Source organism: Miscanthus floridulus, chromosome 6 (genome assembly GCF_019320115.1).
Source record: "Miscanthus floridulus cultivar M001 chromosome 6, ASM1932011v1, whole genome shotgun sequence".
Taxonomy (NCBI): domain Eukaryota; kingdom Viridiplantae; phylum Streptophyta; class Magnoliopsida; order Poales; family Poaceae; genus Miscanthus; species Miscanthus floridulus.
Window position 1 is genome coordinate 44667361 of NC_089585.1, and position 72089 is coordinate 44739449.

Here is a 72089-nt window from a genome sequence, read left to right on the forward strand (position 1 = left end):
GTAATTAGCAAGCTACACCATAGAGTTTCCCGCATATAACATGGCACAGAGGATCATGCACAACACTCCACAGGCACCCACTCAGCCCAGTCGTCGTCCAGATGTTCCAGAGTCAGTAGCTCAGCAGGACGAGATCATTAGAGGCATAGCCGCTACAGAGGAGGAGTAGCTTGAGGCACAATAGGGGATGACCGAGTCCAGTGATAGCTCGGATGATGACTATCTGCCGATTCCTCAGATGCCTCCACGCAGACATGATGCAGAGGCCGACAGTTCTAGCTCAGCTCCACCAGCACCGCAGACGGACCCCGCATTGATTGCCATTCTTGAGCGGATGCAGCAGGATTAGGCACGACAGGCACAGGAGACTGCTGCCAACTTCGCATAGTTCCAGGCTCGTCAGGATGAGTTCTAGAGGCAGCAGTAGCTTCTCCAGCAGCAGTAGTAGCAGATGCATCAGCAGCAGATACTCATGCAACAGCAGCTTATGGGCTTTATGCAGCATGTAGTGACAGCACTTGGGGCCCCACTACCACAGCCTTCGCCCCAACTTGCTCAGCCTACCACCACTTCGACGACTCCAGCTATATAGCTAGTGGGCTTCAGAGTCAGGGACAACCTCCAGCTTAGTTTGCTTCACCTATAGTTTAGGTGTCCTAGTGGTTGTCCTCACCAGTGGTTACCCCATAGTTCACTTCATATCACACGGGTTTCTCACCAGAGCAGTCACCCTTGCTATTTGTGCCTGACACGTCAGTCTCCAGGAGTCTTGGAGCATCTTTTAGCGAGCTGACCGGCATGCCTACACTGCCTCATATGCATACCGCTGGTCCTTCTACAGCAGCTCTAGTCACAGTGACTACTCAGAGGCTCCCCTCGTCTGTCGCCTCTTCAGATCCTACGATAGACGTACTAGCAGCATCAGCCCTAGCCCAGACCCATACTGCTTCAGCAACACTGCCTGCCACAGAGGGTTAGTCAGTACAGAGCTTAGGGTTAGATGATGATGGTGTCCAGTTCCAACTTGCTCCACGTACTTCAGCGCCCGACTCATCCGCTGCAGACCCGTCGACCGACCCTTAGGTTTTGGTGTTTGACGCCAAAGGGAAAGAGGGTTCGAGTATGTAGACTCAGGGGGAGTGAGATTTAGGGGGAGCTAGTTATCTAGTAGTAGCTTATTATATACTGAAGGGTCGAGATGGCGACTAGAGGGGGGTGAATAGTCTTTTCTAAAACTTAATCGCGTCGGCTAACCGATACAAGTGCAGAATTAAAACTATCGGTCTAGCCAAGACTATACCCCACTATATGTGTTCACTAGCATCTTGCAAAGATAACAATTATGCAACAAAGGTGCCGGACTAGCTAGAGCTCTCCTAAATAATTCTAGGAGCAAGGTTACACAAACCTATGCCACTAGTACTTTAAGCGACAAGGGAGCTCCTACACATGCTAGTAAGCAAAAGCACAAAGCTAACTAAGCTCACTAGCAATGCTCAATAACAAGGCAACCAATGCCTAATTAGAGAGCGCAAATACTTGGTTACACAAACTAAGCAATGTGACTAACAAGATTACTAAAACTAAATTAGCCACGCAAGGGAGCTACTTTTATGCTACACAAGCAAGAAGGTAATTAGCAAGCTACACAAGCTATCTAATTACAAGAGCAACTACACAAGCTTAATATGTATAAAAGTAATTGCAAGCTTGTGTAATGGGGATGCAAACCAACGGGAAGAACAAGGTTGACACGATGATTTTTCTCTCGAGGTTCACGTGTTTGCCAACACGCTAGTCCCCGTTGTGTCGACCGCTCACTTGGTGGTTCGGCGGCTAATTAGCATCACCCGCTAAGCCCGCACGTCGGGCGCCGCAAGAACCTACCCCTTGAGTGAGGGTAGCTCAATGACACACTTTACTAGAGTTGCTCTTCGCGGCTCCCGCGGGGCGAGCACAATGCCCCTCACAAGCACTTCTTCGGAGCGCCGCACAAGCTTCTTGCGCGCTTCGACGGAGACCACCACCAAGCCGTCTAGGAGGCTGGCAACCTCCAAGAGTAACAAGCACCACCGGCTTACAACTCGATCACCTAGTGCCACTCGATGCAACCTCACGATGTAATCGCACTAGAATCGCTCACTCACACAATCGAATGATCACTATCAAGTATATGTGTGATGGAGAGCTCCCAAGCACTCTCAAGCATGGACACAAAGTCCCCTAAGGTGCTCCATGCCAGCCATGGCCGAAGGCCACTTCTATTTATAGCCCCAAGGGCTAAACTAGCCGTTACCCCTTCACTGGGCAACGGTCGGGCCGACCGGACGCTCCGGTCGTGTTGACCGGACGCTGGACCTTAGCGTCCGGTCGCCCGCAGACGACCACGTGTCCCGATTCCAACGGTCACTTGACCTGACCGGACGCTCCAGCTTCAACTGACCGGATGCTGGACCCTCAGCGTCCGATCGTTTCCAGTAAGCTCCCGAGCATGACCGGACGCGTCCGGTCGAACGCGATCGAACGCAGCCAGCGTCCGGTCACTCTCCAGCTACTGCTACACTCCATGTCAGTGCGACCGGACGCAGCCTGCCAGCGTCCGGTGCATTCAGATCCAGCGTCCGGTCAGTTGACCGACGCCAGCATCTTCGCGACCAACTCGTTTTTCACTTCTAACTTCTTCACCCTTGCACCAATGTGCTAACCATCCAGAATTTGCATCCGGCGCAATAGAAAATAGACATTCCATTTTCCCGAAAGCGCCGAATCCCGCCGATCACAGATTCGTTCGTAAATCCTGAGGTGTGATGTTGAACTGGAGGCCTTCCAACGTGGATGAGGCTATGCTGGCCGACTTCGTTGCGAATGGGCTGCTTCCGTCGAAGGAGGTGGCACACTAGAGGGCTCCCATGTCGGGGGAGATTGTTTCGCAACCCCGGGCCAACAAGGTCGTCTCCTTCCTTGCCTTCCATGAGCGCGGGCTCGGGTACCCTACGCACTGGTTTGTGCGCGGGCTCCTCAACGAGTAAGGCCTGGAGTTAAAGCACCTCAACCCGACTGGGGTGCAGCACGTCGCCGACTTCATCATCGTCTACGAGACCTTTCTCAAGATGGAGCCGCACGTGAACCTCTTCCTACGCATCTTCAGCGGACAGCCTCGCCGTCGGTCCCTACCTGACGTACTCCCCAGTAACTTCAACCAGGGATGGCACCACGAGTGCTTCTGCATCACTTGCCATTTAGGGGGTGTTTGGTTCCTACAGGAAAATTTTAGTCCCTGTCCCATCGGATGTTTGGACACATGCATGAAGTATTAAATATAGACGAAAAAAATAACTAATTGCACAGATTGTGGCTAATTTGCGAGACGAATTTTTTAAGCCTAATTAGTCCTATAATTTGACAATGTGGTGCTACAAGTAAATATGTGCTAATGGACGGATTAATTAGGCTTAATAAATTCGTCTCGTAAATTAGTCTCCATCTATGTAATTAGTTTTATAATTAACTCATATTTAGTTCTCCTAAATAGCATCCAAACGTCGATGGACATGGACTAAAATTTAGTCCTATGGAACCAAACACCCCTCTTATTCTGCTGTGCGCTCTACAGCACTTGCCAAGAGATCAGAGACCAAAATCACACGTGGTCCCGCACTGCTCGCTGCGCAGTGCGCACCCAAGGAGGCATGGCACCACGCTCGGTGAGCCTGCTGCTCCTGCTGACGCTGGTGGTGGCCGCCGCAGGAGCCGACGACGAGGCCGCGCTGATTGCCTTCAAGGCCGCGGCGATCGCTGGCGGCAGCAATGGCGACACCCTCGCGTCGTGGAACAGTAGCAGCGCCGGCGGATTCTGCGGCTGGGTGGGGGTGACGTGCGGGGGGCAGGCACCGCCGAGTTGTGGCGCTGAGCTTGCACGGGGGGCTGAGTGGAGCCCTCTCGCCTGCCGTTGGGAACCTGTCGTTCCTCAGGACTCTGGACCTCAGCTCCAACGCATTCAGCGGGGGCATCCCCGACAGCCTCGACGCCTCCGCTGCCTGCAAGCCCTCGACCTGAGCAACAACAGCTTCTCAGGCAAGATCCCCGCCAACCTGAGTTCCTGTACCAACCTAGTGCTTATGCGCCTCCGCTTCAACCAGCTCGACGGGTTCGTCCCCTACGAGCTCGGTGAGAAATTGGTGAATCTCAGAGTGCTCAGCCTAACGAACAACAGCCTCACCGGCACCATCCCGGCGTCACTGGCCAACCTGTCGTCGCTTAGCATCCTGTCTCTTGCGCTCAACCAGCTCCACGGCGCTATTCCTCCTGGCCTCGGCGGCATCCAGGCCCTCCAGCACCTCGACCTCAACAACAACCACCTCTCTGGCGAACCCCCACATTCCTTGTACAACTTATCCTCACTGGAATGGTTTCAGATCCACGAAAACATGCTCCACGGCAGAATTCCTGATGTCATAGGCAGCAAGCTCCACAGCATACAGATTCTTAGTTTTTTTCGCTAACCAGTTCACCGGATCCATCCCTGTTTCACTCTCCAACCTCACTGCTCTGCAGCTACTTGACCTCTCAGAAAATAGGATCCGTGGATATGTGCCTAGTGAAATTGGAAGATTGGGAGCTCTACAAATCCTATTATTGTACAGAAACCTGCTACAAGCAGATGACAAGGAGGGCTGGGAATTCATCACATCCCTGTCAAACTGCACCCAGCTCGCGGATTTTGAAATCGGCGATAATGCCGCTTTGACTGGGCAGCTGCCAAGTGCAATAGTGAATCTATCTAGCCTACAATACCTCAGCTTCGACGGATCTGGGATCTCAGGAAGCATACCATCAGCCATCAGCAATCTTCTCAACCTTGAGTTCCTGGGTCTGTCACGTACTTTCGTCTCAGGAGTGATTCCAGGGAGCATTGGCAGGCTGCGAAACTTGGGTATAGTATATTTGTTCAATACTACTTGTCAGGCATCATACCTTTATCTATTGGAAATCTCACACGGTTAAATAAGCTTATTGCACATCGTTGCAAACTGGGGGGACCAATTCCAGCAAGCATAGGGAATATTACGAATCTAGTTTATCTTGAGATATCAAACAACTTCCTTAACGGTTCAATTCCCAATGAGATTGTCAAACTGCCATCCCTTTCCTTCTTAAATTTATCATACAATTCACTATCGGGACACCTTCGTTCGGAAATTGGTAGTTTGGGAAACCTTGGAGTACTAGTTCTATCTAGAAACCAATTGTCTGGTGAGATACCTGGTAGTATTGGGGGATGCACTGTGCTGCTATACCTTGGATTGGATGATAACTCATTCGATGGAAGCATACCTCAAACTCTGAGTAACTTAAAAGGGCTAACTGCACTCAATTTATCCATGAACAAATTATCTGGTGTCATCCCAAGTAACATTGGAACTATCCGAGATCTTGAAGTGTTGTGTCTGGCACACAACAACTTATCAGGGCCAATCCCTCCACTTCTACAGAATTTGACAGCATTGTCGGAATTGGATCTGTCATTCAACAATCTGCAAGGGGAGGTGCCAAAGGAGGGTATCTTCCGATATTTCACTAACTTTTCAATCATTGAAAACAGTGAGCTTTGTGGTGGATTACCTCAACTTCATTTAGTTCCATGCCAGACAAGTCCCATGAAAAAGAACAGAAAAGGGCAGCTAAAGCATCTTAAAATAGCTCTAGCAACAATTGGTGCACTCTTGACATTAGCTTTCTTTATTGCACTCCTTCAGCTTATCAAGAACAAGCTTAAACGAAATCGTGACCAACCCTTATCCTTATCACCAATAGTTGAGGAACAATATGAAAGAGTTTCTTACCATGCATTAGCAAATGGAACAAATGCATTTTCAGAAGCCAATTTGCTTGGTAAAGGAAGCTTTGGGGCGGTCTACAAATGCACTTTACAGCCTGAGGAAACAATTACGGCAGTGAAAGTTTTTAACCTTCAACAATCTGGATCCACTAAAAGTTTTGTGGCTGAATGCGAGGCGTTGAGAAGGGTACGTCACCGTTGTCTCATTAAGATCATCACGTGCTGCTCAAGCATGAATCACCAAGGTCGAGAATTTAAGGCACTAGTTTTCGAGTTCATGCCAAATGGTAGCTTACATGGTTGGCTTCATCCGAATTCTAACATTCTCACTGTGAGAAATACTCTAAGCCTAGAACAAAGGCTAGACATTGCTGTGGATATCATGGATGCTTTGGACTATCTTCATAACCACTGTCAGCCACCAATCGCTCATTGTGATCTCAAGCCAAGCAACATCCTTCTTGCTGAAGACATGAGGGCTCGAGTTGGAGACTTTGGCATATCACGAATCCTTCCAGAAAATGCAAGTCAAATCCTGCAAAATTCAAATAGCACGATTGGAATAAAAGGCTCCATTGGTTATGTTGCTCCAGGTAACTGAAATTCTTTTGGCATCTCCTTGTAACATGCTCCACACCACATATGAAATTTATGATCACTGATCATGTATGTTTGCTGATTTCTTCTTAGAGTATGGCGAAGGCTCTGCAGTCTCAACTATTGGTGATGTGTATAGTCTCGGTATATTATTGCTTGAGATGTTTACTGGAAGGAGCCCCACAGATGACATGTTTGGAGACATGTTACATCTACATAGGTACGCCGAGCATGCGCTCAGCAAAAGCATCTTGGATATTGTTGATTCGACAATCTGGCTGCATATAGAGTCAACAGATAGCAATATAAGGAGCAGAATTAAGGATTGCTTGGTTTCTGTCATCAAGCTTGCTATATCATGCTCAAAGCTACGTCCAGGGGATCGAACAGCAATGAGCGATGCAGCAGCAGAGATGCACACCATCAGAAATTCATACCACAAGTTTTCCTGCTAGCTTGTCATCGAACGATTGAATAATTATTGTTTGCAAGCGCAATGCTTGCCGGTGGAGGTAGACGACCATGATCTGTTATAGATGTATCTGAAATAAATGAAGCCATAATATGCTCAGATTTGTTTTTCTTCCTATATAAGAGTGTCAAAGAAAAGTTTTTTTAGATAAGTGTCAAAGAAAAGTTTTGTGTTACCTTGTTAACATATGCTTTACGTCAAGAAAACCTTATTAACTCGGGCTGCGAGGTGGTAGACACCCCCGAGCTATTTTAGACATGACACACCCCTCATGTTCGTGCCGTAGTAACAAGTCCCAAAATTTTCATATCGTGATGTGCTTTGGATAATGCCACGATCCAACTTTAAATGACATGGGTCAAGATGTAGATCTAGCTATAGCTAAGAGCATCTCCAAGAGTTTTCAATAAAGCATCCCAATCTAGGTTTTTATGGCAAGAATAGAAAAAACTCATCTCCAAGAGTTTTCAATCTCATCTCCCAATCTTTTGGCGGAAAAAAAAATCACCTAAAGCGCGGATATATCCATGCTTGCAAGATGGGCGTATCGGTATGCCAATCTAAGGTGGAAGGGTGTGGAAAAGAATAAAGAGTAGGAAATGGTTCCTGATACAAATGTACCAGAGAGAAAGAATATATAAAAGTAGTTATGATAATTTAGAAAAAGTATATGATTCTTGATGCAAAATTGTCTTCTATATTTTAGGAGCAAATTATTGGAAACGGCTAGAGATGGTCTTATATATTTCTCTCAATATTTTTTGGCGAGTTGGAAAACTCTATGATTTTGGAAAGAAATTCTTGGGAAGTCTTGAAGATACGCTTAGCTAATTTTAGCTATAAATATACTACAAATAGATCCAAATAGTACCTAAAACACTTGTGTTGGTGCAGAATGTGACCAACTGATAAATATTTATAGTTTTACCGTACGTTGTGATCGGAGGTGGCCTAGCACTCAATGACACAGGGTTTATCTTGGTTCAGGCAACGTGCCCTACGTCCAGTTTGGGTCAGTCAACGACTTTATTCCTGAGGCTAGGTTCTCGAAGTTTGCAGTGGGGTTACAAACGAGAAGGAGAAAGATGAGGTGTACAAGAGGTCCGGTCGGCTCCGGTTGGAAGGGCCGTGAACGACAGGAACTTCGCTACGAGATAAGTGTTCAGACAGGTGCTTGAGGTCTGAACCTGGCGGTTCTGTGGTTGTGAGCTATCGATCTAAGGAACTCTGATCAACTGGAATCGGTCTCCCTTTGTTGGAGGAAGCGCACTCCCTTTTATAGATGAAGGAGACGGCTTTACAAGTGAGAGGAAAAGGGTGCGTATGTTACCGAGCCTTGCCGCCCACGCCGGCGGGTACAAGATAATGGTAGGCACCCACAATACTGTTGACGTCACTGTAGAATGTCGAATGTATGTGGGAGGTTGTGCTGCCTTGTTTAGGAATGTTAGACGTCGGTACTTGCAAATATTGTTCGATGCCTAGAGGCATGTGAGGAGTGTCACCATGTTCACCCCATATGGTAAATCCCGGCGCCCACAGCACTATTGATGCCCAGAGGCACGTGGGGGGCCTTACCGTATGGGAGTTTTAACGGCGCCTACAATACTATAGAGGAAAATATCGGCGCCTACAATACTGTAGAGGAAATGTCGGCGCCTACAATATTGTTTGTGTTAGGGCGGTTGCAGAGTGCTGTTCCTACAGGTGTACATGCATGGTCCCTAGTATCGTGGTTTGACTTATGCGCCCTGGCTTGCCTTCTCCGTTCGCCCCTGCCTCCTTCCGAGCGGGCGTTCCTGGTCGGATGGCCTCAGTCGGAGAAGAACGATGAGTAGGGTTTCTGCGTACCCCTGGTCGGAGACGCGGGTTCAGAGTCAGAAGTAGCAGTTTTGGGCCATGTCTTCCGATCGGAGAGGCCGTTCGGAGGCGGCTAGAGTCTGAAGCTAGCGCTTCGGTCGGAAGAAGTGGGCCAAATCAGTTGACGAGCAGGCGCCGTTCCTCTTCGACCAGACCTTCCGGTCGGTAACTGGACTGTCCTTTCGGCCTGTTGTTTAGACTCTCAGGCCGACCCACGAGTTGTGTGCTGCCTTATTAGGCCGAGCCTGGGCGTGGAAGCCGATCCCCGAGGGACCCCAGGTTTATGTACCTAACAGGAGCCCCCGAGCCCTCGGGCGATTCGAGCATAATTGTCCGGGGGATTTTTGCCTTGCCGGTGGGTGCACGCGAGCGCACCCACGGGTGTAGCCCCCGAGCCCCCGGGCGGTTTAGGTAGAACCGGCTGGGGGGTTTTCCGTGTTGTCAGTGGGGGAGGTTTTTCTACTGTGTCGGCGGGTGCGCACGAGCGCACCCGCGGGTGTAGCCCCCGAGCCCCTAGGTGGTTCAGGCAGAACCGTCTGGGGGGTGTTTGGTTTTAGTGTGTGTGTGTGTGTGTGTTCCTAGTTTGAGACTAAATTTAGTCACCAACGCATCGCTGTGCAGCTGAGGTGGTTAGGCGTGGGGATTGGATTTTGAGACAGAACTGATTGATCCTGGCGTCGATACACACTGTAGGACCGGGCGAGGAAGTTTTAGTTTGGGCATGACTGAGCTCATTGATCCTGGCATTGTTGCGCGCCATGGGATCGGGCGAGTTGGAGTCAGCGAATGGTCCCTGGCGTCGGTGCACGCCGTGGTTTGAGACAGTTAGTTTTCAGGGATCGGACGAGATGGAGCCCTGTGGGTCCGGGCGTCAGGTGCAGCGCTGCGGGACCGGGCGGGTCAGGAGTCATGGATCCTAGCCTTAGCATAGCCTAGGTAGCCGAGGTAGCTATTTTAGTTAGTTTTTTGGAATCAGACGAGCCGGAGCTTGTGGATCCCGACAAGGCGAGTTTGGGGTCGCTGTCCCAGGAGCTTGGTGTGGAGTCGGAAGCGTAGCCGGTGGGGTGAGATCGGGGTCACAGACCCAGGTGTCCTTGGAGCGTAGTTGGAAGCATAGCCGGATGGGGCGAGATCGGGGTCGTAGACCCAAGCATTTTGTGTCTTGAGCCCCCGAGCCTCGTTGGGCCTTAGTAGGGGTCGGTGTGAGTTATGTGCATTACCCCATCCTCGGTTCCTCACAACCGGAGCGGCTGAGTTTTGTCGCCTGTCCTGATCACCTCGGGCTCGAGCGACGCGCTCGGTGAGTTCACTCACGGGCGTGATCGAGCGGAATCCGAGTCCGTCGTTCATGATGGGGTCAGCATAGCCCTCTTGTGACATTCCACTACTCCTTTACCTACAATCCGGTAGATGCCTGGGTCATTCCGGAGACCGACCCGGGTGGCCTAACAGCCTCCCCTCGATGGAGATTCTATGGGCTTGGCGAGAGGTTCAGGATCGAACGAGAAGGTTGAGATGACCCAGTCTGCCTAGACCGGGTGAGGGCCGCATGGGGCTCATCTACATTTTTCTCCCTTGGCTCTTGTTGGTTGCTCATGTCGAATGAGGCAACCGCTGCTTTGTGACGCAACACGGAGCGTTGTGATGCATTTTGCTGCACGTGCGATGCTTAGTTCCCGAGCCCCCGAGCTAGTTCTGGGCCTGAATTGTCCTGGGAGGCATGGGCGTATGGAATGAATGCGCGTATGGATGTATGAAATGCTTATAAGGAAATAGAGGGGGTTGGTAGTGTTCACCTTGATGTCTTGAGCGATGAGGTTCGAAGAGCTTCAGTCGGGAATGTCCGATCCAGGACCCGTGCTCAGTCGTTCGTGATGGAGTCGGCATGGCCTACACAGGGCGTCCCTTCACTTCCTACCTGTCTCTTGGTGTCTATCCTGAGTGATTCGATTGACTCAGGGGACCCGATGATCTCCCCCGACGGAGATTTTGTTTGGGTTCCTCTAGGCCTGGCCTAGGGAAGCGGGGTGCCGTTCGCAGTGTGGTGGTGCTTCGGTTTTCATGCCCAGCGTGCGGTAGTGGTGGGCCATGCCCCAGGCCACGTCCCTCCTGATCAGGAGCCGTTCCGTCGGCCAGGGTACGTCTTATCGATCAGGGCACGTCTCATCTGCATTAAATGGGAAAGAGAGAGAGGGTTTCTCAGCTCTGATCTTTTTCCCTTCTTCGGCTGCCGTGTTTCATCCTTAAATAGGGGGAGGGAGAGGGTTCTCTGTCATAGCCCTTTGCCTGTTCACCAACTATTGTCTCTCCTCCTTCTTCCTTCTCACCGAGAGTGCCTATATGTCGTGGCGGTTCCTAAGTGAGAGAGGAGGTGAGCGAGGGGGAGGACTTACAGATTCTTTCGTGGATCAGAAGAGTGATGTCAAGCTAGAGGCTGCCTGGGGTGGTGCTGGATTAATCTACGAGGCCTTCTTCGGGATGGAGCCAGTGTGCGGACTTTTTTCGATGGATCTTCGTTAGGAGAGCCTTGTCGGAGGGGGAGTTGCTCAGGATCGTACCGGTGGAGGGTTCCACGCCTACAGCTGCTCAGGTTGGCTAGTTTATAAAGTTTGATGAGATCTCTTCCAACCATGGCGGCCATACTTTGGTGGCGACGTCCTTGTCTAGGAGCTACCTTGAGTACATGAGAAGGTCCACAGCCCCATGCTCTTCTACTGAGCATCTATGGGTGCGGAGCCCTTGAGGCACCTGTTGCACTCGCCGAAGTTGAGGGAGTGGAACCGGGTGGGTCCCCTGAGGTACCCATTGTGCTCACCGAAGTCGAAGTGAGCAGAACCGGCTGGGACCCCTGTAGCGGGGGCTATGTCTGGCGGCGAGTTCCATTTTTCTTCGGCATCATGTGATGTCGTCGAGCAGCCGTAGTAGTATTTGGAATGGAAATAGTTAGAAAAAATGTAATGGTTTGTGGGTGAGCCCCCGTGTGAACAGCTTTTGTATCAATGAACTACATTAGTTCTGTTCTTGTGACAGAGCCACTATTAGTTCCTTGTTTTTTATCCTAGCATAATTTTTGTTTTTTATCCTTTCTTTTTCGTACCTGCCCATTTGTCCCATAGGCTGCAACTTTGGGAGCCCAGGCATGGCTCGCGCGGCTCAGGTGCTTGTAACCGTGGGAAAAGGCGGGTGCATTCAGTTGGGAGTGAGAACAGAGTCATGTAAGGCAATCAAAGGAACGGAACGTGCTTCCGTTCGGGGATGACGTTTGTTTACCGTGTGATAAAAAAGAGAGGTAATATTCAGTATTATACCTATACCCTTATGGAGCCCCTGAGCGACCCGGGCTAAAAGTGTTCGGGCTAGGGTGCTTTTACAGGGACAAGTTTGACTAAGAAATCGGTAAGACCAAAATTTAGGGGAAAATGTTGTAGCTGTTCAATGTTCCAAGTGTTGTTGAGAAGGTTGCCATCGTTGTCCTCCAGTTGGTAGGTGCCCAGTTGGATTACTTTGGTTACCGTATAGGGTCCTTCCCATGGTGGAGAGAGTTTGTGTTTTTTCTTCAGTTGATTGGGTCCTCCGGAGTACGAGATCGCCGACTTTGAGTATCCTTTCTCTGATCTTCCTTTTGTGGTACCTACGGAGAGTTTGTTGGTAGCGGGCGAAGCGGATGAAGGTTGTCTCACATGCCTCTTTGAGTAGGTCGACCGTGTCTTGCTGAGCTTCCTCGGCCCAGTTGCGATCAAAGGCCCTAACTCTTGGGGCGCCTGTGGTTGAGGTCGAAGGGTAGCACTGCCTCAGCTCCATAGGCTAGGAAGAAGGGTGTGAACCCTGTGGATCGGTTTGGGGTCGTTCTTAGGCTCCATAGGATCGCTAGGACCTCTGCAACCCATCGCCCGGCATGCTTGTTAAGTTGGTTGAAGATGCGTGACTTGAGTCCCTGGAGGACCATGCCATTGGCACGCTCGACCTGACCATTAGTTCGTGGATGTCTGACCGAAGACCAGTCGATCCTGATGCCGTACCCATCGCTGAAGTCTAGGAACTTCTTTCCGGTGAAGTTAGTCCTATAGTCAGTGATGATACAGTTGGGCACACCGAACCGGCAGATGATGTCGAGGAAGAACTTAACTGCCTCCTCCAAGCGGATGTTGGTGATGGGCTTGGCCTCTATCCACTTAGGTGAACTTGTCGACTGCTATGAGTAGGTGAGTGAAACCGCTAGGCCCTTTTTGAGGGGTCCCACCATGTCGAGGCCCCTAGACCACAAATGGCCAGGTGATTGGGATGGTTTGGAGTTCCTGTGCCGGCAAATGGGTTTGCCTGAGCGTAGAACTGGCATCCTTCACACCTGCGGACGACCTCCTCCGCATCCTGTAGCGTGGTGGGCCAGTAAAAGCCTTGGCGAAAGGCTTTTCCACCTAGCGACCTTGGAGCTACGCGATGTTTGCAAATCACTGGTATGGACCTCGAGGAGGAGCTACCTCCCCTGGTTGGTGGGGATACACTTCATGAGTACCCCTAACGGACTCCGTTTGTAGAGCTCGTCACCGAGCGCGACAAAGGTCTTAGCGCATCGAGCAATCTATTGGGCTTCTATCCTTTCGGGTGGGAGAACCTCCTCAAGGAGGTAGGTGAGTAGCGGCGCTCGCCAGTAGGTTTGATTGAGTGCCAATACGGTGACGTTTGCGGGTGACATCGTCATAGAGGTACCATGGGTCGGAGCCCCTGAGCGTCGACTGGGCATTGGGGTGTGTCTGGATCGGACTTTCTGGGACATGGGTGGATAGTTTGTGGACGTCGTTGATGAAGACCCCGCTTGGGGATGGATCCCTCCTGGTGGCTAATTTTGTAAGGAAATCGGCGGCATCGTTATCCCTTCGAGGGATGTGATGTAGTATGATCCCCTAGAATTTGTCCTCGAGCCTATGCACCTCTTGGTAGTACGCTGGCATGAGGGGGCTTCTGTAGGAGGATTCCTTCATGACCTGATCAATGGCTAGTTCTGAGTCACCGCAAACGTAGAGCCACGTAGCACCAAGCTCAATGGTGATGCGTAGTCTAGTTAATAAGGGCCTCGTATTCTGTGGCGTTGTTTGAGGCCAAAAAGTGGAGGCAGATGGTGTAGCGGAGCTTACTTCCATTTGGGGAGATCAGAACCACTCCAGCCCCCGAGCCGAGAGCCATTACGGACCATCGAAGTACATTGTCCAGTACTCGTGGGTGACGTCCGGGGTCGGTAGCTGTACCTCTGTCCATTCAGCGATAAAATCCACGAGGGCCTGAGATTTAATGGCCGTACGGGGGAGGTACCTTATGTCGTGGCCATGAGCTCGAGTGCCCACTTAGAGATCCAGTCCCACGGCATCGCGGTTATGGATGATGTCCCCAAGTGGGTATGAAGTGACGACCGTGACTTCGTGGTCTGATGAAATAGTGCAGAAGCTTCCGGGTCGCCATTAGCATGGCATATAGGAGTTTCTGCACCTGGGGGTACCGGATATTGGGGTCGGTGAGTACCTCCCCGATGAAGTATATGGGTCGCTGGACCTTGAGCTGGTGTCCCGGTTACTCCCTTTCGACGACTAGGATGGCACTCACAACATGGTTGCTTGCCACGACGTACAGGAGGAGGGGTTCTCCCCGTTTGGGAGCGATGAGGATTGGGGCCGACGTCAGAGACACCTTGAGACTTTCTAGAGCCTACTGGGCTTCCTCAGTCCAAATGAAGGTGTCCGTCTTTTTTAGGAGCTTGTATAGCAGCATCCCCCGTTCGCCGAGTCAGGAGATGAAGCAGGCTTAGGGTAGCTAGACAGTCAATGAGCCTTTATACGCCCTTGATGTTGCGTATGGGGCCCATGTTGGAAATGGCCTGTTGGAGGAAACGTTTGAGGAGCTCGTAGTCCTTGAAGAGGTGTTTGACAGAGTAGGCATGGTTGGTGCATGGACTGTCCATGAGTTTGTTGAAGTGGTCAGGCATCCCTTGTTGGGGCTACTTGCCCGTGCGCTCGGCCACGGCAACCATTGTGGTGTTGTCCGATCGGCGCTGATCCTTTTTATTCTTCTTGCCCCTTTGTGTGGAGGGTCCCTCGTCTTGGTCTACGTGCTTGGCCTTGACTTTGTCCCCGCCTCTGCTGAAGACCGCTCCGACTGCCTCCTTGCTAGAGGCGTGGTTGGTGGCAACATCGAGCAGGTCACGGGTGGTACAGGGCTTCAGGCAGCCAAGCTTGTGGACCAGGGACTCGCAGTTCATCCCAGAGAGGAACGCGTTGATGACGTCTGCGTCGACGACCTCAGGGAGGGAGTTGCATCGCTGGGAGAACCTACGGATGTAGTCCCATAGGGACTCACTAGGCTCATATTGGCAGCTCTTGAGGTCCTAGGACTTTCTAGGGCAGACATACATCCCCTGGAAGTTTTTGACGAAGACCCTCTTGAGGTCTACCCAGTCGCAGATGCTGTCGTGTAGGAGGAATTCAATCCATGCTCGAACATGCTCCCCCACGCAAATGGGAAGATACTGAATGACAAAAAAGTCATCATCCACTCCTACGGCCCGGCAGGCGAGCTAGAAGTCTTTGAGCCAAATGCCTAGGTTTGTCTCCCTAGAGTATTTGGTGATGTTGGTGGGTGGTCGAAAACGTCATGGGAATGGTGCTCTCTAGATGTGTCGGCCGAAGGCCCATGGTCCTGGGCCCTCAGGGCTGGGATTCTGGTCGTCCTATCGGCGACCGCGCCTGGAGCGTGTCTCATCGCTCCATTCGATGGTCCGATTGGGACCTATGTTGCCTGCTCCTACCACCGCTCGGTGGGCATCATCATCGTGCCGGACCTGATGCCAGGTTGCTGACGATGCTGTGAGCGTCCTGGTGCGAACTAGTCCATTCGTGCATCGGTGGTCGGTGTGGGGCAGGCGCCAGGTTGGACCGTGATGCCGCTGCGGCTGGCGGCTGTAGCGGCGAGCGAATGGAGCGATCCGTCTGGCGCGTCCCCATTCCCCCAGTGGGGAGGGACAACGCATGTCGGAGTCGCGATGCGGAGCTTTCTGCCTATTGGATGGTGGTGGCTTCTACCAGAACCCGGAGGTTCCGATAGACCTCCCTGCTCTCGAGGGTCGATAGGCTCAGGAACACCGCACAGAAGCATCACTACAGCGGCAATGTTCTAGGCTGGCCCAAGCGAACTGTAGGGGATCATTCCCCTCATTCACGATGTCGTGTTTGACCTAGCGGGCATGGCCCTTGGTGCCCCCCGTCGGGTGATGTGCATGTGGCGTAGCGTGTTGTACCGAATGCGCCGACGCATGCGGTGGCTGGTTCTGTTGTTGTTGTCATAATTCCTCGGCGTGCGCTTGCGCAGACGCGAGGGCCCCTACGTATGAGTCTGGAGGGGTGTGAGTCTGTGCAGACTCCACAACCACCGGTGGCTATCCCAGAGCATCCGCCATGGCGCACTCCTAGGACGAACAGTGGTGGGGCGCCACGTCGCCGATGCTGGAACCGTCGCTCTCGCCCTCGTCATCCGGGAGTTCATGGAAAACGACAGGAGCTGTAGCCCGCCATTCCCATAGATTTGGTTGCGAGGGGGAGGGCACCAGCATCCTTCGGAGCCCCCGAGCGTACATATCCAGTGGAGGACACTGAGGCCGTAGGGGAATCGATCGTACGGTGTTTGTGGTGTGGGCGAAACAATCCCTCTGGGTGATCAGTGGGGGATAGTAAATGAAGAGAAAATAACAATACACATATTACTTACAGTGGGGTTTGAGCAGAGAGTTTGCTTGGAATAAAGCGCAGATGCCATGTCGTCGAAGTCATGCATCTCGAAGTCGATGGAGGGCGCCCCTCTAACGGGTGCCGGGACATGAGCCTCTTCACGGAGGTGTAGTACGCCGAGTCGGTTGGCGACAAAGTCCAGGCTTCTAAATAGGAAGGCCTAGGATGGATCTAAGACGGGTGGAACCTGCATCCCAGCGGGTGAGAGTGCGGGAAACTCCAACGAGCCAAAGCAAATTGTGTCGCCTGAGCCCACCACGGCGAGGGTGGCGGAAAAGTGGGCCATCTGATGACCAAAAAGTATTGAACGTATAGCGTCCTTCCCACGGACGGCGCCAACTATCGGTGCAGAATGTGACCAACTGGTAAATATTTGTAGTTTTGCCGTACGTTGTGATCGGAGATGGCCTAGCACTTAATGACACAGGGTTTATCCTGGTTCAGGCAACGTACCCTACGTCCAGTTTGGGTCGGTCAATGACTTTATTCCTGAGCCTAGGTGCTCGAAGTTTGCAGTGGGGTTACAAATGAGAAAGAGAAAGATGAGGTGTACAAGAGGTCCGGTCGGAAGGGCCGTGAACGATAGAAACTTCGCTACGAGCTAAGTGTTTAGACGGGTGCTTGAGGTCCGAACCTAGCGGTTCTATGGTTGTGAGCTATCGATCTAAGGAACTCTGATCAACTGGAATCGGTCTCCCTTTGTTGGAGGAAGCGCACCCCCTTTTATAGATGAAGGGGACGACTTTATAAGTGAGAGGGAAAGGGTGCGTATGTTACTGAGCCTTGCTGCCCACGTCGACGGGTACAAGATAATGGTAGACGGCCACAATACTGTTGACGTAACTGTAGAATGTCGGATGTATGTGGGAGGTTGTGCTGCCTTGTTTAGGAATGGTAGACGTCGGTACCTGCAAATACTGTTCGATGCCTAGAGGCATGTGAGGAGTGTCACCGTGTTCACCCCATACGGTAAATCCCAGCACCCACAACACTATTGATGCCTAGAGGCACGTGGGGGGCCTTACCATATGGGAGTTTTAATGGCGCCTACAATACTATAGAGGAAAATGTCGGCGCCTACAATACTATAGAGGAAATGTCGGCGCCTACAATACTGTTTGTGTTAGGATGGTTGCAGAGTGCTGTTCCTACAGGTGTACAGGCATGGTCCCTGGTATCATGGTTTGACTTATGCGCCCTGGCTTTCCTGCTTCATTCGCCCCTGCCTCCTTCCGAGCGGGCATTCCTAGTCGGATGGCCCCGGTCAGAGAAGAGCGGTGAGCAGGGTTTCTGCATACCCTGGTCGGAGACGCGAGGTCAGAGTCAGAAGTAGCAGTTTTGGGCCAGGTCTTCTGATCGGAGAGGCCGTTCGGAGGCGGCTGGAGTTCAAAGCTAGCGCTCCGGTCGGAGAAGTGGGCCGAAGTAGTTGACGAGCGGGCGCCGTTCCTCTTCGGCCCAGACCTTCCGATCGGATAATTAGACCGTCCTTCCGACCTGTTGTTTTAGACTCTCGGGCTAGCCCACGAGTTGTGTGCTGCCTTATTGGGCCGAGCCTAGGCGTGGAAGTCGGTCCCCGAGGGACCCCGGGTTTATGAACCCGACAACTTGGATTTTGCTTATAACTACTACAAAACAAGGATATTGTATCACTTTCTTGTAACATATTCATCAATGTGTTCCAGTGAAATTTCATAGTAACACAAAATAGTGTGTTACAGACTTCGGTTGTAACACAAAATAATTTTTTTTATAAAAATGTGTTACTGGCAATAATTATAGTAACACAAAATTAATGTTACAAGCAAAATGTTACAAAAGTGTACTATGTTGTAACACATAAATGGAACATATAAAATATGTTACAAATATATACCTTGTAGTAACACAAAATAATGTTACAGTCTAAGTGTTACAAAGAAACATATACATGTGGACCTTCCTATTCATAGGCGACACGAACATCGCACCTAGCTATCGTCAAGGCTGTTAGGCAATCACTGTCGTGGTCATCACATGAGAACCAAGTAGCAATGAGATGCCAGATCACAAGAAGTAAAATAGGGAAGGAATATTGATATTTTTGATGTTGTTGCGCGAACCCACTAACCTACCACTGTATAGGTTGATCGAGAATTTCAAGTTTTTGGTTCACAAGAATACTAGTCAAATTTACAAAACATTATCATGTAATATTGTTTTCTGTGCTCAAAACCGGAGTGCAAACGTTTTTTGTGGTTTTGAGTCTAACAAAAAGGCTATGCAAAAACAGCCATGTATGGCAGCCACAAAATGTTAAATCTAATAAGTAATCACCCAAAAAATGGTCTAAAATGCATAGAAAGGCCACGACAAAAGGCATTTCAGTCTGGTCTTTAACTGATATTTGAGGCAATACGAAACATGTGCCATCACAAATGAAATAGGAAATTCAAAAACAGCCTCGAACATGTTTTGTGATAAATATTCAGAATATCATGAACCATCGTCTAGGACATTTACATATAGAATGTGAATTCTTAAAAGGGTTTGACAATAAAAGAAAAATGTATGCTCTCTAACTTCACGTCCATGCATCCATCATACTTTAGGCTTGAACAAGGTGACTAGGAATGCCACATGACATTAGTAACCTGCAATTCAAGAAAAAGAAAATAGTTTAAGAATGTTTCTATACATTAATTGGAAAAACAATAATAAAGCTTCTAAATGTAAGACAACATGCCTGGCTGATTACCAATATTGTGTTAATATAGATGCAGCTATTGACCAAAAGTGAACTAGAGTCACAACATGAGCAAATTTCGTCCAATGTAACCATGACTTATTAGAGTGAGCATAAGAGAAAAAGCTTTCATGCATAACCATGGTGGGAGGTTGTATGGTCCTAATACAACTGGCCAACAACTATGGGTAGAATTACACTTCCCATATGGGTTAAAACCATCTGTTGTTCCAAATCTCATGAGAAGAACAAAAAATCTTCAGCCCTACACAACAATGTTTGGGAGAAGAATTACAAATAAATAAGAATACTTTGCAAATTTAGCATGTACATGAAAAACTTCGGATTCAACTCACTGGGCAATGCTCATGCAAAATGTTCGTATGTCAATTATCTTGTAAGTTTCAGAAAATCGATAAGGTATATACATGCTCGATAAGGCATAAGAATAAAGCGTTGGATAATTCACGAATAAGAATCAAGTATAACAGATTCATAAGAATTAGACTAAAGTGCATATTTATAATGTTATTTGAACTTGAAACTTTTTTTTTGAAACTCTGAACTTGGAACTTGAGAACAAGTAAAGTGCTATGGTTCGGATAGGATAGTCTAGAGCATGACATATATAAAAACTGGAAAAAAGAATTCAAACCTAATTTTACCTTGTGCTTCTTGATTGTGACAGACTCTCCTCATCCCGCTTAAATCATTTTCCCCTATGATTGCTTTGCTGTAAGGAGAAGATAATTTTGAAGACTATAAGGTACAAATGACAAATGAATTTTGGATTATAGTTATCAGAATAATATATGCCTATCAAAGTTGTAATTCAAAATTAATTTATTTATGAGTAGAAAACTTGGAAGGGTTTGGAGCATACTGAAAGAAAAGTGGAATTAATATTTCAGTAAATACATATAGATAAAATAAGATGGACCACAGGATATGTAAAGTACTCATTTCTATACAGTGTGTGACTGTTATTCCAGATTAGTCTGTGACAGGTACTGCTTTAACTCTTAGAACTAAATATTGCACACTAATCAGTATGTGAATCATGTTTCGGATCAATCTGTGACAGTAAGAACTTAAACGAGGTTGGAATTGAATATTACACTAGGAATTGATCATTCTTAAATAAATAAATATTATTACGAGATATTTATACCATTGCAGATAATTCCCTAGAGCCGCTGACACGAACTCTTCCAGAAACGTGATGTACGCTCCTCCTCTGCCAGCCGATTTTTGCTAATTTAAGGTTCAGATGACCTTGGTGTGGCAGCGCTGCCAGGCACGTAGAGATTTGGTAGGATTTATTTATAGCAAACTAATTCTACCATCTGAGAAACGGGACTGGTCCTAGCCTCCTAGGGTTCTAGAGGTAGAAGAATGTCATTCAATACAAATGGGATCAGAGAGGAAGATCAAATTGTACGTACCTTACAAAGCGGGCATCCACCGTGACGGCCTGACGGACTGGAAAATTTCAAACGGAATCAATCGCCGTGGCAGGGATTTCGGCTCGCCAACTCGCCGAGCTCCGACGGCCTTGCTTTTTGCAAGGAAATATGGATCTTGAGTTCTTGATGGCCGCTGACCGGGGAAGTTGCTTTGCGAGGAATAAGGATCTTGCGGTGGAAACTTTGGTGGGAAAGGGAAACCGATCAACTAAAAAAATGGTGGGAAGCGATTCCACTGGTTAAAAAAATGGTGGGAATTATTCGGTGGCCACATTAGATTGAATGAAATACTGAGGAGTGTATAGATGATTTTTTTTGTGGGAAACAATTCCACCGGTCAAAAATATTCTAGTTAAATATGAGGAGTTTAGAGATACGACGAGTTATCTTTCCAGAAAAAAAAACATAGCACAGTTTCACTTATGTGGAAAAGGTGACCTTTTTTATTGAACATCGATCAGTGTTAGTAAAATTTCTTTTAAGAAATGACAATATGTCGGTAGCAATCGAATAAATATATGTTGAATATACCTCCAAATTATTGGGTAGATGAAAAAAAATATTGATGCAACTCTTTTTTAAGGAATATAGCTGTCACATAAATGTTGAACATGTACAATGAAAATGTTGGGGTAGATAAAAAAATATTGATACTAGTCTTTTTTCTGAGTCAAGTTTGATTTACCTTAGTCTTTCAAATGTTTTTAGAAAAAATAAGAACAATATTTCAAATAAATAAATTTAATCTTTAACTAAAACTAAAGTAATTAGTCATATTCAATTAATGTTATTAGTTATACAAAAATAAGAATTTATTATTTCATATTAGTTAATTTTATTAGTCAATACTTTTAAATAGTTTATAGTGCTAAATATTATATCCTGCAGTGATAGGCTGCAAATAAAACTTCATGACTTTCTCATATAATGTTCGATGATGGCGAACTTTATACAAAAGTTGTAATACTTGACGAGATCAGTTCATACTTTTTTATTTGAGATATTTTGGATGTCCAAATATGCATCACAAGATTTTATAGAGTTAATACCAAATGAGTCCATATGCTCTATGATCACAAGTGAGCGTGTAGTGGTAGGAAAGGATGTCGAATGGAGAAACAACCAAAATAAAAATTATAGATTTCAAAAAGTTATGCAACTTTATAGTTCACAACTTTTTTATTTGAAGCCATTTTGATGTTGAGGTATTTGATTCACAATATTTTATAGAAATTAATATCAAAGGAATCCATATGCACTATAGTCATAAGTGAATATGTAGTAGTAGTTAAGGATCATGGATGGAGAAGTGCACAAAACAAAAGTTCTAGATCTCAAAAAGTTATACAACTTTGTAGTTGACAACTTTTTCATTTAAAATTATCTATCGAACAAAAATTACATTTGAAGTTCAAAATTTTCAAACAACCTCGGATGGAGAAACGACCAAAACAAAAGTTGTAGATCTCAAAAAGTTATACAATTTTGTAGTTGACAACTTTTTCTTTGAAACCATCTATCCATGAAAAAATCACGTGAATTTGCTCACTTTGAAATTCGAATTTTTCCAACGATCTTGGATGGAGAAACAACCAAAACAAAAGTTGTAGTTCTCAAAAAATTATGCAACTTTATAGTTGACGACCTTTTTCATTTGAAATCATCTATCCAAGAAAAAGTCACGTGAATTTCCTCACATTTGAAATTTGAATTTTTCAAACGACCTCGGATGGAGAAATGACCAAAACAAAATTTGTAGATCTCGAAAAGTTATTAAACTTTGTAGTTGACAACATTTTCTTTTCAATTTATTATGGTCCCAAATACTCATTTCAAAACAAGATGAGCATATATTCAAGCACCTGAAATATAGCGACTACATTATTGTTTACTTTTAAATTGAATGCCAAGTATCAAGAAACTATTTTTCATTAATATTTGTCTTATTTATAAAAATTAATATAATTGGCCACAATAAATTAATGTCATTAGTTGTCAAAAATAAATTTTGTTTATGTGTTAATGTTAATATTAAAATTAATAATACTCATTACTTTAAAATAGACGAAACTTGCTCTGGTTTTTTTCTAGAAAGATAATTCCTCAGTATTTCTAAACTTCTAATATTTAACTAGAATATTTTTTCACCGGTGGAATTGTTTCCCACAAAAAAATTATCTATACACTCCTTATATTTCATTCAATCTAATAATTTGGCCACCGAATTATTCCCACCATTTTTTTACGTGTGGAATTGTTTCCCACCATTTTTTAGCTGTGGTTTTCCTTTTCCACCAAAGTTTCCACCGCAAGATCCTAATTCCTCGCAAAGCAACTACCCAGAACCCACTTCTCGAGTCAGCACGCAAAGGAAGGCCGTCGGAGCTCGGCGAGTGGGTGAGCCGAAATCCCTGCCACAACGATTGAGTCCGTTTGAAATTTTCCAGTTCGTCAGATCATCACGGTGGATGCCCCACTTGTAGGGTACGTACAATCTGATCTTCCTCTCTGATCCCATTTGTATTGAATGACATTCTTCTAGCTCTAGAACCCTAGAACCAATCCAAATCTCTAGGCCCCGGTGCTGCAGCCTGTAGGCGGCTAGTCACTCGCTCGCTCCCGTGCGCAGTCATCGCAAATTGGTTGGAAGGCATCAGGCGGGTCGAGCTATGCGGCTGCTTTCTTGGGCACAGGGCGCCGGGGTGCAGGGGCCATGACCGCCATGAGGATGACGAGCGAGCTTCGACGATGCCGCCGCTGACCTTGGCCGGACATGTGGACGGGCAGGCCATGCTTCTTGTACGCGCCTCGTCCACGCGGTTGCGAAGTGGCCATGGCCCGTGGACGACGTCTATTGTCACACACCCCTCTCACCTTCGGCTTCACTTCTAGGCAGAGGCGATGAGCTCCAGCTCAGCTCTGTAGCTGCAGCATATAGATCAAATGGATAATACCTATATTATCGTACCCATACCCACAAACAAACTGGATAATCCATATCCCTCCCCAAACAACTATGGGTACAGATTTGGGTATGGACACTGGTTATCCAGGTGCCTGGCAGAATTAGTTTGCTATAAATAAACCATACCAAATCTCTAATATTTATGTCCAGCAGACCAAACGTCACTGGCATTTGTTATCAGAGATGTTTTCTGCGTTGCTAATTTTCTTTGGTTGTTTGTTTATGCCAAATTGAAAGTCTTTACAATAGTACAGAATATCTCAGGAGTAATATTTATTTATTTAAGAATGATCACTTTACTTTATAACTTTGATAGGCATATATTATTGTGATAGACTATAACCTTTAATTCATTTGTCATTTGTACCTTATAGTCTTCAAAAATTATTTTCTCCTTACAGCAAAACAATCATACGGGAAAATGATTTAAGCGGGATTTGGGGAGTAACTGGCTATATACTCTTTACTTTATTATGTAATCAATAGATACCTGAAGGTAGCTCATAGTCATTACTGTTTCAATCTTCACTGGACTTTTTGTTTATGTGGATGATATAGCGATTCACCTGAAGGTTTTTTGTTTTCTTGCGATTAGTCTAGAAAAATCAATCTTATAGTCTAGAAAATCAATTAACCAATGCTCAAATTGAATTGGAAACAAACACTAACAATTGTTGCTAGGGTGAACACGATATTGATTCATTTATTTTATTTGTTCGAAGTTGCTGGAATGAAAAATCTTTTTTCACATTCCAGTAACATACAAAGTGGCGCCAAATCAGCTTTTCTCTTCCAGCTTTTCTATTTTTCTCACCCACACCGCACATGCCTCCACAGCCTTTAGGCGCCAAATCAGCCCCGCCGCCTGCTGGGCATGTGAATGAAAACCCAAAATCCTCCCGCGTCCATCCTTGATCTCTCCCCAAAATTCTCTTCCCTCCCGCTTCTCTCATTCCCACGATCCACATTGCCTCTCCTCCGGTCCTTCTCTCCCTCCGCCAGGACTCAAATCTCCTCTCCGCCAGGAGCCTGCACACCAATCGCACTACGCTCGACGAGATTGTGTTCCTGCAGGTGACGCCGAGCTCCTTCCACCCCTCCACCCCTCCTTTTCTGCATGCGACTTTGAGTTCCTGCGACCTGTGGATCCTGCCATCCCGTCGAATGTCGGTTTTCTACCGGCAGATCAATCTACAAGCATCTCCAATTTGCAGAGCTAATTTTTGTGGAATTTTCGTTCTTCCTTTTTGGGTGCGATTTGGGGCGAATCTAGTGAGGGGTTTTGATCGTAGGATATGTGACAAGATATCTTTGTCATCAATCGATTTGATCCCCTCACAGAAACCTTCAATTTGGGAGTTTGGCCAAGGTTTTCCCTTTTCTAGGGTTCCCAGAAACTGGAGATGAATTCTCAATCTTTAATTCTTTATTAGTGTTAGCGGTTAGAGTAGAACACCCATGAGATATGAGATAGTGGTGCCATGGTTTGGATTTCTTTTCCATCGATCTTGATTTGGTTTGTTTGATGAGGTTTGAAGCAGCTCTGCTTCAGTTGCATACTGTGCCATTTCTGAAAACGTCTTCTCCAGAAGATGAAATAGTTTGCCTGCTCTTCCTTTCATTGCTCGCCATGCTATTTCCATCTGATTTTAGTTCCCTACAGATGTGCTCCATCCTAGCAGTGGCCACTCCAACATTCCAAGGAGCAGGACACAGACAGCTCATCTCAGTTGTATAGTGCTGCTGCATATAGCTGTCTAGGTGATTTATTTACATTTTTTTCTCATGGAAACACTTTTGTGGAGGGGGATTTAGAATTCAGCAGAGGAGAAAGAGGATTAAAAACATTGTAATTTCAGGTCGCCGGAGGAGCTGAGCTGCTGCACTTCGACAATTAGGTAAGCTGGTAGCAGTGCATCGGTAGCTTATCTGCTCATGGAGTTGCAGCTTTCATTTGCTCGCACAGGCAAGGGCAAAGTGCTAGCATTTTGTCATTCATGTTACAGAATACTCCGAGCAGCAGTTTAGTATGCTTTTGTGAAATGTCCTATCATGATGCAGTGGATCCATCTTTTAATAATTTCTGCTTTCATGCTTTTAGTAATTATTTATTCAATACTTGCTAGCTTCTTAGGTTAGCTTTTTGTGCATGGTTGAAATGGGACAAAACAAAGGGCAGACTTTTCACATTTTATTTATGACCTCTGTTTCAGTTCTACTCAGTCTATGTATACGAGTTAGTGCTTGATTGTTTCACTAGTGTCATGGTATATCAGCCCGTTTATTTAATTCAAGCTAACCTGGACACTACTATATATAAAGTTAATTTTCAATCAAGCAAAACAATAACAGTGATTTTTCCCTCCTAAATGTTAGGAAAAATAAATTATCATACATGTTAATTTTATATCTTATTTAATGTAAAGAACCTTCTGGACTATTTTTGTTCGTATATATGTGTCATGCTCTAGACCATCCTATCTGAACCATAGCACTTTACTTGTTCTCAAGCTTCCAAGTTCAAATAACATTACAAATATGCACTTTAGTCAAATTGTTACTATTCGGTTATACTTGATTCTTATTTGTGAATTATCCTATGCTTTATTCTTATTTTCCTATTGGTGCTATATTTTATTTAGATTGTGCTACCATGGCGGTGGATAATTGGACCATAAATCTGGAATGCGATGGGAAAGCTGAAGGACATAAACATGTGCAAAGGGAAATGGATAGAGATGAGATATGCCTTTTTCAACTTGATTGATCTGATCGAGGGTTCTAGGGTACACATCAGTCGACTATCTATACTACAAGAGAAAAGATAGCTTGGTTGTAATACAACAAGATTCTGATGTGATGGAAATGCTCAACGAGTGTGAGAGCGAAAAGACGGTTAATTTGTTTGTGACGAGGCAGAGACTGGCCACTTTAGCGCCTACCAAGTCCAACAAAGAACCATCCAAATCTAAACAAAAAAAAGGTATTAGAATGAACATATAATTTACTTTTCTATGTATATTTGATTATTCAAGGACAACTATTCCAAGTCATGTTAGTTATCAATGATTTATTTTCATCCAAGATTAGCATATCCAACCCCACTGTGGTATGTGACTTAATAAATACAATCTTGATAGTCTAATACAAATATCTAGTTGTTTAATAAAAAGATTACATATTGTTTATTATATTTACTATAAACATGTGTTCATGTCCCCAACATTTGTTTAGCAGGAAGAGGAGGTACAAAGAAAAAGAAAGGATTAAATGTAATGCATACTGAAGCACTATATGCTAACGAGGTTGAGCAGCATGATGATGAGAACCAGAACACATCAGGTACAAATGTAGTTAGATCAATCTCATTCATATGGACTGCATCTTAACCAATTACTATCACTATCATTCTATTTTTAATAGGTGATGGCGATGAAGTACCTGGTAAACGAAAGGGGACCGTTTTAACACATGTTTGGGATCTACTTGGAGGAGATCGGATAGTAGTAAGATGTAATATGCTTGGACAACCCATTGGAAAAGAAGGTGGCCTTTTAGGACAATTTTTGGGCACCATAGCAAGAAATGGTGGTTACTGTCCTGTTGGTGCCAAAGATTGGAGAGAAGTTAAGAAAAACAATGCAGAAACCATAATTCAATTCATCCAGGTTAGCTAAATTTTACAAGACATAATATTTTTATAAGATTAAGTATATATATGCTTGTTATCATGTCATGAAGTCAAATTCATTCATTAGTGACTTTCTTATTTTAGACAAAGTTCTTATATCCTCATTCATGTGAGAAATGGATATTGAAATCAATTGGAAGAGATTGGAGAAAATACAAGGCAACATTAAAAAAGTCACTATTTAATCCAAAGAAGAAAAAGTCTGTTTTGAACAAGCGTTGTCCAGATGATATCGATGAAGATCAATGGAAGGCCCTAGTAAAATATTGGAAGTCCAGCGAAGGACAAGTAAGGCACCATTATTGACGCTATTTGGCTTTTTTTACTATCACTATCTATACCATTATTGATTTTTATATGTATAATGGTTCATTATCTATTAATTTACTTTTCTTGTAGACCCTAAGTGAGAAGAACAAAATTAGTTGTGAAATGAAGAAGACAACACATACAACTGGTACAAAGAGTTATGCTCGTTGGTCTGAGGACATGGTGAGTCATCTTCTGTTTAAAAAAATTATATATGATTCTTCTTACTTTTCCTTTACTGCTATTTTTTCAGAGGCAAACTGATCCTGAAAAAAAACAGCCACATAGAGCAAAGGTTTACCTCGCAACTCACAGGAAAAGGGGAAAAGGGATAAATGAACCAGTGGTATGCTACATGCACATGAGAATTTTTGCAAATATAAAATTATTTCTGTTTTCTAATGTGCGGATTTCTTGCTTGTAGGTTGAACTGGAAAATCTCCTAGACACACAACCAGAGTTAGCACAAAATAGTGAGGGAGGAGTTGCATGGGAAGGTGATGCATTACATCGGGTGTTGGGAGAAGAGAAAGCTGGACAAGTGCACGGCATGGGATTACTTCCGGTTCCTAAACAAGTTTATGGTCGAAGAACACACCATTTTAAGGACATTAATATAGTTTCACTAGATGGCTCGTCATCTGATGTAGAGACTCACATGTTGGAGGAAATAAGGCAACTCAAAGAGCATTCTAGAATGCAAGACAAAGTTATTGAAGAACTAAAAAACAATCAAAGGCACCATGAGAACCAAGAAGCAACAATGGTAACAATGTACATTTTAATTTGTAACTTCGTATTGAAATGTGTTACTCAAACTTTATTTCTTTTCTAGGGAAATTGTGCTAGGAGTGATCATAACAATTCTCAGAATCAAGCGGTGCTTTCTAAAAGAAAGGTATTTGCTCTATTTTCCATGTTTTCACCCAATTTAGTCTTTTGGCTTTAATATTGTTTCAAATTTTTAGAGAGTTCACTGTGTTGCACCCAACCAGAATGATGGATTCCTTGAACACAGGGATGAATTGGTAAAGTCACTTTCTTGTGAATTTAATGCTATTTTATTCACAAAGGATTTTTTTATATTAACTCATGCTACTGTCTTTTTTCTCTTTACTAGAATAAAGAAACATGTGAGTCTGAATATAGTGATGATGACAGTCTACTTTTATCCACCACAAGTAAAACAACAAAGAAACAAAAGGTATCTATGAACAACACTTTGCTGTATTTATAGAGGAATTTTTGTCTTAATATTTCATACTTCATTTTATATGTGTAAGGGTCATCATGGAGGGTCTGGAGAGACTACGACCATTGCACACTAGGAGGTGGCTCATGACAAGGTTACATGCAACAAGCGTCAAGCACCTAAACAACTTCCTGTAATGAAGGTAGATGAACATAATACACTTGTTCTAATTGCATGATCTTGATGTACAACTAAGGGTTGTTGGTCACTAAGAGATTATGTCAAATTAATGTAGGTTGGGTCCACGGTGCTACTAATGACTTCAAAATATCCTAATAAGGCTAATGTGGCCTATGCAACTCTCTTGAGCACTGATCCAGAAGCCATTGTTGGTGGAGTTAAGACAGGAAGTCAATTCTACAAAGTGCGTATCGATCATGCTATAGCAAAAGATGAGCCATTAGTGAGGCCTAGGCCTGGGTGCAACAATATTGGTGATGCTCAATCCAAAGGAGTCTCAATTGCTTGGCCTTCGATGCTTGTATGTTCAAACTAGCTTTCTTAACTTACATCATTGTACATATATGGCCTAATTTGTAATCTTACAACTTACATTTTCTTTGTAGGTTCAAATGATTAATGGTTGAATTCCTACATCGATGTGTACAAAGAATAATGGAAGAAGAAGCAATGGACTTTATGAATCCTAGCTAGTTCTTGAATTTTTCTTTCTAGTATAGACTATGTGTGTTTGCTCTCTAGAGCCATATCGTTATGTACAAATACTATGATTTAATCTGAACAAGCACTATGTTTGAAATTATCCTACTATATGTGGATCTTGTTATGATTATTGAAATTTGTGGTTTATGTGATTTTTCAATGTGTCATGTTTGTGTGATTCTATAATAATCGGTGTGCCACATATATAGGGCTGAAACAAATATTTGTTTTCTAATCTGAATATGTTACAATAGATATAACAAGTGTTACAAACCACATGTTCCTTTGTTCCATACTGTGCTCTACCATAATGTAGAAGTGTTACTAGAACTAAAAAAGTGTTATAGCATACAATCACTATAACACTAGGCAAATGTTCCCATAGATAAATAAATGTGTTACAAACTATGTATTCCACCATAATGTGAAGTGTTACTAGAGAAAAAAAGTGTTACAGCAAAAATCATTGTAACACAAGACAAATGTTCCTATAGACAAGTAGATGTGTTACAATAAACCAGTCTATAGTAACATGGCCAATTAGAACAAAAAAAAATATGTTACTAAGAAAGCTAGTAACACTTTTTTCAACCTACAGTAACACAAGTTGGTGTTACTGTATCCCTGTGCTGTTGTAGTGTATATATTATATACATACTCATCACCACCGTAAAAGCACAAATCTTAACATAAATTTAAGACATAAAAATCATGTCCTCTGAATCGATCACTCAGGTGAGATTCAGCTTTTCAATGTAAGGAGTACTAATCGACTGCAAAACTAAAATCATTGTTTTTTTTTAAAAAAAAGAGAGGACCAGCATGCTATAGGCAAATAAATTTAATTTGCATACGTGTGGGTGCAGAATGATAGCCATAGGCCGCAACACATTTGTGGGCGGCTACCCATCGACGACTAAGCACGTGGATCGCGACTCAACGGCAGAACGTGGGTCGGGGGAGAAGGAAGAAGCCCAAGTGACAGTCTCATGGCAGTTATCTGCCAGCCTGCCACGCACAAAAAGGGTTTCCCGCATCTACGCTAGCTGGCACGCACAAATTTGATGGAAGGGCAATGTAAGATAAATGAGTAATGGAAGGGCACTCCCAACCTGAAAGTAGAGGTAGTTTTTATAACATTAAATACTATATGGCACCTAAGCAATTTTACTGATGTGGATGTGGCAGCTGAGTTAAGGAAAGAGAAAGCGGAGAAACACTAGAGGTTGTTTCTCGTATCAGAAACGAAGTCCTCTCATACCCCAAAAGATCGAAGGAAATGATATTTATCGCGTTGGGGCTGTTCCCGTTGTTTCCTCAACTCTATCCCCACCTCCCTCACAGATCCCCCCAAAGGCTGAAGGAAACAATGTTTAACGCGTTGGGGCTGTTCACGGCGTTTCATCAACTCTACCCCCCACCTCTCTCTCAGATCCCCCACAAGGATGAAGGAAACGATGTTTATCATGTTGGTGTCGTTCCCGTCGTTTCCTCACCTCCCTCCGAATCCCCAAAAGGCAGAAGGAAATGATGTTTATCGTGTTGGGGCTGTTCTCGTCATTTTCTCAACTCTATCCCCACCTACCTCCCAGATCACCAAAAGGCACAAGGAAACAATGTTTATTGCCTTGGGATGTTCCCGTCGTTTCCTCAACTCTATCCCCACCTTCCTCTTGGATCCTCAAAAGGCTGAAGGAAACTATCGCCCTGTTTGTTTGGGCTTGTTTGGCTGATAAGCCATGGTTGAAAGTACTGTTGGCTGATTTGGTGTGAGAGAAAAATAATGTTTGCTGGCTGAAAAATACGACTTATAAGCCAAACAAGCCCAAGCGAAATGGGCGTATGTTTATCATGTTGGGGTCATTCCCGTCATCTCCTCAACACTATCCCCACCTCTCTCTCGAATTCCTACGCCCGAATTTTTTACTTTTTAGCCCTTTTTTTAGAAGTTTTTCACAAATAGACCCCTAAAGGAAAGATTTCATAATATGAACCCTTAGCTTGGCGCCATTGATGCTGGCGCCGAGCTAACATGTCTCGGCGCCAACGTCCCTAGCGTCGAGCTCCTGGGCTCGAAGCGAACGTGGAAGGTGACATGGAAAGAAGCTTAGCGCCAGTAACCCTGGCGTCGAGCTTGGCGTCGTAGATCTTAGCGTCGAGCTCAGCGCCAGGCGCCGTAGATCTTAGCATCGAGCTCGGCGTCAGGGTGACTGGCGCCGAGCCTTTATTTTAACCCCAGCCCAACCTTCCTGCCCGAGCGTTCTTCCTCTTCTTTCTCATCCCTCTTGGTTTTTCTCTCCCCACTTCACCCTACCTCACGAATTGGCATATTGGACCTTAGAAACTTTGATTTGATCCGTAGATCTTTGAGAGCAAGGTATCCTCGCTCCCCTCCTAGTTTTTTCGCATCGAGTCGGTATATATTAGTCGGATTTTTGAACTTAAGAATCGTCATCACTTAGGTTTTCATTCTATCCCTCAATATATGTATTATACAACCGTAGGATGATGCCAAGGCGTGGAAAAGCTAGCAAACCTAGGCGCATGTAGTTATGTTATGGGTTCATTGTTGTGCATCAAATGTGAAACCCTAGGTTTAGGGTTTAATGTTAATTGCTTTTGGTTCTTAGAACGAAATTGGTTGTATTGTAGTTATGGTTCGCATTGACAATTATTTGTGATGTTTTGAGTTTTGTTTGTTAATTTACATCCATTTTGTTAGATGCAAGAAATGTTTTGGGAGGAGTTTTGGCGAAAATGGGGTCATCCTCGAGAATTATACCCCAATGCATCTAGGAAAGATGCCTCCATCCCTCCTAACCTCCTGTCCTTAACTGTGACTGTGGTTTCCCGGCCCATGTTTTTCAATCAAAACATCTGGACATAGCGGCGCGTTGCTTCTACACATGCAGTCGTTTTAATGTAAGAAATTATTTCCACTATCCTTTTTCTTTATTTGTGTAAGTATGCTACTAATATTTTGTTGGAATCTCGTTGTGTAGGATCATGAGAGGTGCTTTTTTTCAGTGGATCGATGGTGTAGACAAGTTTGATCCTAGATACTTCCTTTTCGATGATTGGTTTAGAGGGAGACATCCACAGTGAGCACTTCAAGCGGTGGGTTCCACCCCCCTAACCCTCCACCAATGATGGCTAAGGAGAAGCACCTAGACGCAGTTAGACGACTCGAGGAACCTCCTCTATGCGATTGTGGAGATTGAGCTGTGATAAACCCTAAGAATACGTTGGAGTTTGTGTGTCCAAACAAGCATGAAGTAAGTGCAAAGTGTATATGTTGAAATGTTGAGCTATATGTGTTCATGTACTAATGTCTACTTATTTAGGTGTTTTCAATGGCGAAGTGTCGTTTCAAGGAGTGGTTGTATGGTCCTAAGAACCAATGGCCGGAAGAACCATGAAAGGTTAAGGAAAAGAAGAAAGAAAGGGTAATTTACAAAGCACCTCCTGTCATGTGCGAATATGGTGTTAAATCCAACTATGGACTAGTCCCTTCGAAGCTTGGAATAGGCCATTATTGCGGCCATATGGTTGAGTATGATGAGGTTGGTTATTTTTGTGGTAAACATGAAATCGTATTTTGTTTCTTTTGCTAAGACATATATGATATAATTTTTTGTTTGAACAGAGCACTAGGAAATGCAGGTGGGAATGTTATGATGGTCAAGCTAAGTTCTTTGATGAACTGAAGAAGAGGCAAGTAATTGCATGAAAGAGGGAATATGGACCTGACTACGTCAACCTATTCGTTAAACATCACAAAGAAAAGATGCGTGAGTTTGCTAGACAACGCGGTATTTGTAACCCGATCGATGTTGGGCTTAACAAATGGGGATTGGAGAGACGGATGACGTTAGAGGAGGAGAGGGCAAGGAATGAGGCAAGGGAGGAGACAAGAGTATAGATGCAGGTCTTGAACGAGCATGTTGTTGCATTATGTGCCAGTGAGTGCTTGAAAGTATTTTTTTTCGTTGCCTAATTTTAAATGTAATATAATCGCGTTGCTAACTGATTGCTTTTTATACATGAAGGGATTGGTTGAAGCGAGGAACATGCCACAGAGCTGGCTCGTGCAAGGTATGAGGAGAAGAAGTTAGATGAGCATAGATTGCGAGTTGATCGCACCATTCAATCACCGATTGTGTTGTCTGATGCGGGGGACGAGGATGAGGACAACACTGGCAGACTGAGTGAGCTCTTTGCTCTAGCAGAGGCGGGCTTGTAGGCGTAGGAGGCTGAGGATGATACTGGCAGACTAAGCGAGCTCATCGCTCTAGCAGAGGCTGGGTTGTAGGTGGAGGAGGCTGAGGAAGACACTGGTAGACTGAGCGAGCTCATCGGTCTAGCAGAGGTAGGCTTACAGGCGGAGGAGGATGACAACACGTTCTTCACTCAGGCCGTAGCGGCTGCAGATGAAGCGGAGGCCGCTTACTATAGGCGATAGGTAGGTCAGAGCAACGCAGGTGAGCCTAGCCATAGCAACAGGGTTGTAGTAGAGGACTAGTACTCGGATGATGAGTTGCTTACTCAGTATATTTCAGACTGAGGATTTGGAAGTGCATTTGCCCCTATGTCTACTGTCAGCACGTACTTCTAGTATTATTATGTTGTTTAATGTGGCATAGTATTGAACTTTTCATTATGTGGTTGTTTTCATTATTTATGGTCTCAATATTCCGCTTAATGTTATGGACGTATTGAAATGTGAACACGTGCTGCAAATAAAACCTAACGACGTATGGCATTATATAATTCAACACACAAAACACATGAAATGACATGTGAGAACTTGTACCGAACCTAGGGTACAGAGTTTCCTTTGACTAAACCTAACATGCCTTAGGTAATTAAACCAAACAAGAAACTCATAGATGTGGCATGTGAATAAGATGAAGTCATCCTAGTAGTGTGGTCACATAGCAAATTGTGTTGCACCTTCTCCATAGTAGTCTCCTGTTGTTGTTGGTGGTGGTGGTGGCGGGGGAGGCCCCTTGTTCTTGTGGTTAGGGCAGGTGCAATATGGATCATTGCAGAGTGCCTCCTATGAATCGGCACCATTGTTGTTGTCGTCCTATCTGTCGTCCTTATAACCGCTGTTAACTTCCCTTTCTAGATCGAAGATACGGTCCTATAGGTAGTAGATGTACTCCGTATGCGGATAAATAGGTCAAGGATCGACCCACCTAGTGAACCCACAATTTTCTTTGACCAAGGAAGACTACAATAAGTATGTCGTGTAAGTTATATAGAAGAGGAACATATTGAAGAAACAAATAGTAATAGCAATTACCCATGCTCGCGGGCATTTGAAGAAACGACGACCTCCATCTATTCCCTCGGTGAACATCTGCACTAGGCAGTCCTCACCATGCATGCATTTTGGCCACTCTTCTTTCCTTTCATCGTATCCTCTCAGTGGTGCCTCTTTGGTGAAATCACTTTTGCTCTCAACTGGGAACCTCTCATAAAGAGCTTCCTCAAAGAAATCGGGACCAAGAGGACCCTCCCACCTAATGGTAGTTCCCTTCCCCTTTCCTCTCCCTCTGGATGACCTTCCAGACATTGGTACTGCAACAAAAGAAAATGCCGAGGAGTGTTCTTCTTCCTTGTTGTGTGTGTGTGAATGAGAGGGAGTGAGTGGTTATTTATAGGTTGAGAGGAGGAATGGAGGCCTCTCAATGTGCCATGTCAGCGATCCGTGTGCCTCTTCACCTCAGCCCTTGGATCAAACAGTCATAAGATGGATGGTGGAGATAGAGTGGAGTTGTGCTTCCTTGCATGCCAGTACTATGTCAGTGAAGTGATAAATCGCTGCTGTCCTTGTATCTGAAAAGTCTATTTTTATTGTCTGAAAAGCATAGATTCGTTCACTGTTGCTTGGTAACCCTAGAATCATCTACAAAGCATATGTACGATATGTTTGGATTATAGACGTTCTAATAAATTTACATTTAATCTATGTACTACATTTGTGCCTTTTTAGCAGTGTAGTATGATTAATGATTCACGGAAAAAAATTCACAAGAGTTTTCCTTGTTTTAGGAGCATCCACAGTTACAAATAGAGACATCATTATATATTCCAAACATTAATCATCCAAGGAGCAAAATGCAACCACAACAAACATCACAACCAATATAATATGTCCTGCACAGTCCAAATAGTCCACAATATCCATACAGTCCCAAATAGTTATAGAAAAGTAAATACAAAATCCATAATAGTGCATACTAACAACTACCACATCCCTCACTGCCTCCTACTCTTGCCCTTACCCTTGTGACCGAGAGCGCTCGTACCTAGAGTGTAAGGGTCACACAGGACAGCGTCGCCTAGTGCCTGGAGGCGGTGTAGGATGAGTCGAGGTAGCAGTCATGGAGATGAGAGGGGACAAGCTCCTCGTGCCTCTTGTCCACGTCATTGCCGTTGTCGTCTTCCTCGTCCTCGTCCCCATCCCCTAGTAGCTGCTTGGCTAGAGGAACCCAAGCCTCCTCTGCCTACGGAAGGAATGTACACATCTTGCGTCGTGTCTGTCCTACAACCACAACAACCAGCCACATGGCATAGACGATGTGACAGCCTCTGTTGTACAAAATTATATTAACTGGAAGAATCTAACATATTAATGATATGTTTGAAAGAATATTTTTAATCTTACATCCATGAAGCTAAGCATGTAGTCGTCCCTGACTCTCGACCGAATGCGCTCAATCTCTTCAACTGAGCATTTGAGTGTATTGCCCTGCAACAAAGTTCTCAGTAATAATACTTCTGAACAGATAGCAATAGGTTTTGTTTTCTTTTGTACAAGAATCTAACGTATTATAAGCGTGATACGGCTCGAAGGTGGTACTAACTAAAATAGATAACTCCTAATGTCGGTCCAAGAATGCCTAATGTACTGTTTTGCAACTTAACGTAGAAAAATAAGGCAATTGGCTTACCACTCTGTCCAAGATCGGTCCTGCCTCCACCTGCCTTCCTACACGAGTCGATTGGTCGTACCCATGTCTTCATCGTCGGAGGACTTGATGTCGGCGTAGTCATCTTCTGTCCACTGTACCCTCAGCCTGCAACGTGTCGCATGCTGGTACCAAACTTGGTACCGCCTGAACTCATGGTTTATGTGCGGCTCGTTGTTGTCGTCCACATTGTCGTGCATCTCCTCCCATTGCTCAATGAAGGACTGGTGGTGCTTCTCCCAGTAAAAAAAATCTTCTTGTTCTTTTGATGATCCAACCTGCACGTATGTCATCGTTACTTGAATCCATGTAATGTCACCATATTAATAGAAATGGACCATTATGAGATATTTGAAATATCAAAACACTTACTTGTGTAAGTCAATGCCAGTCGAGAATAGAAGCCGTAGGCCAAAGCTGTCTCACTCCAAATTGACGTGCAACCCTATCTGGCAGGTGAAACTCGATAGCATAGAAGCAGATTAGAGGGCACCTCAAGCTATAGAAGTCGTCGTCGAACCCACAAACATTGCTCAACTGAAAAGGAAGTGCGCCCTCTCCACCGTATGGCTCCCACTCCATCCTGCAACATGTCCAAACAAGATGTTAGATGGTATACTAATCCTTTTCAAACTAGCATGGAAAATAAAATTTACTTACACTAGACTGCCGTCAGCATGTCTAGCTCGTTCGTGAACTCAATGTATGCCCGGTCTAACCTCCCGTACGGAACCCTGACCTGGTCCCAAAGGTAGGCCCACGTCGACTACCGACTTGGAGGCTGACCTTGGAACCACTCACGATGATTCAGAACCTCTGGACGATCAACTGGAAGATGAGCCCACATCCACAGCTGTAACAGGTACACGCATCCACCAAGTGACGCATTGGATGAAGACCGACGACACCCCTCGCATAGCTGTCGGTATAGAAAACATAAGACTGCAGAGCCCCAGCTATAGTGACCCACCTGGTCCCTAGTCACTGAGGCAGTGGACCCACATCCAGGACGCATTGTCACCCGTGGCGTTGGGGAAGAGAACACAGGCAAACAGGTGTAGGATCCACGCCCTGCAGTAGTACCCAACTGTCTCTTCATCTGCCTCCTCGGGGCACTAGTGCGAACTCTTCCCATTGCTAGGAGATGAGAACTCCAGAAGTGCGAGCCCCTTGCTCGCCAAGCTCACGCCTAAGGAAGGGCTCCACTCGTGCTCTCCAGCCCTCTGACCTGCACTGCCCGATGACTGGGTTGCCGTGAATCCTTAGGCCTAGCATCTTCTGATAGTCCTAGAATGTGACTATCATCTCTCTGAAAGGTAGGTGGAAGCTGTGAGTCTCCGACCGCCACCTATATTTAAGACAAAGCAAGATTACTTGTCAAAAAGTCAATCGCATGAACAAATGGCCATGAATGGAGGCAATGATTCAATTTAATACCTGTCAACCAACGCAGTTATGGCCGCTGAGTTGAACTTGGGCAAACCCACGACGAACCTGAAAAGATATGACATCCAGGCCAACTCTTTATAAGAAAGGAGTGTACCTATCATCGTACCGCATGTCCAAGAACCCACTATGGGTTCTAGGATGAAGGAGCAGAAGGTCCTGCATTGAATAAAACATAGTCTCCTATTACTTCACGAACACATGTACGCTCACCAAATTTTAAACAAAACTTATAGATTATTACTTGCCCCAGCGCTATGAGACGTCCTCGGTGGGTCGCCTCGTACGTCGGGTCGAGTAGGTGGAATTGTGCCATCCTACAAAAAAGTGAATGAATTAGAATTTCAATATACAATGAAACATGAACTTAGAAATGTATAAGTAATTGACACAAATACAAGCATAAATTGAGACATGCATAATTAATTAAATGAATACAACAAATATAAAATAATAAAATCAACCAATAGTCGCACCTCACTAATCTGTCAATGGCAACTTCGTGAATTGTGGCCAAGTCTACCGCACTTGCCGCAATCGTACTGCTCGGGGTCAGTAACAAATGGAGTTCCTCTCCCACACCTCGTTCTTCCAGGTATATGATCCATAACCATCCTGTGCCTCATCCTCTGCCTTGATCCACGCTTATTCCAACGATAAGCTAGATCCACAATATACTTCGGCCCATCATATGGAGGCCACTCTCTAGGGTCCCAGAAAGACACGAAGCAGGGGCTCCATGTGTGCACAAGCGTGTCGACACTGAACTCGTTAGGTATCCTCCTCTCGATATTATAGTTGCGATGCCTAGATGCTGCCACCAAATGAGAACATAGAAAGTGGTACTGCCTTGGTTTACCACAAGTGCATTTGAAATCTTGGAGGACAACCACATGGATCCTTGACTCTCAGACCTCGCCGTCGGACGTTGTACCACCCCTATGCTCGACTTGATAAGTCCCTATGGCATGGTCAAAGCATGTAACCTCATGTGTGCTAGCCCTTTCTTTTGCCTTCTCTAGGTGTGCCTTTGATTTCGGAGCCCATATCTCTCCATCACTCCGCAACTGCAATGCATGGGCGTGTCTATCGTTGAACTAGGCAACAAGCTTATAGAAGGTGAATTGAACGATTGCATTCACGGGCATACCACGTATCCCCAATAGCAACTTATTGAATGACTCCGCCATGTTGCTGCACTGAAACTCGTACCTCCATCCACCGACATTGTGAGCTCTCATCCATTTCTCCAAATCCCTCATCAAACCTAGTCAGCCATTGTCTACCTTCTGCATTTGATGTGGTTCTGACATGCTCCAACTTTTCCTGAAAGTACTTGTCCTCAAGCTGTCGAGTAGCCTCCTAGAATAGATCAAAGTTACCCTTCACACCATCCTTCCAGAGTAGATTCTCGGCAAGGTGTCGAGTACACCAACGATGGTGCAAAGGTGCATACCCCTCTATCTGCTCTCGCACGGCATTAAGTATGCCCTGGTGCCTATCAGATATGACGCCAACCTCCCTGCCAGGCCCAACCACATGTATCCGGACTAGCCTCAAGAACCATCCCCAACTGTCATTGTTCTCCTTCTCAACCAAAGCAATTGCCAAAGGAACCAACTTGTTGTTCACGTCATAAGATATGGCTATAAGAAGTGTGCCCTAGTATTTGCCAATCAAGAACGTACCATCAACGGAGAAGATGGGACAACAGTGCCTAAAGGCCTTGACACACTGAGGGAAGCACTAGAAAGCATAGAAGAATATCTGCCTCCCATCCTTCCATGCATTTGGTTTTGGGATGTACTCATAATGCATGCCTAGATTCACCGCTTTGATTGCATTGAAAAGAACTGGCAGCTGCTCATACCCATCCTCCCAGTCCCCATATATCATCTTCCACGCTCGCTGCTTAGCCCTCCATGCTTTACCATAAGTTATCACATAACCTCCATACAATGCCTCAATGGTCCTGATAATTGTCCTCACCTTCATGTTGGGTTCTCCCTGCAAAATTCCCATCAACCGCTTGGCAATGAGGGTAGATGTCAACTGCCTGATGCCTCAGTGTCAGCTCATGGTCAGCACAATTGTGTGTCCCGACAACTTTTGTGATCTTCCATTTTCCGGTGACCTGTTGCTTCCTTGCACAAACCCTCCATGGGCAGCGTTCCTTGTCACACACAACTGTGTAACGGTGCTCCACATATGAATACAATACCTTGTAAGGTCTCTTTCGTATCACTGCAAAAGCCTACAACCACCTCTTTAATGCAGGGAGGTCATTGAACACCCTCCTATTCTCAATTACCATGTTAGGACCGGCCTCAGGAGCTTCTAGGAGCTCATCATCACGTCCTTCTGTAAACGCCTGATATGAATGAGCAAGATCATTGAACTCGTGAACTCTAGGATCACGGCGGCCAGGAAAGATACGCCTCAGCATCTCAACATCACTCTCTGTCAGCTCTCCAATAGGGCGATCATCATCAGAATCAAGAGCTCTAGTCATCTCATATGGGTTCGAATCATACATAATTTTAACACTATTGAAGCCACGGAATCCATCTCCAAAGTGCACTTGCACAGCAATAGGGGGCACATCCACATTCTCAGGAATGTCTCCTGCAACATAAGTAGAGAAATGAGGAAAGAATGAAAGAAATAGATGTAAGGAATGGGGTAAGCTCCCAAAAACCATGCGGTTAAGACACTTACTCGGATGATTCTATGTCAAAGGGATCTCATGAGGAGGATCTGCCATGGAAACATGAGTCTGACAACCATCTCCAACTACCGCATTAGGGGCAGATTGAGCATCAGGAACCGTAGGTGCAATCTCCACATGCATATAAGGTTCTGGAATGGGAGGGTCGATGTGTGCCTGCTGATCCATTGGTAGGGAAAACCCATGAGGGATGGGGTCAACTAACACCCGACGCACAACCACGTCCAAACATTGCAGCTGGCTCTTCATAGCCGATCTCACATAGTTCTCCCACTGATCCGCACAACCAACTAAGATCATTCGCCTGAGGATGTTGGGAGGAGAACCTAGGTGCAGTACACCATCAACTGCAATGCCATCATCTCCAAGGCAATGCAGCTCCTCCCGAGCCCTTGTAACCATCTCACTAAATGAAGGCCTATCATTGAATAGCACAGGCACGCTTTGCATGTCAACAAACTCAACATATCCATAGCGATCGCTTTCAACGGTGCCTTCATGATATATGGTCACTAGGTTGTCCATCTAGTTCAAACACGTAACGAAACACATGTCCTTTAGTCCAAATTAGACGATAGATAGTACCTAACAAGTACTTTCTAACTACAAACTAAGTAAATAAGATAATAACTACGTATATATACAATGTACTCACTAAATAGCTAGATCATATTTAGTTAACTAAATATGTAACTACATATCTAAGTAGCTATCTAACTATATTTATGTACCTATGTATCTATGTTTCTATCTATCTACATATATATCTCACTAGATCACTAACTAAATCAACTACCTGTGTCATCACATTAACTAGTAAATAATAAATGCCAACTAAGTAGGTATATTGCATATTCATAATTTTTACCTTTCCAATGACTGATCCGCGGACGTCGACGGAGTCGCAGCGGACGACGGGCGTGGGTCAGGCCGACGATCCGGGCCGGTGGTGGCACGGCCGGCCGCTGCAGGTGGCGGGGCCGGCGGTGGCGTGGCCGACGACAGCGGTGGCGCGCGGTGGGCGCGGGATGCCCGGGGCTCCGCGTGGCGAGTCCGGCTCGACGGGCGCGGGAGGCACGGCGGCTGCGGCCGAGGCCGGCGGTGGAGGGCGGCAAGGCGAGACGAGGCCAAGGCAAGGAGAGGGCGCGGCGCGGCGCTCCTGCACGACCTCGGGGCGTGGGCCGTCCGCGGTGACGCTCGGCGGGCTCGGGGCGTGGGGCGTCCGTGGTGGCGCGGTGCGGGCGCGGGCGGCGGCGGCGACGACGGTGAAGCTCGGCTCTGTTCTGCTAGGGCGAGAGAGGGAGAGGAAGAGAGGGGCGGGGCCCATAGGTAATAAAGGCTCGGTGCCAGTTACTCTGACGCCGAGCTCGGCGCCAAGATCTACGGCGCTGAGCTCGGCGCCAGGATGACTGGCGTTGAGCTTCCTGCCATGTCACCTTCCACGTTCTCATTACCCAGAGAGAGAAAGACATGATGGATACCTATCTAGTTTAATATTTATACTTTGTAAAGCTTATGGCTTATTTTGTTACCCATTATAGAGTTCACTATCAACGTGTTTGGTATTATTTATATAGTGTTTATTATTAACGTATACATGTGCTGGGCTGTACGAATGTTTCAGAGATGGACTGTATACGAGTTGATCCTCTGTATACAAACTGCTATAGAACTCATGGGTTGAGAAGAGTAGTTTATAAAGGATATTAGTTGCCCTCTCTTTTCCTTGGAAACTGCCCATGGAAATCATGGGTTAGGAGTGCTCTAACCCATTTAAGGCTTGTTTGATGTCCATGTATTACCTCAATCCCATATGTGTTGAAAGTGAAAATTAAATTAAGTTTCTTTTCAATCTACTTCAACACATGTATATATATATATATATATATATATATATATATATATATATATATATATATATATATATATATATATATATATATATATATATATATATATATATAGAACTACTATCCTGTAGCTGGCTACAGAATAACTTATTCTGTAGCCACTTTGAGTTATGATAATTACTATGTTAATTTACGAGATTATAGTAACTCCTTACTAAGTGGTTTAATATAACGTTATGGTAAATATCCCTATGTGTTATAGTAACCCAACTATCATAAATATGTATTGACATTATGGTAAATTAGTATATAAAATTATAGTAAATGGAGGTGGCTACAGAATAACTTATTTTGTAGCCGACTACTGAATAGCCTCTCCCTATATATATATATATATATATATATATATATATATATATAGGGAGAGGCTATTCAATAGCCGGCTACAAAATAAGTTATTCTGTAGCCACCTCCATTTACTATAATTTTATATACTAATTTACCATAATGTTAATACATATTTACGATAGTTGGGTTACTATAACACATGGGGATATTTACCATAACATTATATTAAACCACTTAGTAAGGAGTTACTATAATCTCATAAATTAACATAGTAATTATCATAACTCAAAGTGGCTACAGAATAAGTTATTCTGTAGCCAGCTACAGGATAGTAGTTCTATATATATATATATATATATATATATATAATTATCGTAACTCAAAGTGGCTACAGAATAAGTTATTCTGTAGCCAGCTACAGGATAGTAGTTCTATATATATATATATATATATATATATATATATATATATATATATATATATATATATATATATATATATATAGAACTACTATCCGGCTACAGAATAACTTATTCTGTAGCCACTTTGAGTTACGATAATTACTATGTTAATTTACGAGATTATAGTAACTCCTTACTAAGTGGTTTAATATAACGTTATGGTAAATATCCCCGTGTGTTATAGTAACCCAACTATCGTAAATATGTATTGACATTATGGTAAATTAGTATATAAAATTATGGTAAATGGAGGTGGCTACAGAATAACTTATTCTGTAGCCGGCTACTGAATAGTCTCTCCATATATATATATATATATATATATATATATATATATATAGATATATATATATATATATATATATATATATATATATATATATATATATATATATATATATATCTCCAAACAAGGCCTTAGCTAGGCTTGTGTAATTAAATTCAATCAGATCTGGTACAGCATGCGAACCTAAACATGACTATGGATCATGCATGGTGTTACGTTGTTGCAGTATACTTATTATTCTGTTATGTTAATTATATACGCACCTTAATTTTTCTGTATACCTACCTATCTACCTCTTGCAACGAATACAATACTCAGTATAACATATCCACTAAGATCGACTTTTGCACCGACTTGCCCAATAATTAGCTAGCGCGAGCAGAGAACGATTATCCATCCATGCATCAGTTGATGAATCCGCTGGTGAACGGCACGCCGGTTTGGGGCAGCCAGAAGTCCCCGAGCACCATGTTGCCGACGGTGAAGTTGGCGGCGTCCGCGGTGCCGTTGAGCACGTGGAAGCCCGGCCAGGCCACCCTCCTGCTGGTGTCCGCGCCGGGGCCGGAGTTGTTGTACTCGGCGTAGAAGAGCGTGCTGAGCGCGTAGTCGCCGTCCCACGGCATCCACCCGGTGGGGTCCACCAGCGCGTCCACCTCCGACTGCATGATCACCGTGCGGGAGTAGAGCTTCCACGGCCGGCCCAGGTAGGTGGTCACGGGGAACGCCGCGTTGGCGGCGAGGTCGGGCGCGGCGGCGAACGTGCAGCCCTGGAGCGTGGTGCCCGTGTTCTGGTTCGGGTCCGTGCGCCCCTGTGCCGTCACCGTGTTGCTCTGCCCCTGCATCGGCAGCCGGGAGTAGAGGTTGCAGTCCTGGAACACCACGGCCGCGTTGCCGAACACGTAGTCCACGGTGCCGTAGATGTCGCAGCCGCGGTAGAACTGGCGGAGGGAGTGCGTGTACAGCGTGTCCTGGTACGCCTCGAAGCTGCACTGGTAGAACGTCGACAGGTCCGCGCCGGAACGGAGCGCCACCGCCTGGTGCTTCGCCGGACCGGCCGTGTTCCGGAACGTCATGTTCACCGCAACGAACCCTGTCCCAAGAACAGCTGCATGCATTCCGAAATTCCGAGGCGTAAGGTAGGTCAACCTCAACTTATATGTAAAGAGGAGTCAATATATTCGCTCTTTGACTATGATACGAAAATACTAAAATAATTTTCTTGGCACCGAGTCTCCGACCGACACGCCAAACCAAATGAAGACAGACACTAGCAAATCATCAACTAACAAAAGTGGACGCTTACCGAACGTTGCGGAGTTGAAGGTCGTCCAGCCGTCGACGACGCTCCGGTTGCCGGTGACCACCGACTGGCCGATGCCGTCGCCGATCATCATGACGTACTTCTTGTTCTTGGGCACCACCACATTCTCCTCGTACACGCCCGCGGGCACGCGTATGACGAAGTAGCCGGTGCTCCCGCCAAGGTTGGTCGGCGCCGCGGCGACGGCCGCGCCGATGGTCGTGTAGTTCCCCGCGCCGCTCGGGTCCACCGTCACCTCGCCGACCACCGAGACCGCGGCCGCGACGCCCTCCAGCGCCATCCTGCGGACCATCTCGTCGTCGGTGGCGTCGAACAGCCCCCTCCCGTGGCCGCCGCCGTTGGACTTGGACTTATTAGCCTTGGCCGACGAACGCACCCATGCCCTGGTGAAGAGCGACAGCGAGACGCTGTACAGCTTGGTGCTGTTGACCATGGGCACGGCGAGCCCGTTGCGCACGGACCACGCGGAGGCGGCCACCTGCAGGCCGTCGGCGCACGTCTGCTGGTTGGTCAGGATCGCCGACAGCAGCGCCTGCACGTCCTCGGCCTGCGGGTCCAGGAGCGTGCTGTTGCCCGACGTGTTGAGCGTGGCGCCCGCGGACGACAGGAAGTCGATGTTGAGACCCGAGAGGAGCTGGCAGTCCTGCAGCGCGGCGACGGCGCCGGGGGAGAGGCCGCCGCGGGCGAGGTACCGGTTCACGAGGCCCAGGAACTTGTTGGCGTTGGCAAGGGACTTGGCGACGGAGAAGCGCCCATAGGTGTAGAGGTTGCTGGTGCCGTTTGACGGGAGCACGGTCCGGCAGAAGTTGGGGTCCGTCGTCTCGTTGCACGCCGTGGACGGCGTCACCGGCGTGGCCGCCGTGTCGGAGCGGACCACGGCGACGAGCAGGGACAGGGAGAGCAGCGCCAGGATGGTGGAGAGCGCGGTGGTGGTGCGGAAGAAGGCCGCTGCTGCCATGTTTGGCTAGTGTGAATGAAGCAGCCGGAGTACTTGTTAAGTGATCGACTGTGTTGATGTACTCGAGCTTGAGAAGATGGTGAGACAACCATGGATCGGATCAAGGTGTCCTTTTATAATGTGGATCCGAGGGTTTCATGGTAATTTCGAGAAGTTGGCAGGCCAAACGTGGGTTGACTCGCGAGATCCTCCAAGTGGCTGTTCATGGAGTCCGGGGTCCCTAGCTAGCAAGGAAAGCGCGTCTGCGCCATGACGGTGGCGACGACAAACCGGCGGCATATGTCCAGCTGCCGACCTGTACTTCGAGCTTGCATTGCATGAGGGAGGTCACATTTGTCTGGGTTGGGTTGGTCGGGTTCAAATACACTAGTTGCTCTGTCTCTCTCTCTCTCTCTCTCTCTCTCTCTCTCTCTCTCTCTCTCTCTCTCTCTCTCTTCTAACATATGTCATAGTAAAGTATACCACAACAACAGAACGTGCAATACATATATGGCTGTTTGTGTTCTAACTTGTAACAGTACCTTCAGTGGTCATGGCAATCACGTGGTTACTTCCGATATCATTTTAGTTAGGTTAATGGGCATTTGGATTTAGCTTCAGGAATGGAATTTGAGAATTCCACCTTTAAGGAGGCTGAGATTCATTTCTTCTTCTTCTTTCGTAGTGACAAAACATATCGTCCAGTTAATTATAGAGGTTGAAACTGTATAATTCATGATGAAGCTTATTTTTATCTAATGGTAGTTAGCATTTATGTGTCCAAATAATTATGAAAAAATATTTTACAACCAATCTAATGATACTTATTTTGTATCATAAATGTTAATACTTTTTTTTTATATAAATTTAGTCAAATTTTAAATTGTTTGACTATTTGAAAAACGAGAATTGCATTCTTGTATGGACCGATCGAGAGAGTATATACGGATTAGAAAATTGGCATGATCCACTTAGCTATAAAATACCAAGCTGTACCGTGTGTCAGTGTCACTGATATGGAGCGAGGCTAAGGTTAACAAAATTAAATGGATGTGATTATGCAAGGTTAAGTGTGCACGCAAGCGTACGTCAAGCATTAACCCACCCATGCAGGGCTCAAAAGGAAGCATGATTAACCCATGCATGGGTGATCGAGGATGGGTGGCCATTTTTAAACATAATATGTGCGTTAGTGATGGCGGAGCCATGGAAACCTGTGGAACGCTTAAAACATGTTGGGATTTGACCTGCCTGCGTCAAAAACCACTGAAATCCCATTTGCTAGCTAGCCTGGAACTAACAAGCCCGGCAACTTGTTAATTCGCGAGGTGCGCTCCGGCGGCTGCCCTGTATACGTAGATCATGGAGCCACAAGATCTACATGCATGCCTACCCAATGCAAGAGGACGTGCGGACGGTGGATGTGACAGCCACGAGAGTTCAGCAACATTATCGAAGTTTCTGTGTGGTGTGCAGTGTTCCACACAGTTAGGCAACCACTAAGCAGTGGTTGACTCTTAGTGGATTTAGTAGATTACTACGTGCTTTGTCTGTTCGGTCGGTGGCTAATAAACAACGCTCGTCGTCGTATATAGAATGATTGATGATAGTTCTGTTTTTATATAGCTAGAAACTACACATCAGTAGTACGAGTGGGCTTCCGTAATCAATTCAAAGTATCAAATGACTTTAGCATGCACAGAGTTAATATAATTTTTTTTGGTTGAATAATAATATGGTCAATTGGAGCACACAATGTTCGCTACTAATACAAGTAATTATTCGCATGAATGCAATGTGATGCACTCCGGTGGTCAAACCACCCAAGTGAAGATTATGGAGCAATATTGAAGGCATTGTTATTGGAAGATCAAAAGCAGGTCCAAGACATCAAGAGATAGACATTATCAAAGAAGCTTAAGACCCCCATTTGACACAACTCTAAACGGCTTCGGCTCCTTGATACAGTGCACAGATAGCTTTGTCAGCTTTTAGTTTATTTTGAGGGAGGATATTAGAATGCTCTTGCTATAGTGCACCTATAGTGCGCGGAGGAGTCTGAAGCTGTGGCTGAACCTCTACCAAACGGGGCCTAATAAATTGAACAAATGCTTGTCAAAATACACTCATCAAATAGTTCAATGTACGTTTAGAAGCAAAACGCATCGTATGCTTTGCCGGAGCGATGACTAGAGTAACAAGGACCAGTGAGTTGATACTCGCGAGAATCTAAGGCTTAGTGACAAGCACAATGCTTCACAAAGCATTTTTTATCGAAGAAGTGTGAAAATACATGAAGTCCAATAACATTGCACACAACAGAAAGCCCTGTGATGGTTACAAGCTAAGGTGTATTGGATGCTTTCAGCGGAGCAAAATATTGTAGAGAGGTTGCAGATGGGAAGGAAAGGAAAGAAGACTTCACTGGATTTTTACAATGAAAAGGTCACTATGAGCATATGATGATTTGGATCTGGTCACTATGGCCAGTGGGTAGCTTGGTTGTACGCACCAGATGTTCTAGTGAATATCACTTCCTAAACACCAAAATAATTAGTGAAACAAAAGATGTGATCATTGGTGCAATATTTACTTCTTTATTATTTTGGGGCCATATATATACCCTCCGCCTGACTACGTACTTTAGTGTTGTTGACACTAGGGCAGCATTGGTACACATATTTGAGAGCTTCTAACATCAAGATGTGTACGTTGAAGAATAAAACAATTAGCAAGAGATTTAGGACTTTATTAGTGCTAGATTAGGCCATTTAGTCCACCTTGCTAAGTGTTTGAGCTTAGAGTGAGGTGAAGATAAAACAATTAGTTGCTTGATGCAGTGGTATGCAAATTAACATGTTATAGTTAGAAGCCAATAAAACGAGGTTGAGAGTGCACATAATTTTTTTACAGAATTGCTAAACCTCAACCGATTGATTTGGCCTCTCCAATCAACTGATTTTTGGGCCATCTGATCTTACGCGGACGGCTAGCAGGGGGCGCGGCCGACGAACAGGCGAGGCATGCGCAGTCAGCGAGGGCCGGCGAGGCAGCAGGTGCGGCCAGCCTCAGAGCTCGTGGCCCCGGCCATGCGGGCGCGGCGCGGGGCCGGTGGCCGGCGATGAGGAGGGCCGACGGCCCGCTATGAGGAGGGCGATGAGGAGGGCCGCCCCTAGGCGAGATCACCGTTGCTGCTTCTTCTCCGGACTCTGTTTGCGTGCGCATTGGACGGAAGGCAAGGGAAGGGAAGGGAAGTGCGCAGGCAACGGAAGGGAAGGGATAAGGTTGGGGAGGTGGGTCCCACCATAATTTGGGAAAATTTGTTTTGAAATTTATGAAAAATTTGTAAATAATTTGAAATATATTTTTCTGGTATCTACAATTCATAAAAATAATTTGAAAGTATTTCTGAAAAATTTGGCATATATTTGTGTTATCTCCAAATTACACCACCGTGTTTAATAAATTACATTGAAGAAATCATTGTAAATTTAGTAATAAGATAGTGTAAATATAGCTATAAGACACTGTAAATACATAGAAAAAATTCAGTTGACAGGAGGGACGAAAACAATTGAATGTCCCCTAGACAGATCCTTTTTTTAATGTTATGATCTTTTATATTTGGAACGAGAGCTTACTGTATGTATTAACTCCAACTGGGTGTTCGCTGCAGGAAAAAAAAAACGGTTGCTGCTTGCAGCTTTGATTTTTCTCCCTCTCTCCATTTACTGTAGCGGCAGCGGTTGCCGGCAGGTAACCCTAGCTTGAGCCGTAGTGGGTAAAGACCGGCTAGCGGCTACTCTGTCTCCTAAGTATCCAGTGAAACCTTCTCTTCCTACTAACTTTATACAAAATACAATTCTAGATTTAAATCAAGTAAAAAAAATAAGTTTAACTAACTTTATAGAAAATATAAAATAGTATCAATATTTATACCTCAAAATAGATTTATCATAAAAATATTGTATAATTAATCTAATTATACTTGTATGGTATCATAAATGTTAGCATAATTTTTATATATATTTAGTTAAATTTAAAAATGCTTGATTATTAAAGAAATGAGAATTGTACTTTTTTGTACAGAGGGAGTACTATTTTGGTGCTGGAGCTAGGTTTACGTAGAACTGGAGGTTGGAAGAGCTGGCAAACTGGCATTCAAGGGGATATCCGATCTCCAAATGTCACTCAAGTTGCAGTTGCATGTCCTGCATGTCCCTGGAATATGTCTGGTCTACTACTAGAACCGGCGAGGCCATCAGTTCACTGGTTTACTGATCCAATCGTTTAAAACCAGTTGAACCGCCGGTTCAATTGTTTTGGACCGGACAAATTGAACCGGCCACGGTTACTTTGAACCGGTATATATATATATATTTTGCTATAATTAATAATTGACAAATGATAAATAAACAACACAAATTTAATTGCACAAGTTTTTAGATTCAAAACAAAAGTGCATGATAACTGATAAGAAATGTAGCTCATCTGTTACTACTTTAGCCATGTCGTGGAAAACTTAGAAATCAATCCAAAATTAATCAAATCTGGAGAAAAAAGATGCCTAATAACTAATACACTCTAACATGAACACGAGCTTCATATATTTATGAATCTTCACATTGACCGATCATAGATGCCTAATTTAATCTTAACCTAGGCTTACCATTAGCCATGTCGTGAAGTTCTGGCATGGTCGTCTGGAACTGGAGAACAGCAGGGGAGCGCCTGGAGGCCAGGAACGTTGGAGGCGTGGAGCCCAGAGCAGAGTAGCAGACAGCAAGGCTGCAGCCACACGCCGCACACCACTGCCGGTTGCGGACAATGCGAGCTCTACCCGCCACGGCCGCCCGTTGCCCGCCATAGCCGCCCGCCGCGGCCACTGCGACCGCCCGTTGCCAGCCGCACGCCGACCTGCCCGTAGCTACTTGCTGACGCTCTTGCCGCCGCCTGCTAGAAGCTACACGGAGCAGAAGCGCCGCGCCGCCGCCCAGAACACGAAAAGGCAATTTTTTCCTCCTACTCGGCCACTCCCAGCGGCAAAACAACCCTAAAGAGGCATTTGGAGCCAATTTTCAATAATACCCCTAACTAGATAAGGTCGTCCTGACTACATAGAGGGGTAATTTTGGAAAAAACTCAAAAAAACTCACCGGTTTGTATGGAACCATCCGGTTCACCGGTTCGGTAAAAAACTGGTCGGTTCAACTAGTTTTTAGCGGTTCGATTGCACAAACGGTCTTGTAAGTGAACCTGGACCGGTCTAGACTCTGGTTTGGTCTTTTAGCGGTCGAACCCCTGGTCCGGTCCGGTCCGGTCCTAATAACTAGGCTATCAATTACAACTGCTCTGTCTATAAAAATCCAGTGGGCATTTGGGGCGTCGGAATTCAGAAACAAGTGGAGAAACGGGCCACAGTTTGTGCGTGATCTGGATTTTTATAAAAGCATGGGGCCGGCATTGACAGCCGAAGCGGCCACACGCGATGTGCAGTTGTGCATGCTGCCTGTCCGGACAGCAAAGCAAGCGACTGACTTGCCGGGGGCCAAGCAAGAATAGGAGATCGACGCGGCAAGAGTTTGGCAGATCTGAGAATGTATCCACCATCCACGTTCCGCAAGCTGGGATGCATCGATCAATGCATGGCGCGGTCGGATGTATTTGTTTCTAGTGTTACATGGCTCTGTTTACCTTAAACGCCCTGTTCGCTTGTTGGTTTCAGCCAGCCCAAACCAGTCAGCCAACAGTGTTTTCCTCTCACAATAAACCAGCACCAGCCAGCCCAAATCAGCCCAGAAACTAACCAGCGAACAGGCCGAAAATCTCGAAAGAAGAAAGTGAGAACTTAAGCTTTCAAGATTGTATCATTAAGGAATCGATCAGATATGAATCAATATCGGTTGGTTTTGATGCGGTGTCGGAATCGGCTATTTTATAGATGACGTTAGCAGACGACGTCAATGGACTACGTACGGATGGCGCTGGGGAAAAATATATCGGACTCTACAAAAAGAAAAAAAATTAGAGTCCTAGTTATTTTTAAGTTAGGAATGTTTTCTTTTGAATTATAATGAGTCGTATTTGAGTAGGTTTCATGTTTATGTTCCGGGTATAGATGGTTTTATGGATTCTTTAGCTTTAGTTTGTTATCATTATCATAGCTATATCGATCCGATCGAACAACACTGTTGATGGTAACAGATTAGATTCAGAGCATTTGTAGATTTGTTTGTACTGGACAGTCGATTTGTTCGTATATTATATCTTTCCTCGTTAAACTTATTGGCATAATGCTTTACACTGGTTATATCCATCTAGCCGGTGATGTTACTTATATATGGATGCATTGTATTTGTTATCATAAATCAATCATGACCCAGGAACATCACAGTCATTAACAGTCAATTTCTCATCGTATCGACTATTTAGTTGATTCTCCTGTTTGGCTGCTCTCGGAGCAGCACACTTAAAACTGTCTGAACAAAACTGGCATGTTCCACCCTAAACTACTAATAAAACTACCTCTCATTGTCAATTGCAGGTCAAATTGATTGGCATGCCTTTCGGGATTTTCAGGATCGACTGCTCCTGTTGTGAAGTCAAGCAAGATCTACAGGTTGACCTCGCTCAGATCGTTTCGGTTTGCTGTGTGTCGGGCGCATCGTCATATTTTTGCGTCAACAAATATTTTGGCACGCCCGGTGGGACCACAATCATCATGTTAGCTCACAACAACAGGGACATTCTTATAGTGCCTTATGAAGACTTACCTGATGAGGATAAAGATGTCATTGGTAAAGCTATAGAGAAGTTTTAGAATAAGTGTTAGTTGTCTTACACCAAGACACGTGACAATAAAGTTGCTCAGAAATATCCACTACCAAGAGATTTGATACATGGGCTGTCAAATAAAGAAGAAGCCGATGATAGACGTTTCTTTGTAGATTCTATCAACAAATCTATTCATGATGTCATGTTGAATGATAATACAGTTTTCTAGAACACATTCCACAACACCATGAAGGAGATATTTCATGGATATCTAATTGATTAGATTGGACCGGCTTATTATAATATTTCACATTCAATGACTCAGGGGACTAATCAAGCTGATACTAGTCATCAAGAGGTAGCACTAGCTGGCAATGATGATGTCCAAGTAGTTCAGAGCTCATCTGAGCAAGTTCAAGATACTACTACTAATCAAATATGGTATAATCCTAAATCATCAGTGCAGTATGTGCAACAGCTAATAGGACAAGTTTAGAATCAAATGGTTAATTTTGGCATATCAGGCCAAATATCGTCATCGGCGTAAAAAATAGCACCATCGGTTCAAAGGATTCGTAAAGATACAGATCCTAACATTTACAATCAGAGACTTCAAACAACAAGTCAGCAAAGGACTCAACAAACAGAGATCTCACAAGGATATCATTATGACACGGATTATTATACCCTTCATATGATTCCAAATCCAGGGTATCAAGGTACCCAAAATTTTAATCCGCAGATGGGTCAGCAATTACAAGTAAATCTAAATTCAAATGCTAATGAGTTGTTGCTTAGAGTAACTGAAATGATGAAGAATCAGTTTGGTTTAAAACCAAAAGGACAGACCTTTTCGTACAAACGTCCATATCCAGAGTGGTATAATTTGGTTGCTCTTCCTACAAATTACAGGCTTCCAGAATTTGCTAAGTTCATTGGTTAAGATAGTACAAGTACAATAAAACATGTCAGTTGGTATCTTACTTAGTTGGGTGAAGCATCCATTAAAGAAGCTCATCGAGTTCATTTCTTTTCTTTATCCCTGTCAGGACCAGCTTTCACCTGATTTTCATCATTACTAGTTAATTCTAGTGCCAATTGGACTGACCTGAAAAAGAAATTTCATATATATTTCTATACTTGGACAGGAGAAAAGAAAATCACATATTTAACGATCATAAGGCAAAGAAATAATGAATTGGACTGACCTGAATCGAGTGTCTTCAGAGGTTTCGGGAAACAAGAAATTTATGATTTTCATTGAATCTGACTGATGACCAGCTAGTTGCTTTGGCTGTTCAAGAAATGTTGCCAACATAGAGAGAAAAATTGCTCGGACAAGAGTTTGATAATTTAGGTTAGTTGGCTCAACGGGTGGTAGCACTTAATAGCAAATTCTAAAATATGCGTAGAGATACCCGATTCTAGAAGAATGCCGCAATTGCTAAAGCTCATAATCCATATTTAGCTGATAATGATGGTGAGGATGATGAAGAAGAGATTACTGTGGTTGAATGGAATAGGGGTAAGAAGATAGTGATGGTTCCAAATTCTTAGGGAAAATGAGTTGAAGAAAGTTATGATTTTGATGTCATAAAATTAGACAAGCTCTTTGATTTCTTGCTTGAGAATAAACAAATCAAATTGCACGCCAATCATGTCGTATTACCCCATGATCAGTTGAAGAATAAAAAGTTGTAAAAATTTCATAACACTACTTCTCATTCTACTAATGAGTGTAAAATTTTTCGACAACATATACAGAGAGCTATTCAGCAAGGGAAGCTTAAATTTGATACACCTCAGAAGATGAAAGTTAATGATAATCCTTTCCTAAAAGATTCAAATATGGTTGATGCTAAGTTGCTCAAAGGAAAGACTAAAGTTCTAACATCAACTAGGCCAAAAGAAACTGGAATAGTTGATCCAAAGATGTAAATATTGGACGATGAATATAAAGAAATTAAAAGGCATCGTGACCAACAGAAAAGCCGATATGAGTAGGGAGAGACATCAAGAAATGAGTCGATGAGGCCACGTGTTATATCTCAAATTTTATTAAATAAATGGCAACGACAGAAAGAGAAGGATTATCAGCGTTGGTTAGAAGAGAAAGAATATCAGTGTCAATAAGAAATGGAGAGGTATGAAAGAGAACAAGCTGAATTACATTGGAATTGTCCTTTTTTAGACATTATTAGAATAAAGGTTTAAAATTGCCTACTAGAAATAATTGCCTAGAGTGTAGTGAACAATATTGAGAATTTAAGCAATCTCAAGCCAACCGCTGGTCTATCCATGCTCAAATCGGGTATCATCATGGTAATATGGATCAGCGCTTAAAAATTAGAAATATTCATGATCGGCTTGGAAAGCGAGTTGTTGATCAAAATTGGGTTGATTATGAAGAAGAAGAAGGTGATGAGGAAGAGTATATTTGGCATGAAGGACAATGATGTCCAAGAGGTTTAACAAGAAGTCATAAAAAGAAGGGTACAACGCCTAAGGAATAGAGAGCTAGAACAGGCTCAGAAATCTGGTAAACCTCAAGTATGGCGTGTTAAATAAATAGCCGATAAGGGTCAACTATAGGCTAATATACAAATGGCTTTTCTTTTGCTGTCAGAATTTAGAGCTCCAGCAGATCAAGAAGTCTATTTAGATTTTGATGAATCGGAATATGACGAGATGGTTGCCAACTTGACAGTGATACAACAAGCTATATTTGATAAGTCAGTCAAGCATCAGCTCTTGAAGGCTTTATATGTAAAAGGTTTAGTTGATGGCAAGCTGACGGGCAAAATATTGGTGGATGGAGGTGCTTCTGTTAATCTTACGTCTTATACTACTTTTTGCAAACTTGGTAAGGGATCAGGAGATTTGATTGAAACTGATATGATGCTTAAGGATTTTGGGGGTAATGCATCCATGACCACAGGGGCAATAAATGTTGAATTGACAATTGGAAGTAAGACTTTGCTCACTACATTCTTTGTCATTGATGGAAATGGTTCATACAGTTTACTCCTTGGTCGTGATTGGATTCATGCAAATTGTTACGTACCATCGACTATGCATCAATGCTTAATTCAGTGGCATGGAGATGATGTTGAGCTGATTCATGCTGATGATTCTATGAGTATAGCAATAGCTGACCCAATGTATTGGGAACTAGAAGATTTTGAGTTTTTTTTTCTGACAAGCGATGAAAAGGAGGCTTTATTAAGATCAATGATGAAAGCTAACAGCTGATCGAAGCAGTTGGCTCTGAGAGTTTGTTTTAATGGATAATCCAATAAAAGGTACGGATGGTAAACTAGGACATGGCTTTATGTCGGCTGATGAATTAGAGGAGATAAATATTGGTCCTAGAGATAGGCCTAGGCCGACGTATGTAAGTGCTAAGTTGAATCATGAGTACAAGTGAGATTTGATAGATTTATTAAAGGATTTTAAAGATTGTTTTGCTTGGGAATATTATGAGATGCCTGATCTAAATCGATCAATTGTTGAACATCGGTTACCAATCAAACCTAGATATCAGCCATTTAAACAAGCTCCGAAGAGATTTAACCCAAATATTCTTGATGATATCAAAAAGAAGACTGAAAGATTACTGGAAGCAAGATTTATCTAACCATGCCGTTATGCAGAGTGGATATCGAGTGTTGTTCCTGTGTATAAGAAAAATGGGAAGTTAAGAGTTTGCATTGATTTTAGAGATCTAAACAAGGCTACACCCATGGATGGTTATCCGATGCCAATAGCCGACATGTTGATTGATGCAGCAGCCGGACACAAGGTTATTAGTTTTATGGACGACAATGCAGGATATAATTAAATTTTTATGGCTAAGGAAGACATAGCAAAAATAACTTTTAGGTGTCCTGGCACAATCGGCTTGTTTGAATGGGTTGTGATGACTTTTGGTTTGAAAAATGTTGGTGCAACTTATCAGAGGGCAATGAATTATATTTTTCATAAGTTGATCAGCAGGATTGTTGAAATCTACATTGATGATATCGTGGTGAAATCCAAAGGGTACAAAGAATATCTAGCTGATTTGCGGGAGACTTTGGAGTGCACGAGAAAACATGGTTTAAAGATGAATCCTAATAAGTGTGCCTTTGGAGTATCAGCTGAATAATTTTTGGGTTTTATGGTCCACGAGAGAGAAATTAAAATTGATCAAAAAAGTATAAAGCAATTGATGAGGCAGTATCCCCAACTACTAAAATAGAATTACAATCTTTGCTTGCTAAGATTAATTTTATTAGAAGGTTTATTTCAAATTTGTCAGAAAGGGTTCTGCCATTTTCTTCTTTGTTGAAGTTGAAAAATGATCAAGAATTTAAATGGAGTGATGTATAACAAAAGGCTTTTGAGGAGATAAAAGAATATATGAAGTATCCACCTCTGCTGGTCCCTCCTCAGCAAGGTAAACCTTTTAAGTTGTACATGTCGACCGATAGCCAAATAATTAGATCGGCCTTAATGCAAGAGTTTGAAGGAAAAGAATGAGTTATTTTCTATTTAAGTAGAAGACCTAGATCCAGAAACAAGATATTCTCATATTGAAAAGTTATGCTTATGCTTATATTTCTCTTGCACTAAATTGCGACATTACTTGTTATCGACTGAGTGTATGGTTGTGTCTAAGGTTGATGTGATCAAGCATATGTTATCAATGCCAATATTAAATGGGAGAATGGGAAAGTGGATTCTTGCATTATCGAAATTTGCCTTGAGGTACGAATCAGCTAAAGCAGTCAAGGGGCAATTAATAGCCAATTTTATTACTCAGCATCATAAACTAAGTATTGGCTATGTAGAACTGATACCTTGGATATTGTTCTTTGATGGATCATCGTGCAAGCAAGGTGGTGACATTGGTATTATTATTATTTCATCTCGGGGGGTAAGTTTTGAGTTTGCTTTTCCAATTAAACCAATGACTACCAACAATCAAGCAGAATATGAAGCTATTCTTAAGGGTCTTCAACTTCTTCATGAAGTGAAGGTCGAGTCAATTGAAGTATTTAGAGATTCATAGTTAGTTATTAATAAGTTGATCAGCCTATATGAATATAAAGATGATATTCTGAGGGGATATTTCTCTTCAGCATATGATATTCTAAGGGGATATTTCTCTTCAGCATATTCCAAAAGCATAGAATTAAGAGGCTAATCGGTTAGCTCAGAGTGCGTCAGGTTATCGAGTGTTTCAAGAGATTTTAAGTAGTGAAACCTTGACTAATGATTGGAGAGTTGAAATAGCTGAATACCTTAAGAATCTATCATAGAAGGTTACCAGGAAACTAAGGTATAAATCGACTAAGTATGTTTTGTTAGATAATCAGCTATATTACAAGATAGACGATGGGGTGTTGCTTAAATGCTTAAATTAAAAAGAAGCTAAAGTGTTGATGGGTGAAATACATGAAGGGATATGTGGAGCTCATCAATCGACTTATAAGATGAAATGGATTATTCATAGGTCTGGATATTTCTAGCCAATAATATTAGAAGATTGTTTTGAATATTACAAGGGGTAATAGGTTTGTCAATGTTTTGGTAATATTCAGAAATCGCTTACATCATCTATGAATCCAATAATTAAACCATGGCCATTTCGAGGCTGGGGAATTGATTTAACTGGCCATATTTTTTCACCTTTAAGTAAATGACATAAGTTTATATTGGTAGCAATATATTACTTTACCAAATGGGTTGAGGCAATTCCTTTGAAGATGGTAACCTCAAAGAATATGATTGATTTTGTCAAGGACCATATTGTGTATCGTTTTGGAATTCCTTAAACTATTACTACTGATCAGGGAACAATATTCACATCTGAAGAGTTTAGAGATTTTGCTGCTAGTATGGGAATTAAGTTATTAAATTCTTCTCCTTACTATGCTTAGGCTAATGGCCATGTAGAGGCATCCAATCAAATTATGATTAAATTGATTAAGAAGAAAATTGAGGAGTGACCAAGGAAGTGGTACTTAACACTCAATGAGGCATTATGGGCATACAGGATGGCGTGCCATGGATCGATTCAATCATCATCTTATGAGTTAGTATATGGGCATAATGCGGTTCTTCCTTGGGAAATCCAGACTAGATAAAGACGTCTATAAGAATCTAATGATGGATGATTTAGAGGACTTAAGTTGTCATCGGCTGCATGCTCTTGAGAATATTGAAGCCAATAAGTTAAGGATTGCAAGGCATTATAACAAAAAGGTCAAGAACAAGCGGTTTGGTGAAGGAGAATTAGTCTAGAAAGTAAAATTACTGATTGGGTCTAAGGACAACAAATTTAACAAATGGTCACCTAATTGGGAAGGTCCTTATCGGATTAGTCGTTGTGCCCCTGGCAATGCTTACATTCTGGACATGCTAGAAGGAAGAGAAGAATTTGATAGAGTGGTCAATAGAAAATATCTAAAGAAGTATTATCCAAGCGTCTGGGTTCATGCTTGATAACCGATTTGTTTAGTCATCGGCTCTAATAGCCAATACCAGAAGGGTATCGCCTTTAGTTAAAAGAATAACCCAAAGGGGTGAAAGCCGATACAATATGTATCACCTATAGAGCAAAAAACACACAAAGACATTCATATCATGGTGCATTCACAGAGACACATTCATAAAAATAGAAGTTTTGTTTATTGATTAGTTTGCCCCTAAGTACAACTAATCAAAGACATTATTTATCACATCCTTGGCGGATATGATGTCCATGATGGCCTCCGCCACGTCATCAAAGTCCTCGATCAAATCCTCGTGCATGTCAGGGTCATCGGTCGTCAGGAAGCTCAGCTCCATGGTGCGGAGATCATGCCTGGTTTGGACTTGCATCATGGCTAGGGCCACTGCTGTGTCGCGGTGAACGCTATGGAGGGCGATCTCCTAGACATGCGCCGGGACATCGTGCAGACGGTTGTTGAGGAGAGGGCCCCAGGCGTTGACAGCCGCCTATAGATACATTCACTGCTAGTTGGAGGTTCTCCAACTGCACCGTTAGGGCTGGTAATAATAGAAACAAATGGGCTATCAAGACAAGAACAGTGGAAATTGAAATAAGGGTTTTCTTGGAGTTCATCTTACCCGCCACCAAGGCATCGGACTCGACCAACTGTGCTCGAGCAGCGCTGGCCTCTTCCTTGGTGGCGAGGAGGGTGGCTTGAGAGGCCCCGAGGCGGATCTCAAGCTGACCATTCTCCTAAATTGCCTTGGAGTAACGATCCTGGGCCGCCCTTCACTCCTAGAGGAAATGTCAGGCGTCGTCGCCGTTATAGGAGTTGGAGGAGTTCGACGTCGAATCCTGTGCGGTAGTAGCAGACGCGGTGGTAGAAGGCTCGCCAGCCCTAGGAGGAGTAGGAAGTCTGTCATTGAGGACAAACCTGTAGATGCATTACTGGATGATTCTTGCTATGGACGGGAGGGTTCGGTCTTACCTCATGCGGTGGAGTCGCTAGCCGATCGAGACCTCCTCCTCTGAGAGATCTTCTCCTGCGCCCTTGCTGCGATGATCCTCTCCTACCATTGGGTGCTGGTTTAGATCATGGAAGGAGAAGGGAACTGCTATAGGGTTTGTGAAGGCGGAGAAAATAGAAATAGTTGCAAGTGTAGATGTGTTTGAGGTCAGAGCCCTTGGCTGGTATTTATAGTCACGAAGCGAGGTAGTAGATATCTCGGGACATGCAAAACGCAACCGTAATTAATAGAAGGCGATGTGTCGCCCCAATAATGCCGAAGAAAATACGGCGTTGATAACTGAGGATGAAAGATTGAGGAGTTTTCTTAGTAGAGGCCGTGTTTTCAGACTTAATTAGATTAAGGTCAGAGGTCTAGAATAGACTATTTTCAAATCGGCTCTCTAGCCAAGATAAGAGATACAATAAATCAACAGAAAATATGGTTGTCATTGGTTCCACATAAGATATATATTACAAATGTTGGTATGCAGATTACAAGTTTAGAACATCCTGAATTACTTTCAATGCTTTTAGCCAGATAGCATTGACTTCTATGATTTGGTGTTTGTCTTCTTCGGTTAATCCAGGAATGTTCTCAAGGCTGCTGTGAATGACCTTGGTCAGCATCTCTTGTTTGTTTTGCTTGATGACATCAGGTATTGAGCCTAGGTTGGACTCATGATGATCAATGGCAGCCTGCACATTTTCCAGTTCTTTCTTGAGTTCTACACGCTTGCTTTTAGTTGGTTTAGCTCTGGTTCGATCCTAAGGGAGGATTTCTTCAAGTTATCGATTAGCTATGCTAGCTCTTTGGCCTCTTATTTGTTGGAGTTCTTCTTGGCCAATAAAGCTTCACGATCAGCTAGGTTTCTCTGAGCCCTTTTCACTCTTGGAGCTTGATCCTCAATGTTGGACAAAGGTGTTAGAGCTTCAGCAAGATTCAAAGGCAAGTTACCCTTAATGGCTAGAAAAGTTCTTCTGACTGAATCTGCATCCTAGACTAAATTGGTTATATCCTTCTCAAGCATTAGCAATATGTACTTAGCTGATTTTTGGTCTCTTATGATAAAGTCTCTTGGAGGGAGGTGGCTGATGAGCTAATCTCACCTTTGTCTATGTATTCTTCAAAGTTGAAGGAATAGCTCAGAGCTGGAGAATTAAGTGTCTATATATGAGCAAAGGAAATCTTATTAGGAGGATCGAATTAGTTGATAACAAGATAAATGGTGAAGTAAATATAGTACCTTTTTTTGGAGAAGGCTCTAGCTGAAGAGAAGGAACAGCTGATAATGCACCAATGGTATCTGGTTGAATCGGCTCTGAACTTTCAACATTAGTATCTGCAAACATCAAGGAAACATTTTCAATTCATGACTGTTGCGGAAGGATAAAATAAATATATGATTTTCTTACCATCGATTGTTTGTTGAACTAGGGAACTGATGGACGATCGATTTTCTGTTCTTACGAGGATATTACCTTGGTAGCATCAAGAGGTGAATTAGAGAGATGCTCATCTTCTATCACCTGAAGTTTGTTAGAAACATTAGTTGTTTCAACTATAATCAACTCTTTAGGGGGAACAACCGATGAGAGGTTGTTGGATACTGATTCAAGTGCTTGAGATAGTAGTTTAGCACCCAAAACAGACTGGGATACAATACTTGATGGCTGCAAAAGAGGATTGGATCAGACATTAAATATTAATGTGAGAAAAGAGATCAGTTGATTTAACTGAGTAGCTGATAATTTGGTTCTGCAGAGTCTTTTCCTGGTGGTGGTTTTCTGAGTTACATCTCTGGCTGCCTTGTGTTTGGAAGACTGGTATGTAAGTATTGCTGGAGCCGATGGGGTCTTCATCAACTTCTTTAGGATGGGTGTTGTGGATTCTATTCTTGAGGCTGGACATGGTGGATAGTATTCTAAGGGATGCCCCTTCCTGTCCATGCTTAGGGGATCGAATTCGGTGTCCTGAAAAAGTTTGCTAGAACAGTTGGCAGGCGAATTTATTGAATAATTTTTCTAAAAAGGAATAGTAAGTTACCTCACTATCAGAAGTGAAATCTTCATCCAAAGCTATGCAATTAGGATGGACTGACCCACAGAAGAGATATGAGTGCTATTCTTGCCACAAGGAGTCAAACAGGTTGGATGAGAAGGTGACTCTTGTCCAGTCATGCAAGCAAAAGGAAGGAAGATCTGATCCTAGTTGAAAGACTCTAGAGGCTTCCATTACTTCACTGACACCTTCTCTTGGTTTTAGTATATTCTTGAAGAACAGTTGAGGAGGCAGCTGACCAAGGTCAAATTGACGGGCCATGAAACAAGGATCGTAGAATTCGTAAGTTGGAAGATTTTTCGGAAAAAAAGAACTAGTAGCCATTTTGCCACGGCCATGGCAAAATTTAGCTGGCAATACACAGGGTTTGATGATGTAACTAAAAATTGTTGCAGCTGTTTCATCTGAGCAGCCTAATTCAAACCAAAATTTGACTGGCAGAATGAATTCATTGTCTTCATTTTCATCATAAGACAGCCAAGTCAAGATGTTTGCATCAAATCCTCTATAAAATTTCTTAAAGAGATGGCCTACATCTACAACAATTATTATGGCTGATGCAGCCTCACCATAATTCATGCACTGTCGAATTTTTCCTTCTTTTCCTTTATAATCTTTAGCAAAGTTGGAAGAAGGAAAGCCCAATTTTCTAAGATCGGGTCTAACAATCTTGTGCATATATAAGTACAGCCATAGTTGTATCAACCACCAAGGGCCACTAATAGTATGCACTAGTTCATTCTTCAGCAATTAGATAGCTACCTGGTGCATTAGATGATAAGTAGATCCTAGTAGGTATTTTCCAAGAGGGATTTCATTGCCAGCTGCTAGACACTCTGCTAGGTATTTATGATTTAAAGTTGGACCACAAGATGATCCACAAAAGATAAATCTTTCCAGCCACATGTTCAAGAAAGCAACATGTTCCTTTTCGGCCACAGTTGATCCATCTCCAATATGGTTCAGAATATTGCTTGCCCATCCTGTGCAATCTAATATTTTGGCTAATTTATTGGATTCAGCACTTAAGAAGTCATAAGGTTGCATTGATCCTATTATTCTAGAGCCAGTCAACATATGAACATCGCCCAAAGTGATGGTCATTGGGCCATGACCAAAACTGAAAGCATTTAATGTGTTGGACCAGAAGTAAGATGTAGAAATCAGAAGTGAATTATTTCTCTTCATTCTAGACAGTGAGAGTGTCAAGCATTGATTCAAGTCATAAATCTCCCAATCTCTAGCTTTTTCCTCCAATACTCTACGAAACCAATCTCTCCATTCCTTAGGCATTTTGGGTCAGTTTTTAAATGGAGTTTTGATGTTTTAGGAGGACAAATCTACTATAGATTGTTTGAAGGGGATTCGGTTGGTTTCTTGTCTGATAAAGTCAGATGGATTAGGGCCACCCATAGGCCCAAGATAATAGACATAGGTAACAACAGTCGATGGAATCAAAATTTTGTTCCTTATTTTCTGGGAACCAGATAGAATAAATTTGAGAAGAAAGAAAATACAGGGTAACGACTAATATTTGGAAGACAGGAACTTGAAAGCATATCTCAGGGACATGGTCGCTGGTCGCCATTGCAGCCAAGATGGATCTGAATTTGAGAAAGATTACTTGAATAACAGCTTGATAGAGCAGAGGACTTGCTAGGGTTAAGGCCTTGGCGATAGCGGCTTTGGTTGTTGAGGCTTGCTCAAGAAAGAAGAGGAAAGTGAATAGACTGAATGAGTTAGAAGTGATACTGTTGGGGGTATTATATAAAATTTAGACCGAGAAATCAGGAGTCGCACATATATTTCAGATTAAACAATTGCGACACAATAAGCAGGTAAATAGAAATTTTGGAACAAAACCATTTTTATTCCAAAATTGGGGGCATATGTTTACACCAAAATCTGGAAAGAAGAAAGCGAGAACTCGAAGCTTCTAAGATTGTATCATCAAAGAATCGATCAGATGTGAATCGATATCGGCTGATTTTGATGCAGTGTGAGAATCGGTTATTTTATAGATGACGTTAGCAGACGACATCAATGGATTACGTACGGATGACGTCGGAAAAAATATGTCGGACTCTACAAAAATAAAAAGATTAGAGTCCAAGTTATTTTTAAGTTAGGAATATTTTCTTTTATTCCAAGAATTGTAATGAGTCGTATTTGAGTTGGATTCATGTTTAGGTTCTAGGTATAAATATTGGATCCTGGTTATTGTAAAGACAAACAACCAACCAATACAATTACTTTTTTGGCATTCACGCCAACCCTTAGGAGTAGGAGTGCTGTAGATCTCGACGAATTCTTCAACAAGCAGGGCTGCATCGACTGATTAACCTCCGGCTTGTCTGTGAGTACCGTCACGACTTATATTATGCTTGTAAAGCTACATCAGCCGATTGATCTTTTGCGATTATAGTATAAGTTAGTTATATATCTGTATCATTATTCATAAGGCTGTATTGATGCAATAGTTACTTTATTATTTTGGGGCCATATATATACCCTCCGCCTGACTACGTACTTTAGTGTTGTTGACACTAGGGCAGCATTGGTACACATATTTGAGAGCTTCTAACATCAAGATGTGTACGTTGAAGAATAAAACAATTGGCAAGAGAATTAGGACTTTATTAGTGCTAGATTAGGCCATTTAGTTCACCTTGCTAAGTGTTTGAGCTTAGAGTGAGGTGAAGATAAAACAATTAGTTGCTTGATGCAGTGGTATGCAAACAATTAGTTAGAAGCCAATAAAACAACGAGGTTGAGAGTGCACATAATTTTTTTCATGTTATGATCTTTTATATTTTGAACGAGAGCTTACTGTATATATTAACTCAAACTGGGTGTTCGCTGCAGGAAAAAAAAAAACGGTTGCTGCTGCAGCTTTGATTTTTCTCCCTCTCTCCATTTACTGTAGCGGCAGCGGTTGCCGGCAGGTAACTCTACCTTGAGCCGTAGTGGGTAAAGACCGGCTAGCGACTACTCTGTCTCCTAAGTATCCAGTGAAACCTTCTCTTCCTACTAACTTTATACAAAATACAATTCTAGATTTAAATCAAGTAGAAAAAAATAAGTTTAACTAACTTTATAGAAAATATAAAATAGTATCAATATTTATACCTCAAAATAGATTTATCATAAAAATATTGTATAATTAATCTAATTATACTTGTATGGTATCATAAATGTTAGCATAATTTTTTATATAAATTTAGTTAAATTTAAAAATACTTGATTACTAAAGAAATAAGAATTGTACTTTTTTGTACAGAGGGAGTACTATTTTGGTGCTGGAGCTAGGTTTACGCAGAACTGGAGGTTGGAAGAGCTGGCAAACTGGCATGTCCTGCATGTCCCTAGAATATGTCTGGTCTAATACAATCAATTACAACTGCTCTGTCTATAAAAATCCAGTGGGCATTTAGGGCGTCGGAATTCAGAAACAAGTGGAGAAACGGGCCACAGTTTGTGCGTGATCTGGATTTTTATAAAAGCATGGGGCCGGCATTGACAGCCGAAGCGGCCACACGCGATGTGCAGTTGTGCATGCTGCCTGTCCGGACAGCAAAGCAAACGACTGACTTGCCGGGGGCCGAGCAAGAAGAATAGGAGATCGACGCGGCAAGAGTTTGGCAGATCCGACAATCACGTTTTGGGCTTCTGGCTTATAAGCCATACTTTTTTCAGCGAACAAATAATATTTTTCTCTCATATCAAATCAGTCAATAGTACTTTCAATCATAGTTTATCAGTCAAACAAGCCCAAGTCAACGGGACGAATGTATCCACCATCCACGTTCCGCAAGCTGGGATGCATCGATCAATGCATGGCGTGGTCGGATGTATTTGTTTCTAGCGTTATATCGCTATGTTTACACCAAAATCTGAAAAGAAGAAAGCAGGAATTCAAAGCTTCTAAGATTGTATCATCAAGGAATCTGTATCATCAAGGAATCGATCAGATGTGAATCGATATAGGCTGGTTTTGATGCAGTGTCGGAATCGGCTATTTTATAGATGACGTCAGCAGACAACGTCAATGGACTACGTACGGATGGCGTCGGGGAAAAATATGTCGAACTCTAAAAAAAGAAAAAGATTAGAGTCCAAGTTATTTTTTAGTTAGGAATGTTTTCTTTTGTTCCAAGAATTGTAATGAGTCGTATTTGAGTAGGATTCATGTTTAGGTTCCGGGTATAAATATTGGACCCTGGTTACTGTAAAGACGAACAACCAACCAATACAATTACTTTTTCGGCATTCACGCCAACCCTTAGGACTAGGAGTACTGTAGATCTCGACGAGTTCTTCAACAAGCAGGGCTACATCGACTGATTGACCTCTGGCTTGTCTGTGAGTACCATCATGACTTATATTATGCTTGTAAAGCTGCATCAGCCGATTGATCTTTTACGAGTATAGTATATGTTAGTTATCGATCTATATCATTATTCGTAAGGCTGCATCAGCTAATTGATCTCTTACGGATCATAATATAGATCAAAGTTATCGATATTGTGTTAAATAACTTGTTGTTTAATATAATATCATCAGCTATCGAATCTTCTAAGATTAGTAAGATTTTTCTGGTAATTCTTGGTTGATTCACCAGTTATCGATCTTATTATAACTAATGCTCCATTAATCATAACAAATCATCTGATTGAGATAGAGATAGATCGTCATTATATCATCGTAATTGGTCGTCTTCTAGTCTGGTCACACTTTGAATCTCATAATTGATGGCTTAATTCTGCTAGATCGGTTGTTTTATCTCTATTCCAATCAAGCATAGTATGCATTCAAAGACATATTTTCGATCTTAGATGAACTCACTAGTTAATGAGTTCTAATCTAATGACACCACCATAGCTGCATCGATCCGATCGAACCTCACTGGTAAGACTTTATATTAGATATTATCGATTAGTGATTTTGTTCGTGATCGAGATATGTACTCTGTTTATTTGCTATGCATGCATCGGCTATTTTATCCGATTCGCCTATGCCTTCACACATATAACATGTTTTTCATTAACCTGTCAATATATAGATGGTTTTATGGATTCTTTGGTTTTAGTTTGTTATCATTATCATAGCTGTATTGATCCGATCGAACCTCATTGTTGATGGTAACATATTAGATTCAGAGCATTTGTAGATTCGTTTGTACTAGATAGTCGATTTGTTTGCATGTTATATCTTTCCTCGTTAAACTTATCGATTGGTCCTGTTGTGAAGTCAAGCAAGATCTACGGGTTGACCTTGTTCAGATCGTTCTGGCTTGCTGTGTGTCATGTGTATCGCCACATTTTTGTGTCAACAAACATTTTGGCACGCTCGGTGGGACCACAATCGTCATGGCAGCTCACAACAACAGGGACAGTCTTATAGTGCCTTATGAAGACTTACCTAATGAGGATAAATATGTCATTGGTAAAACTATAGAGGAGTTTCAGAACAAGTGTTTGTTGTCCTACACCAAGACATGTGACAATAAAGTTGTTCATAAATATCCACTACCAAGAGTTTTGATACATAGACAGTCAGATACAGATGAATCCGATGATAGATGTTTCTTTGTAGATTCTATCAACAAATCTATTTATGATGCCATGTTGAATCATAATATAGTTTTCTAGAAACCCATTCCACAATACCATGAAGGAGGTATTTCATGGATATCCAATTCATTAGATTTGACCGGCTTATTATAATATTCCACATCCGTCGACTTTAGGGACTAATTAAGCCGGTACTAGTCATCAAGAAGTAGCACTAGCTGAGAATGATGATGTCCAGGCAGTTTAGAGCTCATTTGAGCAAGTTCAGGGTACTACTATGAATCAAATATGGTATAATCTTGGATCATCAGTGCAGCATGTGCAACAACCGAATACCGCCATCGGCTCAAAAAATAGCACCATCAGTTCAAAGAATTCGTAGAGATATAGATCATAACTTTTACAATCAGAGACTTCAAGCAGCACATCAGCAAAGACTCAACAGACAGAGATCCCACAAGGATATCATTATGGCACAGATTATTATACCCTTCATATAATTTCAAATCTAGGGTATCAAGGTACCCAAAATTTTAATCCACAGATGGGTCAGTAATTGCAAGGAAGTCCAAATTCAAATGCTAATGAGTTGTTGCTCAGAGTCACTGAAATGATGAAGAATCAGTTCAATTTAAAACAAAAAGGGTAGACCTTTTCGTATAAATGTCCATATCTAGAGTGGTATGATTTGGTTGCTCTTCCTACAAATTACAGGCTTCCAGAATTTGCTAAGTTCACTGGTTAAGATAGTACAAGTACAATAGAACATGTTAGTCGGTATCTTACTTAGTTGGGTGAAGCATCCATTGAAGAAGCTCATCGAGTTCGTTTCTTCTCTTTATCCCTGTCAGGACCAGCTTTCACTTGGTTTTCATCGTTATTAGTTAATTCTATTGCCAATTAGACTGACCAGGAGAAGAAATTTCATACATATTTCTATACTAGGACATGATAAAAGAAAATCACAGATTTGATGACCATAAGGCAAAGAAATAATGAATCAGGTGCTGAGTGTCTTTAGAGGTTCCGAGAAACAAGAAATTTGTGCTTTTCGTTGAATCTGACTGATGATCAGCTAGTTGCTTTGGCTGTTTAAGGAATGTTGCCAACATAGAGAGAAAAACTGCTTGGGCAAGAGTTTGATAATTTAGGTTAGTTAGCTCAATGGGTGGCAACACTTAGTAGCCAATTCCAGAATATGCGCAGAGATACCCGATTCTAGAAGAATGCCGCAATTGCTGAAGCTTATAATCCATATTTAACTGATGATGATGGTGAGGATGATGAAGACGAGGAGATTGTTGTGGCTGAATGGAATTATGGTAAGAAGATAGTGATGGTTCTAAATCCTTGGGGAAAATGAGTTGAAGAAAGTTATGATTTTGACGTCATAAAATCAAATAAGCTCTTTGATTTCTTGCTTGAGAAGGGACAAATCAAATTGCACGACAATCATGTTGTATTACCCCATGATCAGTTGAAGAATAAGAAGTTCTAAAGATTTCATAACACTACTTCTTATTCTATTAATGAGTGTAAAATTTTCCAGCAACATATACAGAGGGTTATTCAGCAAGGGAAGCTTAAATTTGATACACCTTGGAAGATAAAAGTTAATGATAATCCTTTCCCAAAAGATCAGAATATGGTTGATGCTAAGTTGCTCAAAGGGAAGACTAAAGTTCTAACATCAACTAGGGGAAAAGAAACTAGAATAGTTGATCCAGATATACAAATATCGGTTGATGAATATAAAGAAATTAAAATGCATCGGGACCAACAGAAAAGCCGATATGAGCAGGGAGACATCAAGAAACGAGGCGATGAGGCCACGTGTTACATCTTGAATTTTGTTGAATAAATAGCAACGATAGAAAGAGAAGGATTATCAGCGTTGGTTAGAAGAGAAAGAATATCAACGTCAATAAGAAATGGAGAGGTATAAAAGAGAACAAGCTGAATTATATTGGAATTGTCCTTTTTCAGACATTGTTGGAATGAAGGTTTGAAATTGCCTACTAGAAATAATTGTCCAAAGTGTAGTGAACAATATTGGGAATTTAGGCAATGTCAAGCCAACCGTCGGTCTATCTATGCTCGAATCGAGTATCATCATGATAATATAGATCGGTGCTTAAAAATTAGAAGTGTTCATGATTGGCTTGGGAAGCGAGTTGTTGATCAAAATTGGACTGATTATGAAGAAGAAGAAGGTGATGAGGAAGAGTATGTTTGGCAGGAAGGGCAATGGTGTCCAAGAGGTTTAACAAGAAGTCAGAAAAGAATGGTACAACATCTAAGGAATAGAAAGCTAGAACAGGCTCAGAAATCTGGTAAACCTCAAGTATGGTGTGTTAAACAAACAACAGATAAGGGTTAACCATAGGCTAATATTCAAATGGCTTTTCTTTTGCTGTCAGAATTTAGAGCTCCAGCAGATCAAGAAGTCTATTTAGATTTTGATGAATCAAAATATAAGGAGATGGTTGCCAAATTGACAGTGATACTACAAGCTATATTTGATAAGCCAGTCAAGTATCAGCACTTGAAGGCTTTATATATAAAAGGTTTAGTTGATGGGAAGTCGATGGGCAAAATGTTGGTGGATGGAGGTGCTTCTATTAATCTTATGTCTGATACTACTTGTTGCAAGCTTGGTAAGGGACCAGGAGATTTGATTGAGACTGACATGATGCTTAAGGATTTTGGGGGTAATGCATCCAAGACCACGGGGGCAATAAACGTTGAATTGACAATTGAAAGTAAGACTTTGTTCACTACATTCTTTGTGCATTGATGGAAAGGGTTCATTACAGTTTACTCCTTGGTCATGATTGGATTCATGCAAATTGTTGTGTACCATCGACTATGCATCAATGCTTGATTGATATTGAGCTGGTTCATGCTGATGATTCTATGAGTATAGCAACAGCTGACGCAATGTATTGGGAACTGGAAGATTTCAAGTTTTTTTTTCTAGCAAGCTATAGAAAGGAGGCTTTATTAAGATCAATGATGAAAGCCAACTGCTGATCCAAGCAGTCAGCTCTGAGAGTTTGTTTTAATGGATAATCCAATAGATGGTACCGATGGTAAACTAGGGCATGTACTTTACGTCGGCCGATGAATTAGAGGAGATAGATATTGGTCCTGGAGATAGGCCTAGGCCGATGTATGTAAGTGCTAAGTTGAATCCTGAGTATAAGCGAGAGTTGATAGATTTATTAAAGAATTTTAAAGATTGTTTTGCATGGGAATATTATGAGATGCCTGGTCTAGATTGATCAATTGTTGAACATCGGTTGTCAATCAAACATGGATATCGGCCATTTAAACAAGCTCTGAGGAGATTTAACCCAAATGTTCTTGATGATATAAAAAAGAGACTGAAAGATTACTAGAAGCAAGATTTATCCGACCATGCTGTTATGCAGAGTAGATATCGAGTGTTGTTCCTGTGTATAAGAAAAATGGGAAGTTAAGAGTTTGCATTGATTTCAGAGATCTGAACAAGGCTACACCCATGGAAGTTTATCTAATGTCAATAGCCGACATGTTGGTAGATGCAGTAGCCGAGCACAAGGTTATTAGTTTTATGGATGACAATGCAGGATATAATCAAATTTTTATGGCTGGGAAGACATAGCAAAAATAGCTTTTAGGTGCCCTAGCGTATTCGGCTTATTTGAATGGGTTGTGATGACTTTTAGTTTGAAGAATGCTGGTGCAAGTTATCAGAGGGCAATGAATTATATTTTTCATAAGTTAATCGGTAGGATTGTTGAAATCTACATTGATGATGTGGTGGTGAAATCCAAAGGTTACAAAGAACATCTAGCTGATTTATGGGAGACTTTGGAGTGCATGAGAAAACATGGTTTAAAGATGAATCCTAATAAGTTTGCCTTTGAAGTATTAGCTAGACAATTTTTACGTTTTATGGTCCATGAGAGAGGAATTGAAATTAATCAAAAAAGTATGAAAGCAATTGATGAGGCAGTATCCCCAACTACTAAAATAGAATTACAATATTTGCCTGATAAGATTAATTTTATCAGAAGGTTTATTTTAAATTTGACAGAAAGGGTTCTGCCATTTTCTCCTTTGTTGAAGTTGAAAAATGATCTAGAATTTAAATGGAGTGACGTACAACAAAAGGCATTTGAGGAGATAAAAGAATATATGAAGTGTCCACCTGTTTACACCAAAATTTGGTAAGTTTATCCTAGAAAGG

General features: G+C 43.2%; 3 protein-coding genes and 1 pseudogene across 3 annotated transcripts; 3 read left to right on the forward strand and 1 right to left on the reverse strand.

Moving 5' to 3' along the window:
* The first annotated feature begins 3689 nt into the window (after positions 1-3689).
* LOC136458190 (receptor kinase-like protein Xa21) lies at positions 3690-6891 on the forward strand (annotated as a pseudogene).
* Positions 6892-14694: 7803 nt separating this feature from the next.
* Positions 14695-27855, forward strand: LOC136460545 (uncharacterized; the record flags this gene model as incomplete). The annotated part of the gene is made up of 5 exons (XM_066460201.1): positions 14695-14965; positions 26928-27032; positions 27114-27358; positions 27466-27669; positions 27781-27855. Coding segments are annotated over exons 1-5 (900 nt in total), but the record flags the coding sequence as incomplete, so codon positions are not given.
* A 385-nt stretch (positions 27856-28240) lies between these two features.
* LOC136460547 (uncharacterized) lies at positions 28241-29018 on the forward strand. Its single transcript, XM_066460202.1, has 5 exons — positions 28241-28456; positions 28526-28588; positions 28659-28718; positions 28811-28894; positions 28974-29018. The coding sequence occupies exons 1-5, from the start codon at positions 28241-28243 to the stop codon at positions 29016-29018; spliced, it is 468 nt and encodes a 155-aa protein (XP_066316299.1).
* Positions 29019-44108: 15090 nt separating this feature from the next.
* Positions 44109-45983, reverse strand: LOC136458191 (pectinesterase-like). Its single transcript, XM_066458173.1, has 2 exons — positions 45008-45983; positions 44109-44809 (listed from the first exon to the last, which is right to left on the reverse strand). The coding sequence occupies exons 1-2, from the start codon at positions 45981-45983 to the stop codon at positions 44109-44111; spliced, it is 1677 nt and encodes a 558-aa protein (XP_066314270.1).
* Between the last annotated feature and the right edge of the window lie 26106 nt (positions 45984-72089).

What these genes read in the sequence shown, in the direction of transcription:
- LOC136460547 (XM_066460202.1), top strand. Translation starts at nt 28,241, where the DNA reads ATGGGATTACTTCCGGTTCCTAAACAAGTTTATGGTCGAAGAACACAC. An exon ending in AGAACCAAGAAGCAACAATG is followed by an intron (nt 28,457 to 28,525) that starts GTAACAATGTAC and finishes TTTCTTTTCTAG; the next exon opens with GGAAATTGTGCTAGGAGTGA. An exon ending in CGGTGCTTTCTAAAAGAAAG is followed by an intron (nt 28,589 to 28,658) that starts GTATTTGCTCTA and finishes TCAAATTTTTAG; the next exon opens with AGAGTTCACTGTGTTGCACC.
- LOC136458191 (XM_066458173.1), bottom strand. Translation starts at nt 45,983, where the DNA reads ATGGCAGCAGCGGCCTTCTTCCGCACCACCACCGCGCTCTCCACCATC. An exon ending in CTTCAACTCCGCAACGTTCG is followed by an intron (nt 44,810 to 45,007) that starts GTAAGCGTCCAC and finishes GAATGCATGCAG; the next exon opens with CTGTTCTTGGGACAGGGTTC.